This window comes from Mustela nivalis (genome assembly GCF_964662115.1).
Source record: "Mustela nivalis genome assembly, chromosome: 3".
In the NCBI taxonomy this organism is placed as follows: domain Eukaryota; kingdom Metazoa; phylum Chordata; class Mammalia; order Carnivora; family Mustelidae; genus Mustela; species Mustela nivalis.
Window position 1 is genome coordinate 176,058,421 of NC_139022.1, and position 72,089 is coordinate 176,130,509.

The following is a 72,089-nucleotide window of genomic DNA, read 5'->3' on the forward strand; positions in this document are numbered from 1 at the left end:
ACACAACACGCATGTACATTAGTGATACACAAACATGTTTTATCCATGTGGAATGTGATCCAAAACTTTCTAGATACACAGTCTTGAGAAGCCTTCAATTCCTCCATGAGATCTGTTTTCTGATCCTGTGCTTACCAGTATACTTGGGATTTTACACGTGCCTTGATAGTGCGAAGACAGCTTGTCAAAGCTGAGGACCAACTTCCAGCTGTGGTTTTCCTGCTGAGGGACGTGTCCTTGAAAGGCTGGCTTGAGAGAAGGAGAAGCGTCACCTTCACAGTGACTGGTTCTGTAGGTCCTTTATCTTTACTCATTATTGCTCAGTAACTGTCTTCCTTAACCTACTTCTCACAGACAGAAAAGTGTCCGTCAGTAATAACTCCAAGTTCTCCCAGAGCATTCAGGGGTATTCTTTGTCAGAGAGTCCAGAACAAAACACGTTGTCAGGTGCAAGCTAGCAATGCATACTGTTGTGGTCACCTGCTGCTGTTTTGATCATCTATTGTTGTGTAACACACTTTCTTTTTTTAAAATTTATTTATTTTCAGCGTAACAGTATCATTATTTTTTCACCACACCCAGTGCTCCATGCAATCCGTGCCCTCTATAATACCCACCACCTGGTACCCCGACCTCCCACGCCCCCGCCACTTCAAACCCCTCAGATTGTTTTTCAGAGTCCATAGTCTCTCATGGTTCACCTCCCCTTCCAATTTACCCCAACTCCCTTCTCCTCTATAACTCCCCATGTCCTCCATGCTATTTGTTATGCTTCACAAATAAGTGAAACCATATGATAATTGACTCTCTCTGCTTGACTTATTTCACTCAGCATAATCTCTTCCAGTCCCATCCATGTTGGTGGGAATGCAAGTTGGTGCAGCCTCTTTGGAGAACAGTGTGGAGATTCCTCAAGAAATTAAAAATAGAGCTTCCCTATGACCCTGCCATTTCACTACTGGGTATTTACCCCAAAGATATAGATGTAATGTAACACACTTTTGGTGCAAACACTAAAAACACGGCTATTTTATTTTCTCTTTTGGTTCTACACATGGACTAGGGTCTGGTTCTGCTGCCGTTCTCACTTTGATCTTTCATGTATTTGCAGATTGGTAGTGGCCAGGGCTGGAGTCCTAGGGAGGCTCACCTCTGATGCTGGGACTGGTAGTTCTTTTCAGCTCTCCATGCAACCCCAGGGTCCCTGCATGCAGCCCCAAGGTCTCACTGTGTAGCCCCAGTGTCCCTCCATGTAACCCAGGGTCCTTCTGGGGACTACTGTGCCAGCCAGTAGTTAAACTTCCTATATGACTCTTCAGAACTCCCAAGAGCAGAAAAAGAGAACCTATCAGGCCTCCCCAAAGTTTAGGCACAGATTCGTGACATCACTTCCAAAACATTATTGTAGATGAAATTAATTATAGGCCAACCCAAATTTGTGGGGGGAGGCTACGCAAGAGTGCTCATGTTGGGAAACCTGTCAGTTGGGGTTTACCTTTGGAAATCAGCTACCACAACTTGTAATGTTTGGATTCAGGGAAAAGAGTGATGAATTGAGCCTGTGGGGAAGCACAGGGCACATTTTACACGAGGTAAAATGACAGGTATATCCGTGCTACATGTAATCATTGAATGGATGGCTTCTAGATGCGACAGGATTATTTGTAACAAATACCACCTTTTTGTGATCAAAATGAAAAACCAGCAGGAGAACTGAGGATGTCTTGGAGTGTCTGTAGTCACTTCCAGAAGCTTGTCTTTTCGGTCACAAATGGAAGTCAGATCTTTGGAGGATCACCTGTGGCTGTGTTAATCTTTTTCTCCAACTGACTTACGAAGGCTTTGAAATGCCCACAGTAGTTTGTTGTCGTTTCATTGTTGTCATGGATTCATCCCATGACTGAAGTCCGACTACCACCTACAAGCTTTTCAAGTCTGTCTGTGGACTGCAGATAAAGTTGAGATAGGGAGCCACCAAATTCCATTTTATTTGTGTACACTATAGTCATCTGTAAGTAGATCTGGAAATCTATACAGTATTCTTCACAGGCACCAGGTCTATTGACAAGGTGACTGAGTATAAGAGTGCTGAGAAGTTCTAGAAGCCCCAACCATGCCCTCCTTCTGTCTACCTGAAGTGTGCACCATTTAAAAAATGTATTTATTTTTGAGAGAGAGGAGAAAGCATGCACAATCAAGGGAAAGGGCAGAGGAGGAATACCCAAGCAGACTCTGGCTGAGCGTGGAGTCCAATGCAGGGCTGGATCTCACGAGCCATGAGATCGGGACGTGAGCAGAAACCGAGAATCAGATGGTCTCAGGCTCCCCTGAAGTGCACACCATTTCTGCACGCTTGTAACAACGAGGTCAATGCAGACAAAGCTGGCAATTCATGCACCAAGAGTGACCAGACTTCCTGCTTAATTAAGCAAGGGTTGGCATGCTGTAGTTCTTTTAAATTTCTGCTGAAATGCTAGCTGGAGTTAGATTATTAGTAACAGTGGTGATACCTTTCAGAAAGTCCCACTTGAATGAAGATCTGAAGTAACTGTTCAGTGAGTTACATTCACTTATCAATTTTTTTTCAGCTAGGAGATAATTACCATGACCTGGCTGAGGTCAGGCAGACTGTGCTAGGTACAGAAGGGGCAGCAGTGGCCAAGGGTTCAGAGAGAAGGCAACTGTTAAACCCAGGCCTTGACGGAGAGCACATCTAAGTAGGTAGACAAGGATAGAAGTCTTCTGAAGGGTGTGGGGGCCTACAGGGTGTTGCCTAATTAGAGCAGGAGTCAGAAGCCTTTGCCTGCAAAGGGCCAGACAGGAAACCGTTGAGGCTCTGAAGACCACCCAGTGCTGCAACCACTCACGCATCAGTTTTGCCTCCTTGAACCCCGGCCCCTTCCTCTGTCTGTGTACACTTGACTTCCTTGACTTCCTTGCCTGGTGTGGCTGACAGGCCCTTTGACTGGTCGGTAACCTCTGGTTAGTAACCTCGCTGGGTGCGAGGGGCTTAAGCAACAGTGTCCTGTCCCCTCTCTGTTATCCTCGGGATGTTCATTTTGCTCCGCTCCCCTATTAATTCCAGGATTGTGTCTGAGTCGGACTTTTATTTGCCTTTAACTTCCTGTACTGGATTGTCTTTTTTTCATCCAGTGCCCTTTCTGTGATGGTGGCCACGGTGTTTCCTCAAAGTCACGTCCGCCATGGTACAGAGGCCCGGTGTAAGCAACCCCCAGACGTCTCATTTATGAAGAATGAGGAGTGCACAGGGCAAGGGAAACGTGTGCTGTGTGTGTGCGCGTGTGTGTGCAAGTGAGTCGGGTGACAGGACACAGGAAAGGAGTGCAGTGTGTGAAGGACTTGGACAAGGAGAGATTTTACAATTTCCCAATGAATGAGATCAGTTGCTAAAAATAACATATGGTAAAATGTTCATATAAATGGTTATAAATGAAATGATGTAATACATCTAAAATAATATGCTTTTTATCTCGTGTGATTCTAGTGGCAAGGGCTTTTGGTCACCTCAGCGTGAACAGAGGGTCCCATGTATGGATGGCCCGCAGAGTCCAGCCCACTCTGTATAAGCAGGTCCCATCATCCACCAGAAGATCACCAGGGCAAGCATTTCGACTATTTTATTTACCTCTATTTGCTTGCCTTGTTTTTTTCCACATGTGACACAGAAATTCTAGTGTCCCGAGTCTTGTGTCCTGTGTGAGAACAAGCTGGGGCTCATACCAGTGAGGTTTAGCCAGAAAAGTGAGAAAGGGGCCAGGAGACCCACGGTGGCCAGTGGAGCACGTGGCAATCACGGGTGCACACAGGTCAGCTGAGAGTGTCCGAGAGAGGATGGGGACGGGAGGCTCCGACAGAAATCCAGGGGCGACCGGGGCTACCAGTCAGCTCCAGGGAAGGGGCTGTCGGATGATGGGCTGGGGACCCCCAGCATGGGCAAGCAGTTAGCCAGACAGAGCCCCAGCTGCTGAAGAGGAAACTGGAGAATGCTCTGGAATAGAACTAGAAATTCAGCCTCCTGGAGCAGATGGACGCCTAGGAGCCAGTCTGGCCTGAGGACATGCCTGAGACTTGGGGCAGGCAGGAGTCCATGTTCCAGCGGGGCTGGGAGATTACATGCAGAAATAGCAGAGCAAGGCCTGCAGGAGCCTCTCCACCTCCTGACCCCATCAAGGAGGGAGCCGGGCATGGCAGGAGTGGGGTGCCAGGGCGGAAGCAGGAACAGTGCTGCTGTCCACTCTCACCGGAGCCTCTCAGAGAGCCCAACATGGTGGGATGAGTGACATATGAGGTGTGAGCTGAGGAAGGCAGGCAAGGGGTATCGACGTTTCTAGGGGTATCATGACCATTCTGTGGCAGCAGTGACAGCAGACCCACGTTGTCAGAAGTCCATGTGGTCCAGCTCTCCAGGGCAGGGAAGGCATCTGTCCATGGGGGCCTGAGAAGCTTCTTCTTGGGCTTCTTCTGTCTGTGAGCGAGCCATCCTTCCTGCTTGTCTCATGACATTTACAGTTGGTGGCTGATCTCCACTGGACTCCTTCTAACTTCCAGGGTGAGTTATTGATCTTTCTGGGAGGCTGGTGTCTGTTTGCACTTATCAGAAGCAAACACACAGCAAGGCTCTGAACTGATACAAAGCTCTCAGCATCATTTCGTTTGGGATTCGTCCTGAAAGTCCTCTGACATTCTGATTTCTTTAAAAGACAAAAAATCCCTTCCATTGGTTGGATGGAATGCCCACGTTGGGTGTTAATAGTAACGACTTCGGAAGACACCAGCGGTGGGCTCTTCTGTACCCCCTGACCTCCGCCCTTGGAGGGCAGGTGATGAACCACCTGTCCGGGCTCATCGGTCCCTAGAAGTGGAGGCTCTGTCCGTGGTTCTGGAGCTGTGGGTCAAAGGGAGGGAACTTTTATGTCCTCATTGATATGACCAGATCTGTAAGGGACATGTTCCACCTCCACCCCGACCCCTGATAGCTTGCAGAAAGAACTTTATCTTGGAAGCATAGACCTATTAGTTTCTTTGAAGGAAAACTGTACAGATTTTAAATTTCAATGTGATTTTTCAAAAGGATGTATTTTTCCCCAATTCTTTTGATGGCACACATTAGATGATCGATTATCCCACAATACCAGCAATCTTGAAGACACTCGGGGAGAGAATTACAAAAAAGAAAAGTCTCCCAGAACATGAGCAAAATGATCTGTCAGCAGAACTTGACAGTTACTTTGTGGCATCTTTTGTTCATCGACAGGATATTGTGTTTAGAAATCAGTTATGCCCTGACTGAGTTTAAGGCATATATTATAGTAAATCAATAAAACTTCACTGGGGAGTCTTTTCATTGAACTCGGGAGCAAAGAAAATATAAAGTTGGAGATGGAGTAGACTGTGTATCTTTCAGGGCACCAGGTGTTACTTACAAATATTTCCCTGCCTGGAGCTAAAACCCACGTATGCAAATGTGGGTAATATATTTAAGAGAATAGTGGGGCTAGAGCAAGGCTGTCCATTTTGACGTAGCATGTGTGTCAGGGAGAAGACTTTGTGCAATGAATGCTAACCCACTCGCTGCTCCAAATTAGCCTCCTGCCTCTGCTCCGGAAGGTTTTCAATGGGCTGCACACAATCACGCAATTACAGCCTTCTGTCTTAACACAACGACATCATCACCAGCTTTGGGTGATGGCTTTTAATAGGAGTGATGCAAGGGGCTGTTTCACTCTCTCCGCAGGGCGTTCTTTATTTTTCACGCGTACCCATTTATGAACGTCTATCATGGGGTTTCAAGCCATTTACCACTTACGCACTTGTTAATTGTCCTTGGTCTTCTGTGGTTTCTAGCTTCAGACATTTCATTCCATCTGTTCTAAGTAAAATCTCTCCCAACCCATTGAAAGCCTCTCCAAATTACTTCCTAACGGTCCCCCCTAATTGTTACTGTTTAGAAACCCGGCTATCCATTTGAGGTATCTTTTTATCTTGGCTGTCTGTCGGAGCTATCTTTTTTCTGACATTACAGCAACGAGTTTGGGTGTTAATCACCCGGGAGCTGAAGCTCCCCAGGCTGGAAGTCAGAACCAACCTCTCTCTCTCTCTCTCTCTCTCTCACCCCCTCCCCCTTTCCTTGTCTCTCATCCCTCCTTCCTTTCTCTCCTTCTTCAAATATTGACTGAGGATTTACTGTGTCTCAGAATCTATTCTAAGTGCTGGGACCTTGGTAATGAACGAAACAAGAAGATTCCTCATGGAGCTTGCATTTTAAAGGCAGGAGAAAAATGATGAACGCATATCTGTGTGTACATAGTCCACCTAACACAAATGTGTAGGTGCACCTATAGACAGTAAAGGTACTCATATGCATATACATGTCATATATCTTATATAACATTGCGTAACAGCCGATCCTTGGACAACACTGGTTTGAACTGGGCAGATCCAGGACCCTGCAGACATTTTCCAATCAATACAAGACGGGGCTGTACATGTATTTCTCTTCCTTGTGGTTTTCTTAGTAACATTTTCTTTTCTCCAGCTCACTTTATTGTAAGAATGCAATACTTTTTTACTGTATTCTTTTTGCTCTTTTGTTCTAGTACTTACTTTTGGGAAGCTAAAACTGCATGTGGATTTTTTTTTTTCCAAAGATTTTATCCATTTGACAGAGAGAGATCACAAGCAGGCAGAGAGGCAGACAGAGAGAGAGGGAAGCAGGGTCCCTGCCGAGCAGAGAGCCTGATGCAGGGCTCCATCCCAGACCCCGAGATCATGACCGGAGCCGAAGGCAGAGGCTCTAACCCACTGAGCCACCCAGGCGCCCCTGCATGTGGATTTTTGACTGTGCTGGGAGTGGGGGTCAGTGCCATTCACCCCGTGTTGCTCAGGGCTCAGCTGCAGAGTGGAGTAGATGTTACATGCATGTGTGGATCACATCGGCAAAGACCAGGATGCACACAAGGGTGTAGGTTTAAGCAGACATTGATGGCTTTGCACGCCCTAAGGTGCCAAGTGCTATGGTCTGATCTGAGCAAGGCCTGGGAGAAAGGTGGAACTAGTCTGTCCCCTTTTGTCCCCAACAGAACCTGAGGGCAGCAAAAAGGAGCCCTGGGGAGAGCTGCGGGGAGGGCATTTCTGGCAGCGGACAGGGCTGCAGATGGAGAGTGCTCACCACCTCCAGAGACGGAGGCAGGTGGGACCATTCCTGCACGTTGCTCTGTGACACTGCTGTTGTCACAACGGGCGCGTTCCTGAGAGGCTCAGCGTTGTGTTCTCTATGGACCCAAACTACAGGGAGTGAGCCTGTGCGTGGGATTTGGGACCACAGGACAGTCTGCATGGACCGGCCAGCAGGTTCCTCCACAGAACCACACATGGGAAGCCCCAGGGGCTGGACAGCTGCCCAGGAAGTCCCTTAGGTCTCCAGCTGTCGGAAGCTCTGTGGGTATAAGGCTTACCTGGGCTCATCATCAGAGCAGTAGAGGACACATGATTCTGGAAAAGTATGCAAAGTAATAAAGAGTTAACGAAAAAAAAATCTGGTTAAGAGTGGGAATTACCATGTAATCTGCTTTTTACTTTTTGTGTTGTTTTATAAAAAACCAAAATGTTGGTTTTCAGGGTTTTTTAAAATTTAATTTTATTTTTTCAGTGTTCTAGAATTCATTGTTTATGCACCACACCCAGTGTTCCATGCAATGCGTGCCCTCCATAACACACCAGGCTCTCCCGACCCCCCACCCTCCTCCCCTCCAAAATGCTCAGATTGTTTCTCGGAGTCCACAGTCTCTCATGGTTCGTCTCCTTCTCCAATTTCCCCCAACCCACTTCTCCTCTCCATTTCTCAATGTCTCCATGTTATTCCTTATGCGCCACAAATAAGTGAAACCATATGAGAACTGACTCTCTCTGCTTGACTTATTTCACTCAGCATCATCTCCTCCAGTCCCATCCGTGTTGATACAAATATTGGGTATTCGTCCTTTCTGATGGAGGCATCATACTCCATTATATATATGGGCCACATCTTCTGTATCCATTCGTCTGTTGAAGGGCATCTCGGCTCTTCCCACACTTTGGCGACTGTGGCCTTTGCAGTGATGAACATCCAGTGTTCAGTTTTTAAATGTATCCTGAATCTAACCATTCCCTGAATACATCTCACCTACCTGGACCATCTGGGGTCAAATCAGACCAGTTGTCTGGCCACACCAGCATTCCAGCCACCCCCCTCCCTGCTTCTCTGAATCTGCAAAGTAAGCAGGGCGGCAGGAGAAACACCTCCACCCAGAACTGGTCCGGGCCAGAGGGCGCAGCCGGGACAAGGAGCACGGTCTAAGGAAGACGGACGGAAGCTGTGGGCAGGGTGGGCAGAGAGCAGCAGCTCCCGGGAGGGACTGACGCAGGTGTGCGCCCGAGCCCCGAGGGGAGTGGAAGCGGGCAGGAAGTGCAGGGACAGGTGCTGAAGTGACAGCAATGACCGTGGCTTAGAGCTGAGGTGAGGGAAGGAGCAGGAATGGAGAAGCTGGTGGGGCGGGTGAGGAAGGATGGTGCTTAGCTGGCAGGAGGTTTACTGCGGGGAGCGCACAGTTTGTATGCATGGAAGCGGCTTCAATTCACAGACAAGATGTCTGTTGAACCCGGACTCCTGGCTTCAAAGACCACCCGCCCCCCACCCGGCCCGGAGATGCCATTCTGGCTCCTCTAGGAAAGCCTGGCCCCACACACCCCCAGGGCGGCACACTGAGCCCTGCCTCTGCACCGCAGCAGGCTATGCTGCCTGTCCCCACCTGGAGGGGGCCGGGCCCGAAGAGACTGAGTCCTGATAAACACAGTAAGTTAACAACATTTAATAAAGCTCTTATAACCTAATTATGCTGTTTCTATAGTTATTAGGTCATTATTAAAATAGGTACTAAGTTTTAACCCAGTTGTGAAAGCCCTGCAACCCACTTAAGAAAAAGGCTTTTAAAAAACAAGGCTTAAATTCAACGTTTTCCATGTGATTTGCTGTAGTTCTCTTTTCCCCACGCCTTCCGGCCTCTGTCTGATTCCTCCTGGACTCCTTGTGGTTCCCAGTTAGCCCCTGTCACTCCCTCCTAGGATCAGACTTCAGGTGTGTGTGCCCAGCCAGTCCCTCTGTTCCACACTCCAGCACCCTCTGCTGGGGTCTTTTCAGACACGTCCAAGGGGTTCATTCCCTCGTCCCTTAGGCTCTACCCAAATTCAGGTTTTAGAGATGCCTCCCCAGGGGCTGCATGTAAACATGTTTCCCTCACCTCCATTCCCCAACTGCCTTTCTAGCTTTGTTTTCCTCCATAGCCATACTGCCGTCAGATAAACCAAACGTTCTCCATCATTAAAAATAACCTATCATTCACATAATAAAATCAACCCTTTTACAAAGAATAATTCGTGGCATTCAGTGCACCAGTAATGCATAACCCCCATCGCTATCTCCTTTCAAAGCATCTTCATCACTGCCAAGCAAGACCCCTACCTTGCAGTGGTGACTCAGTGGGTTAAGCCTCTGCCTTCGGCTCAGGTCATGATCTCAGGGTCCTGGGATCGAGCCCCGCATCGGGGTCTCTGCTCAGCAGGGAGTCTGCTTCCCCTTCTCTCTCTGCCTGCCTCTCTGCCTGCTTGTGATCTCTCTGTGTCAAATAGATAAATAAAATCTTAAAAAAAAAAAAGCCCCTTCCCTGATAAGCAGGTGCCCCCATTTCCTCCCCCTGTCCTGCTTCTGGCAGGCTCCAGGGACATTCGGTCTCTATGAGGTTCTCCATTCTGGTGTTTCCTATGCAGGGGACCAACCACACATGGCTTTGCATTCTGGTTTCTTTCACATTTTAAGATAATGGTCTCGAGTTTCAACCATGTTGAAGTGTGACCAGGACGTTATTCCTTCTTAAACCTGAATAACTTCCATCGTGTACTGAGCCCAAAATTTATATATTCATTCATACATCGCTGGACATTTGGGTAGTTTCTGTGTTTTCGCTTTTGTGGAAAGCACAGGAATGAGTGTGCGTGTGCACGGGCTCGGGGCTCCGTTTCCCCGGGGTGCACGTAGGAGTGACAGTGACATGGGGCTTCCCACCTTCCATCCTCCACTTCTCAGGCGACCCTTGTTCCTTCTGCATCAAAAAACCAAAATGGTGCTCTTGGTCCGAGCCTCTGGCAGCCGGACGGTGACTCGTTCTTTTGTTCGTACTCTGCTGGGCAGGGCCACATTCCCTTTCAGAGGATCCTGGCTGAACTCCTGAAGATCCCAGGGACCAATGCCCTTCGTCATTCACCAGACTTTCTCCTGGGACCACTTAGAGAAGTCACTGTTGGACAGACTCAAGCTCGTTACCATGAGGTCCTTTGAAACTGAGCACCTTGCTGGCAAGCAGAGGAAAGAATATTCAAACAATGTCGAAAACAGAAACCTGCAAGATCAAAATAAGGACAGACGGCAACTCAACTGGCTTATTTCATCCGATGCTTCCGAACCGACACTGGATATCGGGACGACCAGGCAGGATTCCCTCCAGCTGTTAATAGGGACAGAGTTTTCAGAAATAGTGGCCATTGAGAATTAGTAAGAAAAAGTTGACCAGGTCCTGAGTGTTTTGGGGACCTAATGCTGGGAAGTTACTTTGGTCTTAATATCTCACATGGGGTGTGAAGTGGCGACACATGTCAGGTTGTGCTCAGAAATCACCACCTTGACTGCATGTTGAAGTCACTGGGGAGCTCCCACCCCGCAGGAACCTGTGTCCCACCCCCAGATATTCTGCCTGAATTCATCTAGGAGGGTGGCCAGGGCACTCGTGTTTTCAGAAGTCTGTCCTCTTCCCAGTTACCTCCTGGACCTGGGCTAGTCGACGGGCATTCCTACGGTATTCACACATGTACGGTTTATTTGATGCTAGCTTTGCAGCATGAAAGGCAAATTTTATATGAATATGCCTGGTACCCACTGAAAACATCTTTCAAAGACCTATGTCATAAATGCATTTTCCACTTTGTTTGGGCTAATTAGAGTATCTAGAGCCTTGCTATTCAGCATGTGGGCCAGACCTGACAGCATCACCATCACTGGGGAGTTCATCAGAAACAAAAAACCTTTTGATCATTTCAAATTTTCTCCCTTTGTCTACTAATGTAAATAATTTTATTAAAATTTTCCTAGTAGCCAAAAAAAAAAAAAAAAAAAAAAGAAAGAAAAAGAAAGAAATGTAGAATCTGAAGAAAGCAGTGAACCCAGTGGGGATGGCGGGGTCCGGACAAGCAGCCTTGAGAGCCTCATTTGCAGGACAGCTTGGTCATGTCCAGGAGAATGTCAAGGGGGTTCTGGGCTTGGACTTTGTTGCCATGGTCCTTCCAAGGATGCTATAGAATACAGCCAAAAAAGGGAGAGTGTGGTGGGTGTTTCCAAACATGCTTCAGTGTCCACGACTGGCCAGCCCAAACTCAATGCTCAACCATTGCAGAAGACCCCAATGAAAAGCCCAGATTTGGCTAGAGTTCCTCCTGACCTGCTCACACACACGGGGCCACTTCCCGTCCTGCCAGGTCCCTTGGATGTAGCTCAAAATACGCGATGAAGTTACAAAAACAAACCTGGAATGTATCACCTTCCGAACCAAGGGCGGATGCTGTCCCAAGCTGGGCTGCATTTTATGGAATAATTCATGTCCTTGTTGGAGTCACTGTCTGATATGTGAAGAAGAGCCTCAGGACGGCCCGAGTGAAGGGAGGCAGGCCCGGCAGGCAGTCCACACCGAGTAAATCTAAAACTCCCGCCTTCTGACTTGTCCTCACTCAGGATGATGCTTCCGGGCTGCTCACGCTCAGCAAACACAGGGAACTCTCCTCCACACTGGGCTGTATTCGAGGTGTGTGTCCGACTGTCACGCAGACGCACATAGCGCTAGGACGCCTCGTGGGGCGCTGGGTCATTTTCCTTTGTCCAAGAGGAGAGACCAAATGCAGAAGGAGGCTCATTAACTGAGACACACACCGCAGTCACACACTGGATAACACGGCCGAGGGGACCTCGGCAGAAACTGGTGCTCCAGGTAATGAACACCTCCTCAGGAGGACCCCCTCCCACCGCAGCAAACAGCATTCAGAGGATTTTCTGGGACGATTTCTTCACATATCCAGTTATTAAACACCAGAGTAAATTCTTAATTAACGTATTTGGGAAGTCTTTAAAAGGAGAATAGATTTTAATTTGCTTGGAACATTTTGTTGGGAGTCTTCCCAAAGGCAATCGCACAGTTAAGCTCTTGTACATTAAGTGCACACTTAACATAATCCTTTAGATTCTGGAATTTTCTTTATGAAGCTGAGCTAGCAGGAAGGCTGTGGATAAAATGGGGAATATTAAGGAGGGCACATATTGCTTGGGGCACTGGGTGTTAAACACGAACAGTGACCGTGGGACACATCAAAAACTAATGAGGTACTGTATGGTGACCAACATAACATAATAATAATAAGAAGAAGAAATATAAAGGCACAACAGGTGGGACAGCTCAGTGGCCTTGTAGCTTCGCTTGGGAGGGCAGGGCCTGTGGGCAGACACTTAAAAGAGGACGCGGATTCTCTCTGATCTTCCCAAGAGTGTCTGTTGCAAACCTTTCCTTTCTGAGGAAGGAGGAAGAAAAGAGGGAAAGAAAAGGTAGGAAGGGAGAGGAAATGCATGTGGAAGGAAGGAGTGGAGGGAGGGAGGGAGGGAGGGAGGATCCGAGGAAGGACGCTCACTGGAAAGATGGCAACCAGTACTTACTGAGCATTTATACTCGAGCGAGCATGTCGGCATTTACTGTCTCTCTGAATCTCTCAGGGGACATGTATTTGGTTCTTTAGTCCCATCAGTGAGAGAAGCAAATAGAGATTCAAGCTCAGATGCACGTGGTAGGAGCAGTAGGGCCCGCTGTTGAAGGCGAGCAGTCGGACCGCGGAGTCCACTTCCTCTCCCAGCACCGCATGGCCAGCTTCACTCGGACACCCAACTCCGTGTCCACGGATGGGTCTGCTCTCTGCTGCACGAGGAGGGACAGACCATTCCCTGTGACCTCCTGCAAGGCCCCGTCACCGTCCCCTTCCTTTCCTCTGTCCCCACTGTCCAGACCGTCTCCGTCTCCAGAGACCAGCCCGGGGATCAACGTATCAAAAAGTCTCCTCACCCTGCCGTTTCTTTTTTTTTTTTTTTTTTTAAAGATTTTATTTATTTATTTGACAGAGAGAGAAATCACAAGTAGGCGGAGAGTCAGGCAGAGAGAGAGAGAGAGAGAGAGAAGCAGGCTCCCGCTGAGCAAAGAGCCCGATGCGGGGCTCGATCCCAGGACACTGAGATCATGACCTGAGCCGAAGGCAGCGGCTTAATCCACTGAGCCACCCAGGCGCCCCACCCTGCCGTTTCTTAATAAGCTGAATATCTTCCCTCATTCAAATAATATGACCTGGAAAAGTTTGAGCCACAAATATTATAAAATAAAATCATGTGGATTTCAGCGACATATTTTGTTTACTTTATATCAGTAATATAATAAAATGTCTAGAGAAAGTAGTAAAAGTGTCACTGCCTATGAAATGTCATCTTTTTTCTTTTCTTGAGAAAAGATATTTTATTTTACTTTCCCCAAAGCAGTTCCTGTTTTCAAAGACCCTTGAGAATAGTATCTATATACTGACTTTCAGAAAAGATTAATAAGTAAAGGCATCCATGCAAAATGCATTTTACTAAAGGCCAGTGGTTATATTAGATACTACACACAATTAACTTTCTTTCATAGATAAGAAATATGGTTTTGAATTGATCCTTTAAAAATCCCCAAAGTATTTGATCTCATAAAATCGTAGTGTTATAATTTATAAAGCAAGGGAAATTCTTGTAAACTCAGCATCTGGAGTAAGAATGTTTTGCAATGCAAATTTTTGTGCATTTTACATTTATGCCTGTGAATCCGTTAAACACACAGATCCCCATGCTATTTGCACATGCAAATCAGAGAGAGGAATGTTCCTACAGCGATCCTGCATTTGCCCCCACCCCCCATCTCAGTGTGAGTTGCCTGCTTCTCTGTAGAGCAATCTGACTTGATAATGTAAGACAAAAATTACCAGGTAAGCTTAAGAGCAAAGCTCCCTCTCCTATTCCTGAATGCCCAGCATCTTCTCTCAGTACCTCATTGGGTCTGATTTATAGCAGATGCTTGGGAAAGGTTTTTCTTAAGCACACTCGAAATGGGAGTTCTGAGAATTTATAGTCATGTCTCATGTACTAAGTTTTAGGGTTATCATAACGAAGTATTACAAACCGGGTCCCTCAACGACAGAAATTTGTTGTCTTACAGCTCTGGAGGCTAGAAGGCCAAGGTCAAGTTGTCATCTGGGCTGGTTCCGAGGTTGGGAGACACAGTCAGCTCCAGGCCACTCTCCAGGCTTCTGGGGAACTGCTGGCCATTTTTGGCTTTCCCTGGCTTGTGGAAGCATCACCCAATCTCTGCCTACATCCTCACCCTTCATTCTCCCTCTGAGGACTGTGTCCAAAGGATGCCAATCATTGGATTAGAGCCCCATCTATGCCAATCCAATCTTAACTTATTATATCTGCAGCAATACAATGTCCAAATAAGGTCAAATTCTGAAGCCCTGGGTGTTAAAAATTCTACATATTTATCAGGGTGGGGGACACGATTCAACTCATAATACCTGTGAAGAGCAACCACTTCCCTAGACCCCACTGACCTCTATCTGCAGAGCCTGGTTTCCATATAAGACATGTTTTAGAAATGAGGTTCTCAACATTGACTACATGTTATATTTGCCTGATGGGCTTTAAAAAGTCCTGATTCTCAGGTTGCATCTTAAACCAATTAAGTGACAATCATGCAAGGTGGTTTTTCTTGAAATATTAAAGTATAATGTATAGTGAAGGCTGATGGCCACTAGTTTAGACCAAAACTGTCAACCAAAGATGTTCCCAGCCTCATCCCTGTGGGGCATGTTCATTATTAAAAAGTTATCAAAGCGTTCTCTGATGTCCCTAAAGCAACTCCCCAAGCCTTGAGTTCTCACTCAGATTCTGATCAAATCTTTCTCAGTATGACATGCTTAATATGCAGGTTGGTGTGGAATCCTGGCTTAGAGAAGACCAGAAGCAGCAAAGCAGTGGAAATCATGAGGCATGACGACAGACAGGGAAGGGGTAAGTGACTGCCAAGCCTGAGGAGGAGAGACCAAGGTTCCCCACAGCAGCCATGATGTTGCTTGAACATTTTCATCAGCAGGACTTGGAGCATTAGGGAATCAAAGCCTGGTCAACAGTTTCTGCCTAAGAAGGCAGGAAAACCCATGCTACATTTTTGGAGAGAAATATCAGAAAGAGATGAAAGATTTGTCTCGGAAGGGGGTACACTTCAGTTTACTGAAGAATTGATTCCCAGTAAACTTTCCATTTCCTGATAATACTGGATAAATATGGTATTTTCATCAAATAAATCTTCTATTTTATTTACAAAGTATGCGATTAGGAGAACACACTAACTACCTTGTCTTTGGTTTCAGGCTGCTCAGATTGTCTTTGACAATTTTCTGACCCCACTGGTTGGGCATTCACCTTATTTCCAATTTCATGATAGAAGATTACCCGGAAAGGTCATCCTCAGGTGGATGGCTTATAGGACAGCAAGGCTGAAGGCAGTTGACAGGAACAGAGATGGCAGCTCTGCAGCACACTTGGCTCCTGCTGTGCATGGCCATTTCCATCCCATATTCTAGGGGCTTCTTTGGAGGATCTGATGGGATTCATGATCAGCTAATCTCAGGGTTTGGTTCATGGAGGTCATTCATTCATAAATCAGCGCGTATGGCTACCTCTGCAGCCAGGTGCTACCCTCAGGCAATCAACACACAAGGGAACTGGTGAGGGAGTGTTCACACTGCAGGTGCACTCACTTCATGTACACAAGTCATGCAGATACTGTGCCTGTCTTTGATACATGTGTATACATCTGATACATAGTGTTTGCATCCTGTATATGTGTGTCCATGTCTTTCATAGAACATACATGCCTTATATGCATATGTCTTAAATATATATGCATATATTGCATGTATGTATCAGTCAAACTAGGCCAGAAGGGCTTTAGTAAAATATGCCATCTGCTCTGGATTATTCCAACACATAAGCCAAGATTGTTGGGATCACCTCGTTTGCAAATCTGCCAGAAAAATACATCAATACAATATAAAGGTATTGAACAATGGAGACTTAATAGACTTAATGAACATGAAGAACACATAGATAGAAATAAAACACAGCTTGAAGTTTTTAGCTATGAGATCTTCACATTTTTATGGTGATTGTTGTTAGTATGATGCAGAATTCTAAAACAGTTTAGTGAAAGCTTCTTTCTCTTCCTGTATGTCTAAGGAACACCAGCCCTGTGATAAACACTATAGGGCAAGGATTTGCAGTGAAGGAGGAACATTTCTGTTCTTTCTTTTCCTCAGACCTCTGGTCATAGGAGAAGGGCTTGTTGGTATCACAAAAGCCACTCCAGAGTAATTGGTTAATGCAAACATTAACAAATATATAGGTACAAACAAATAAACTGGAATTACAGAAGCATGGTTAGGAAAAGAACACGGGACGTAAGCAACCATCAGGAATCCAGGGGACCATATCCATCCTCAAGCTGAACACAGTCCCAAGCATCTTTCACCGAAGTCTGAGTCCCAGAAGAACTCGGTGCTTCCCTCCACACTGCTTGCTCCTATCTGGATGCCCTGGGGTCTGAGATGTCAGACACCCTGACAAGAAAATGAAGGAAGAATGACTGTTTGTTCTCACACTCTCAGCTCTTCTAAGTGTGGTAGAAATAAAGTGCAAGACTTTTTAGTAACTAGGAATTTCATGGTAGAATAATCTTGTTTCGGATTTCTTGGAGGTAAGACTCCAAGTCAAGCACACAGGTACTTCTGACACCACTACCCATTCTGCCACCAGGCTTAATAAGTCCAGGAGGCACAGTCAAAGGCCCTACAAGGGCGGGAGGAAAGACAAAGGTGCACGAGATAAAGACAAAGGAGAGCCAGTGTGGGGCAGCCGCTGTGTTGAGGGCTGGTTTTTTCCCTGCATGACACTGCTGCATCTCCAGGGCTCCCAACGTGGGTGAGGGGGATTTCAGCTGTGCACCTCACGTCTCAAACGCTCTCCCCTTGGGAATTTTAGTTCATGTTTGGCAAGGGCTCGATGTCTCTATGGATATTCTGGGGTGGGAAGAGGGGCAAGGGTTGCATATAAAGGAAGTGGGGTCAGGAGGCGAAAGAAAGGAGCCTCCAGTGTGTGCCTTCAAGTCTAGATGGAGCCTACCTAGCTTCAGTCCTTGCAAGGCTGGCTGGAAGTGGCCAAGGCCCCGGAGCCAGGCGGCGCTGGGAAGGACAGAAGCCGTGTGTGCCACGTACCAGGCAGCGCGGCGATGACGAGACCTCAGTGGGTCCCTCCCTGTCCCGAGTGAAGACGCCCACGGTCCTGTGCCGCGGGCAGGAAGCCAGTCCCGGGCTGCGGAACCACGAGCCCGCGGAGCAAACGCCTCCAGGGGACGTTACGAGCAGAGTCTGTGCCCCTGGGTGGGATGTCGGGCGCGGAGGCCTGCGGCTGGGTCCCGCGGCCCAAGGCCGTCTGTTTGCCGCGCGGCACCCCTTCCAGTCCGTCCCCGGCCCGGCCTCACTCCTGCAACGCCCGGGGAGGTCCTCGCGCGTCCTCTCCGGAGCCGGCCCCCACCCCCGTCCCCGCCCCCGTCCCCACCACAGGGAGACCGGCCTGGCCCTTCCCCGGGCCCGCGCCCCGAACCGCCCAGGCAGGAGGCTCCGTGGCCCGTGCACTCCCGCAGGGGCCGTCCGAGAAGCGGCCCGCGGGGACGGCGCGGGGAGCCGGGGAGGCTCGGAGGGTTCCAGAAGCTGCGAGTGTGGCGGGGCCCACCGACGCCCCAGGACAGCCTCCCGGGCACCTCTGCTGTGCCGGAAGCTGGCCTGGAGCGCCACCTTCGAACTCGGTAAGCCCCGCAGCGGCGAACCCGAGAAGGCCGTGTTCGCGCGGGGGCGAGTGTGGCCGCGGCAGCACACACGCATGCGCCGTTAGGTAGCACACGCATGCGCGGTTAGGAAGCACACGCATGCGCGGTTAGGTAGCACACGCATGCACGGTTAGGTAGCACACACACGCATGCGCGCACCGGCAGCACGTGCTCCAGCGCACAGCCTTGCCGCGCTGAAGACGAAGTCCACCCGAGCTGGGCGGGGCGTCGTGTGTGGCCCTTCACTTTCTTTATTTAAGTACCCCGAAGAAGGGCGCCTGGGTGGCTCCGTGGGTTAAAGCCTCTGCCTTCAGCTGAGGTCATGATCTCAGCGTCCTGGGATTGAGCCCCGCATCGGGCTCTCTGCTCAGCGGGGACCCTGTTTCTGATCTTTCTCTCTCTCTGTCAAATAAATAAATAAAATGGTAAAAAAAAAATATATATATATATATATATATATACTCTGAAGAGTAGGTTTGTGGCCCCAGGACGGGCGCTCTGCTGCGGTGGAGCTGTCCTGCTCTGAAGGTCCAGCAGCCCTTCGGCTCCAGCCTCTGCCCGGGGCTGCATTTAGGTTGCTCTTGCGCGCCCCCTGCAGGAGAGGCACGCAGGGCCGCTCTGCCCGCCTGGCCGGAGAGGGCGCAGGTCAGCTCGCTTCCCCTGCAGCTGCGGACTCAGGGGCACGGCCTCACTCCTGCCCTGCTGCCCTGTCGGCCTTTCTGGCTGAGCCGGACAGTGAGTGGGAGAGCTTAATTCAGCAGCACGTCTGGATGAAATGGACTAAATGAGGAGGCGGCGCAGAAAGGCATCCTCGGGGGTCTCTGCCCTCGGGCTGGAAACAGCTGCCGCACGGCAGGGCTGCCACGGTCTGTGGAAGGTTGTCTCCAAGAAGCAGCAGATCTGGAGGCCGGCGGAGGGACAAGATGACCAGCCCAGGATCCAAACTGTGAAATTAATCTCTGCAGTCCCACGGACGGCCGCCCAGCCTCGCCTGGCAAAGGGGATGCATCGTGCCAGGCGGGCAGGAGGGCGAGGAGGGGATGTGTGTGCACGTGTGTGCATTTGTGCAAGCTTGTGCCTGTGTGTGCACGTGTGCACAGGTGAGGGGAACAGGCTGGAGGTGGTGGAGTACAGGAAAACAGGAGGCTAGACGGTAAGTCAGGAAAGGAAACAGAAGGGCTTATTTGGAATCTGTGCTCCATGTGTGATGGACAGAAGTCTGGCTGATTTGTTATGTAAGGGTCTCATTTCTTCAGAAAACAAAAAGGTGTTATGATTCACAAACCTTTTGCCTTTGTAGTTCAGATTGATACATGACACTCTGGAAAAATAACTTAATGACAGAACACTTACAAGAGTCAGACTAAAATGCAGAACTCAAAGCAGCAGATCAAAGCCAGGAGAGGCAGAACACAGGCAAGTCCTTTTCATCTGGGTTCCCAGTCACCAAAGGAATCCTTCCCTGTTGTTGCCTTTGGGGCCCTTTCTGAGCAGCAGAGACCAGAACGACGAGGAGTATGGGATCCTGTCTGCTCAAGTGCAGGTGAGAGTGAAGGGCTGGGCACCACACTTCCACCTGCTCTCCAGGCTTCCTGCTCTCTTCCCTCTCACTCTCTCATTTCTCCTCCTTCTGTTTTACTTTCTCACCTGCAGCCTAGGAGCAGGGCAGAGCTGCACCCCCCCCACTAATGTAATACAGAACGGCTCTCTAGAGTGACCCTGGGCAGCTGCAAGAGAGACACTGGCATGAGACACTTGCCATTCATTGCACCGTATCACCCAGCTTCGGTATTTGGTGGCTGGAGCTTCATTTCGGAGTGTACAGTAGCCTGCCAAAACAGTATTAATAGCTGTGGGTATTGAATTCAGATTTTGTCTTAAAGTTTCATCTCACACAGTCTTTATCAGACCCTTTGAATTCACACTGCTGCTTAGGGAGAGTGAAGGTAATGTCCACCTCACGGGGTCAGATCCTGCTCCCAGGAGTCCTTGCCAGGCCCCAGCCTCTGGCCTTTGCTGAATGTATGCCCATCTATGTGGCACACTGCACCCACTGTTACACCTTCCAGGTATTTTTTCCAGAGTCACATCAGAACCTCTTCCAAGAACAAACCATTTCAACTCAGACATAATGACCCCTATAGTAACAAGAGACACACAATCCATTTTCAGACAACACCAACACTCATTATAAAGGAGAGCCAGTGCATTTCTAATGAAGCACAGGAGAAAGGGAGGGTCCCCAAAAACAGATGTTACAAAAATAGCCTATGTCATTAAGCCAGCAAAACAATATGAAAATGGGATGCACTTGAGACCAGCACAGATTTCCATAATTTATGGAAATGGCTTTTTCCTGCATTTAATGGCCATCGGGAGCTCCATTAACAACATGCCCCTCTTTTTCTTCCTCTATACCCTCAAATTAGAAATCACTATATCATTCTGTGTGTGTGTTTTTTTTTCTTCCTTTTTTTGCTTTAATCCCACTTAATTTATTGAACTATAATCTGTTCTTTCCTTTGACTTGAGTCTGAAAGAAACTCCAGGATATACAGCAAGCTCAGCAAAGCCTCGGCTGGAGTAAGTATCAGAAGTTGGTGTTGACTTGTGTTTATGATATACGTCCCACAGGCTGCCTTCATCCACAGGCTCTTTCCCAAAGAGTTCTCCTTTCTTCTCTGGGAGGGGTAACTGCTTGGCAGAATCCACAGGTTCAGGGTCTTTTCCAGTTTTTTCTTTGGCAACCCCCACCCTGATTTAGCAACCCTGGTATTTCCACAAACAACAGCTTTAATATTTTCTTCAGATGACTGTTGTGAGAGGAAGACAACTCTTGTGGGCACAAGGAAGGGCAGCCCTCCACATCCCATTTTCAATGTGAATAAAATGAGTGAGACAGGATAAGAAACCATGCCTGAGGGTCAGCCTGGAAGGTGAATGCAGGCCAGTTGTTTTGTTGAGTGATCTAGAGTTTGGGTTTGCTTAACGTTTCTGCATCACTACATTTAGCTTTATTATTTGTGTTTGCAGCAACATTACAGAAGTGATGTTGTATCCTTCTCTGTGCATCATATCACGAGCCTCAGGATGTCCCTTTGTCTCTTTGCTCATAAAATTACCTTTGATTATTTCATTAAAGTGATGTCACCAGGTTTTTCCATCATAAAATTGTTATTTTTCCACTTGTAATTAAGCCCTTTGTGGAGAGAGGCTTTGGGACCGTGAACAGGTCCTGTTCTTTGTCACTTTCATCCAGGGATGTTACCAACCAGTGATGCAGAGAGCAAGAACAGGAAACAGGAAACAGGAAAGCTTCAGAAGCAATATTAGTATTAGGACAGAATTCGATATGGAAAATGCTAAACAATATAGAGGATCAGAAGTCCAAACTTACAAACAAAATATATCCGTAATAAAGCTTAATATACTGAACAAGGTAACATTTAACCTATAGAGACAGAAGCACAAACATAATGGTATAATGAAAGACTCATAAATATCATTAGATCAGACATTTTCCCTAGAACAAAATAAGAACATAGGCTAATTTTAAAAGGTAATTAAAAATTTGCAAATGTGTAAATGAATAATACCTGTATAGAGAAATGTACATTTCTTAGAGAGTGTTTTATATGAGGATTATTTGCAAAAATTGGTATTACTTAGCTACAAAAGCTAAACTCATTTTTAAATGGAGAGTTTTGGGGGGGTATTTTGTTATTTACTTATTCATTTATTTATTTCCTTTTTTAGTTCAGTGTCTCTGATTATGAGTTAGAAATAAGTGATAAGAGATAACAACAGCCTTTGACTCTTTAGTTACTGAGAAGCACTCTCTTAGATAACTCATGGATTCTATCAAAAGCTGTGGAGCAAAATAAAGTCTGCATGTCAAGATTGCTACATCATTCAAGAAGAGAAACTATATATGGAGAACACTTGTATTTATTTGAATACATTAAGAGAAAAAGCAAAAAAAAAAAACCCACAAAAATTGAGGAAAAATAAATTTAAAAGATTAAGTTAAGTTAATCTTAAAGTTAAGTTAAAATATTAAGTTAAAAATAATTAGGTATAAAATAAAAACAACTGAAATGAGAAAATAAATCCAAATCTGTTTTTTAAAAAATCAACACTATAGATAAACATTTCATAAGCTTCATTAAGCACATTACTGAATCATAAATAAGCATGAGCCTGTTGGGGAAAAACATCCACTACAGGAAATGAATGAGCAAGAAGGTTGGCAGCTAAGTATATGAAATCTTAAACATCTCTCTACTCTCAAAATGAGCTAAGAAACTAACTGGATACCTTTTAGATGATCTGACTGCAAATAGGGTACAATCACACCACAGGTAAGAGAGCTCATTGTTTCAAAAGCAGTCTGAGGGGTTTGATTGGCGGGGGGGGGGTGTGGGAGGTCGGGGTACAAGGTGGTGGGTATTAGAGAGGGCACAGATTGCATGGAGCACTGGGTGTGGTGAAAAAATAATGATACTGTCATGCTGAAAATAAATAAATAAATAAATGAAAAAAAAAAAAGCAGTGTTGGGGCATATTGTAGAACACATAAGTTTCCTTTGTCTACTTTTAGTTTGAAAAGATTCAGTTTCAGCGTCTGTTCCCCCCTTTCTTCCTCAGCACACCTCACATATTCCCACACCCCACATATTCCCACACCCCCTCCTTCCCTTTCTTGGCCAGTGGTCTTGTAGCCATGCCAGGAGGGACAGACACAGATGGAACACATTTCTGCTTCAGTGAATCCACTTTGACGTTCTGAGCCTTGGTATGAGGGCTGCTTGAAAGAATTCAGTTGTGATATTTCCATGACATTATCATGTAGGGAAGTTCTTTGTGTTCCTCATGAATTGACGTCATGCTTTCTCTTAACACAGATATTTATTTTTGTCATGTTCTCAGAGTTGAAATGTGGTACATGCAAATTATAAAACCGTACACAAACACAATCATCTCCTTTCTGATCCCATCAGGCTGGATCCTGAAGACATAGTCAAGGAAGAGGCCAGCATGGAGACAGACACTGCCAGAGGGCAGCTGTGAGTGCCGCACTGTGGGGTGCCCAGGGGTCCAGCCTGGAGTCTTTCTGTGCCAGGGTCTCAGGAACTCAAGAGGTAGAAATGTCCAATGATTAACGTATGGATTTGGGGGACAGAATCTTTGAGTTTGAACCCTGGTGTCATCACTCATGAGTTGTATAGCTTTGCTCAAATTAATTTCCATCTCTCTGCCCCAGTTCCTCATCTGTAAAAAAAAGTCATGATAATGTTTTTCTTATGTGGTTTCCTTATTTGGGGACTTGAATGTGTTTTGATATCTAGTACTTAGAACATTGATTGACACACAGGTTCTATGTTAAGCTACAGTTATTTCAAGCTAGACCATTTCTTGGGGGAGAATCATTTCAATTTATTACACTTTTGTTACTTAATTTTTTTGATGAGAAGATAAGATTCAGAAAACACTGAGTCTCAACAATCAGGATTATTTCTCATGATGATTATTATGAAGTGTGTGTTTTGGGAACTAAACTTTCAGCAATAATGGTGTGAAGAGGTTGGGAAATTTCCCCTGCAGAAAAAGGAACAAAACCCGGCAAAATATTAAAAACAATGATTTCATGTTACTGAGAAATGACTGCACGTAGAGAATAATGAGGAATATTTTGGATATGAAAGATAAAATGTTCCAGGAAGAGTATGTATGTAGGCAAACCTGATAACTGTGCTTTTTCCCCCTTCATTTTTTAAAAAGATGTATGGTTGTTTAAAGTAAACTTGTAACATTGTATTTTTGGAATTATAATATAAATGCATGAAATATGTATGACAAGGAAGAGAGGATGTATGGAGTTGTAATGTTGCTAAATTTCTATATTTAACCAGAAGTTAACATTAACTTAGAGTAGATTTTGCAAAGGTAAAGATTTATATTGTAATACCTAGAACAACCACTATATGTATATATAGTGTATATGTATTACAAACGTATACATTGATATATATATATATATAACTAAAAAGTAAAAAGAAAAATTAAAATGGTACTAAAAATATTTGCTTAAAGCAAAAGAAATTAGCAATAGAGACAGACGAGACAAAGGCAATAAGAAACATGACCAGAATGGCAGGTATAAATGCAGCCGTGTCAAGAATTACATGAAATGTGAATGGAATAAAAAATTGAATCCAAGTTGTAACTTACCACACTGAATGAGAGGGCAAAGCCTGATGATGTGCTGCCTAAAAAATATGTACTTTTGGGCGCCTGGGTGATTCAGTCATTAAGCGTCTGCCTTCGGCTCAGGTCATGATCCCAGGGTCCTGGGATGGAGCCCCTGCTTTGGGCTCTTTGCTCAGCAGGGGCCCTGCTTCCCCCTTCTCTCTGCCTGCCTCTCTGCCTACTGGTGATCTCCCACTCCCCCTGCTTGTGTTCCTTCTCTCACTGTTTCTCTTCCTGTCAAATAAATAAAATCTAAAAAAAAAAAAAAAGATGTACTTTAAATTCAAAGACATAGCTAGTATGAAAATAAAGAATGCATAAATATATTCTCTGCAAACACTAAGTTTAGGGGAAATAGAATGGCTATTTAACTGGGAAAAAAACATATCTTATGGTAAAAGCTAAAGAAAAAATAAGTATTTCATGATGATAAAAGGTAAACTAGAAAAAAAAATAAAAATTTGAGTACTTATGCACCTAAAAACAGACCTGAACATGTATAGCAAAAACTGGCAAAATTGAAAGGAAATAGAAATATTGATCTTTGTAGTTGGAGATTGTAGTGAGCTCACTTCATTAATAGATCCCTAAGTATATAGGCTTGAACAGTACTTCCAACCAACTTGACCTAACATCCCCCAAACACTGTAAGTATACTGTTATGTAAATACAAAACAGCTATATGTATATATTTGTCAAGTTCAACTGGAACTTTCTCTAGATAGACTTTAAGCTGGGTCATAAATCCTGTCTCAATGAATTGAACTTTATGTCTACCTTTATGCCAATACTTTATTCCCTTGATTACTTAATTTTATAGCAAATTTTGAAATCAGGTAATATAGGTCCACTGGCTGTTCTTTTATTTTAAAGTTATTTTGTTATTCTAGGTTTATTTTATTATGTTCTGTTTTGTTTTGCATTTCCATATACATCTCGAATCAGGTTGTCAATTTCAATGCAATGGTTGCTGGGGTTTTCATAGAGATGATCTTTGAGCTACACATCAATTTGGAGAAAATTCTTATATTGACAATATTAAGTATTCTAATCAAAGAAATTAGTACATCTCTACTTTCTTCATTTCTGAGGGCAGTTTTGCGGATTTTAGTAGAGAGATTTTGCAAATCTTTTGGTATATTTATTCTTAGGTTTTTCAATGTTACTGTAATAAAATTATTTTTATTAATTTTAATTTTATATTTGTTGGCTACTAGTACAGGTAAATATAATTAATTTTTATATACCAAACTTGTACCTGCCATCTTATTAAACTCACATATTTGTTTTGGTAGATTTTTAGTAGTTTGAGTAAGTTTTTGCCCCTCAGGACGTTTTAGGTATAGAATCACAGTATCTGCCTTTATAGGTGTACTTATCACTTTCCAATCTGCATGGTTTTCTTGCTGTGTTGCACATGTTATACAATATTGGACAGAAGTGGTGAAAGTGGACATCCTTGTCTTACGTGCTCCATATAAATAAAGCACTTGTCTTTCTCCATCAAATATTCTGTGAGCTGGAGGCTCTATGTTGAGACCCCTTTCTTGGATTGAGGAAGTTCCCATCAGTCCTTATTTCCTGAGAGTCTTTATCTTGAATGATAAGAATTCTGTGAAACATTTTTCTGTAGAAGCGCCTGAGGAAACTTGCTGGGAAGCGTGACTTTGTGGTCATTGCACAGCGGTGTCCTTATTTTATTCTATTTTTTAAAGTAGGTTCTGCACTGGGCCATGCCAACGTGGGACATGAACTCACAGCTGGGAGATCCAGACCTGAGCTGAGATTAAGGGTCCGACCCTTAACTCACTGGGCCACCCAGGCGCCAGGTACACTTTGATTATAAATCATCTCACTGTGCCTTACATGGGATGAACTTCATTTCATGCAAAACACACTCCAGGAAAGCTATGTAAGGTATTCATGATGAACGACAGAGGAGAGAGGGCTTTAGATGCAATCATGGGGACAATGGTCCTTGCCACTGGTGACGAGAGATGCTGACTTCCGTTTTACAGCTGTGCTGCAAGGGGGGACACAAGCCAGCCCAGGGGTGTCTTGTGAAGCACCTGGAGGACGTGTGTTCCTCCAGGTTGGAGGGAAGACATCTGCTCCCATAAACTCTTGGCATGTATGTGCCATTTCATGAAAAATAATTTTAATAATCATGTATTTATTCCCCATTAGCCTATACGAGATTGATGAACACATCTGTATCTTTGCAAAGGTGGTTTTCAGTACTCATCCCAATGCCCTGTGCATCCTTAGCATGCAACAAAAGTCTGCTTAACAAATGAACGAGGGCTTTCTTTGAAATTAGCAAGTCAGGAAGCAACACATGTTGACGAGGATGTGGAGAAAGAATAAAGGAGAGGATACGGAGAAAGTCTCTCCTGCACTGCTGTGAGAATGAAGCTGGTGCAGCCTCTGGAAAACAGTATGGACGTTTCCCAAAAAGTTAAAAATAGAACTACCGTCTGACCCAACAGATTCACTACTAGGTATTTACCCAAAGGACACAATGTAGTGACCTGAAGGGGCCCAAACACCCCAATGTTCATAGCAGCGATGTTCACAAGAGCCAAACTGTGGAGCGAGCCCAGATGTCCGTCGACAGATGAGTGGATGAAGATGATGTGTCTACATATCCAATAGAGTCTTCCTCAGCCATCGGAAAGGATGAATAGGTCCCATTTACAGTGAGGTGGGTGGAACTAGAGGGTATTAGGCTGAGAAAGAGAGTTGTCATATGGCTTCACTCACATGTGGATATAAGAACAGCACAGAGGATCCTAGGGGAAGGGAGGAAAAACCAAATTGGAAGTCAACTGAGAGGGAGACAAACCATGAGAGCCTCTTAACTACAGGAAGAAATTGAACATTGCTGTGGGGGAGGCTGGTGGGGGGTTGGGGTAACTGGATGATGGGCCTTAAGGATGAGAAAAGCAGCTGATGAATTACTAAAACTAATGATGTACTATATGTCGGCTAATTGAATTTAGATTAAAAAATTATAATAAAAATGAATAAAATCTCATGATTTTGCCAAAACAAGAGCAAAATGATGTGCATGACTTACCGTCTTCTACTTCTAAGATAAGCCCATACCCTGCAGTTGCTTTGTGAGCTTTCAGCACGATGCCCTAAACTGCGGGCCGGCTCCACATCATACACACCTCCCCGCCATTCTCTCTTCCACTGGGCCGATGCTCCATCCACAAACTTCAAAGAATCTGTACCATGTCAGAGTTGGTAAAATGGAGGGGGCCACACCCAGCCATAGCTTCAGTGTGGTGTGCTTCCGAGTGAAAGGGGCTGACTTCTGTCTGCATTCGTCACTCGTACCGCGGGAGCCACAGTCCCTGGCAGGAGCACGCACTGCGCAGCGTGGGGCCCCTGGGACAGCGCCCGGTTCAGGGTCCAGCCCTGCGGGTGCCTGTGCGCCCTGCTGCGGTAGCAACCAGCCCCTCCCTCGCTGACAGGCGGGAGCTTCCCGGGCTGCAGAGCCTGCACGCTTACGGGATCCGTGCTCTAAAGGCCACTTAGAGCTGTATCTACCTGAGCAGCACACATTCAAGTAAAAAGGTAGCAGTCAGTTCCTGTGTCATTTAGACAAATACCCCAAATACCCACTTTTATTTTTATCTGCATAACCATCCCGAGCAGAAAGCAAATATTTGAATATACCTGTTCAGGCATGAACTAAATCTCTCTCTACTTTCCCCTCAGGAGCTACTGACAGTAATCTTTAGAAGAAAATTGTTTTCCCACGTGTCTGACGAGCTGCCTGTACCGCATGCTTGTGGAAGGAAGGGTTCCCTGCACGGGACTGCTCACCAACATCTGTTATTCCAACCTTTTGACTCCTTTTTCACTTATTATTTTGCAGCTCGAACCTCACAAGAATACCCTCCGTTTGGGGCATTTGGGGAACTCTATCAGTTAAGCAGTCAAGCCTCTGCTTTCGGCTCAGGTCACGGTCCCAGGTCCTGGGACAGAGCCCCACATCCGTCTCCCTGCTTGGGGGCGGGGGGAGTCTGTTTCTCCCTCTCCTTCGGCCTGCCGCTCGCCCGCTTGTGTGTGGGTGTGTGGGCTCTCTCTAACAAGTAAGTGAAATCTTTAAAAAAAAGAGGGGGGGGGCGCCTGGGTGGCTCAGTGGGTTAAGCTGCTGCCTTCGGCTCGGGTCATGATCTCAGGGTCCTGGGATCGAGCCCCGCATCGGGCTCTCTGCTCAGCAGGAAGCATGCTTCCTCCTCTCTCTCTGTCTGCCTCTCTGCCTACTTGTGATCTCTGCCTGTCAAATAAATAAAATCTTTAAAAAAAATAAAAAATAAATAAATAAAATAAATAAAAAAAAAGAAAGAAAGAAAAAGAAAACTCTCCCTTTGATCAAATCTTTTATAATATTTCTTCAGGTGATAAAAAAAAAAAATCTGTGAGGAGTGTGTTTGCGGATTTCCCATCTTTCAGACAGGGGACAGCCTCTTTTACAATTAATCCAGGTTTGGTCTTCCCAGTCTGTCCTCGGAGGGAGCTGAGTTGTGTTTGTCTTGCTTTTCTGGGGCAGGTCGACTTCTGAGCTGCGGCGTGGCCTACTGTCTCTGCACGCTGTTCAGGGGCAGTGACTCTGTGGTCATCACCTTCCGCTTCTTGTAACTAAAAACAGTTTTGTGTGTTTTTCTCAATTCTAATACATGATACATTTGAGTTATGGGATCAAGAGGGGTAAGTTTTATTTTCTTCTCCTTCTCCCAAAGCTTCTATAATGAACATGTTTCAATTCAATAAATAGAATTTTTTTAAAGACAATTTTTATGAGGTTATGGATCACTGATGCATAAGTTGAAGAATGAGGATGTGTTAAAATTATACTTTGAAACCGAGTTGGACAGATTAATTAAAGACATGGTAGGGCTAATTTCAAAGAACCTCAAAAATGAGTAAAAATACACAAAACAGTAATTTTATGACATTTCAGAAAATTAGTAAAGTTGGGGATAAGGGAGTTACATGTCCCTTTTATAAATAAATATCAGGGCTTTAGGTTTTAAATCATTTTTATTTGCATATCAACTTGAGTTTGAATATAATATGCAAATTGAAAATACAGGTAGCCCAGAGAGATTATATCCTTGAGTTTTTATCACATCATAAATCACTTCTAAATCCTCCCTAATGAAGTTTCGCCTTGCACATGTACTACCTTTGAATGCATTGGCGCTGGTTTCATTTGGATCTTCCTGTGCCCTTGCTATGGTGTGGAGCTGGGGCGGGGGACAGAGCTGGGGTGGGGACGGAGCTGGGGCGTGGGACAGCGAGGCTGGAGGACTGAGAGGAGCTGCCTGGTGACCAGGACCTGCTGGCTTCATTTGTCTTCAGAGCTGCTTGAGAAAAGCGACAGTAAGTAATTCCAGGGGGCAGAACAGCGGATGGAAATCAGGGCCTCTCCGGGTGCAGGGTCCGAGCAGGGCTCCTGAACTACCAATCCTCTCCCTCCTGCCCCCAGCCGGCACCTGTTCTCACCGGGGAACCCGGAGGCAGGTGAGGGAAGGGGTGCCTGTGTCCTCGAGGTAAGAGGAGGACAAGGATGGGGGCAAGTCATTAGGGGCAGCCCCCTTCTTCTCGCGTGTCCCCAGGAACAAGCACTGGCAACAGGCTACCCCCCCCCCCCGAGCTGGGGTGAACAGCCCACCCTCTCCCCTTCTCACCTGCCTGCGAGTGAGCTGCGCTGCTCCCAAGTCTGGGACAACCACGGTGTCCCGCCACCCAGTGCATCTACAGAGGCTGTAAAGAGAGATGAGCCCGCCAGACCCACAGCTTCTCTGCTCATCTTCATAGCCAGCTCCCTTCCCTGCATCAGGCTCTGGGTGTGCCTTCAGTCCCGAGCCCACATTTCAGCTGCTGTGATGGTGTGAAGCACAAAATATAGAGTGTGAACACATGGGTGTGATTCAGAGTGTGTGAGAGGCACATCCCTGTGGATAAATGGAAATTAGAAGCCAGCATCAGCCCAGGTTTGCCCCTGACGGGACCCCAGCGGGGGCGTCTGTTGGTGATGACAGGGGCGTGCAGGGCCACCGGGAAACGCCTGTGGGTCCTATCAGCCAGCAAGGCTAGGCTACTGGGGCTGCAGAGACTCTCACCAGCCTCCAGCTTGGCCGCTGCTCGCTAGGAAACGGTCTGTTAGGAGCTCAGCTGGGGAGGCGAGGAGGGAGAAGGGGCAGCTTCGTGTCTCGTGCGTTCTGTTTCCTGGGATGGGCTGCGGCCTGCGGCGCTCCAGGGGAGCTGGCACGTGGGAGGGCTTCACCATTAGTGCTTGTGGTGGTTTTTCATTTCCAAGGAGTGTGGTTAGTTTCATCAATAAGCCAGGTTTCTTCATTTTTTTTTTAATAACTGTCTGGGAATTATTAATTCCAAATTTAATTTGCATGGGTAGAATTGTAACAGGAGGGGTTTGCCTTGTGTTGTAATTTTCTCAATTTTAAATGCCTTTTTTTTTTTTTTTTTTGCAAGGAAGTCATCCATCATTTCAGGCAAGGCCTTTGTGGGCCCTTCCCTTGTAGACCTGATGGGGCTCTGTGGGCCAGGGTGCGTCTGTCTTTCCATCAATATCAAAACGAAGGAAAACACTGCAAAACCCACTGTGTTCCCCTGGCCAGGCAGATCGCTGTGGCTTCACGGGTGACTCTCCTGTCCCTTCCCTTCTGTGCTGTCTCGCCGGACAGGCTAAGGGCTGAGGGTCCTGACCATTCCCTCCCCTGCTCTGAATTGGATGCAGACGGGCTCCTGACCTTGGCAAGTTACATGATCTCACAGAGATTCACTGTCCTGTCGTGTAAGCTGGGAGCAAGCAGTGGCTGCACCCTGCCCAGCAATAGACAGAGACGGAGTGTGTAGTCCACCGAGGACCCTGAGAGGCTCCTCAAAGGCAGTGGGGACCACAGGTATGTGTCTAAGTCCAACCTCCCCTGCCCCAGGTGGAGACTTCATTCACCTGCCAACTTGGCAAGTCTTCCTGAGGGTTTCAAAACAGATTGAATGGAATATGTCCAAACAGACCTCGCCCCTCTCCCAGCAACTGTCTTGCCCTCACTAACTCCGAGCCTCGTCAGCTGGTCCCCAGTCACAAAATACCACACACTGTGAGGATTAACCAACACCACCTTTATTGGTCACAGTCCTGGAGGCTGCAAGTTCAAGATCAGGGCCCGGTGTGGCCCCTCCTGCTGGCTTGCAGATGGCCTGTCTCCGTGTGCCCTCTCAAGGTCGTTCCTGGGAGCGAGCTCTCCGGTCTCTTCTTACAAGGGCACTAATCCCGCCCTGGCTCCCCCAACCTCATGAGCTCATCTGACCTTAATAACATCCTAAAGGTCCTGCTTCCTGATACCATCACAAGGGGGGCTCGGTGTTCAGCATATGAATGGGGGGACAGCACAGAGACATGGTCTCCAGCAAAGCAGAAGACCTCAAGGAATGGGATCGTGGTCACTGCCCTTCATGCTCGCCCGTGCCCCCTAGGTCTCAGCCTCCATGTGGGGACAGCACCACATCCCGCCCTGCAGACCGTGTGCTGTAGCCTTTCTCCCTCCTGCTGAGGACACTGCCAGCCTTCTCGCCAGACCTTGGCCTTGGCCACTAACATCTGGCTTCCCCACTGCCACAGACGCTGGCTGCTTCCTCGAGGCTGGCAGGGAAAGGCTGGACTCTGAGATTGCTGAGTCAGCGTCTTCCAGGCCCCCGGAGTCCCCATGGCCCCTTATACCTCCGCTCACTGGCACCATCCCTCTGAGGCCACAGACCTCCATGAAGCCTCTGTGCACATGGGACGACAACTTCCGTCCCTTCTTCCTCCACCAAACTCCCAGCTCCTCCGGGGCTGGACCCCACCTCTGCAAACCCATGGCCATCCCGAGTGACGTCAATGGGTCCTATCCGGGCCCCGACCTGACTGCCCCCTCGATAGCAGTGCCCAGAGGCCGCATCTCATATATAAAGATAAACAGCACATTCCACCCCCCGGGTCAGAAATGGGCATCTCAAAGCTTTCCGATTCAGATTTAGGAGATCTGACTTGAATTTGGAATTCATACTGCAGAGAAAGCTGGACTGTTTCCTGTGATTTCTCCCTCTCGGGAGCTCTGGAGCATTGGCAGCGTTGGAAACAGAGCCTGCACAGAAACAGTGCTGGCCTGCGAGCATGCTGGCTGGCGGCAGTGACTGGCAGATTTTATCTCAAACCTTAATAAGGAGAGTCCACTGGGATGAGAATCTAGACAGTCCAGAGCAATGTGACGACATACACTTTCTGCACATCCGAATTGCATCCTTCTGCAAATGTCTGTTTCTTGCCCCCCACCCCGGACTGTAGAAAATAAATATAATAAGAAAGATGGGGGGAGGCTTTTCCCAAGGAACATGTGGAAACTCCGAGGTTGATTATATTTGCAATTTTAGCCCTTCTGGAATGACTTTTATGTAGCCGTGTGCCACTCAACCTGAAAATGAAAGCCTGGTGTACACCCCGGCACCCTCATGTGGAGCTGGTCTTGCAAGGAGGCTCTGGGGGCACCCCATGCCAGCTGTTGGTAGGTCAGCTTGCTGCCAAGGTCCTGGAGGCTATAAGGCTGGGCCTGGGAGCCGAGGACATCCCCAGGCAAGCACACCCCTGAGAGAAGAGCCGTATCGGGTCACAGGGTGGGGGGCTGAGCCACAGCCCTTCAGAGGTGTTGGGGGCAAATGATGTGGGTCCTAAGTGTCAGCCCTGGCAACCATGGCTATTTTTTCCAGAAGGACATTGTAAGGATATAAACCATGTATCCTTTTATGTCCATTTTCTTTCCCTTCTCCTTCCAAACTCAGCTCCAAGTAGCCAAATAAGCTGGAAACTGTGAACTCAAAATCCCTTATGCCTCTAGGATGGAGACCGATACCTACACGTGATATTTTTTTCAAACTTCGCAGGTAAACATGTTCCTGGCTAAGATTTTTAAGTAGCCAAAAAAAAAAAAAAATTGACAGACTATAGATTGATGCATGTGTTTTAACTATGAAACAGTTTTAAAATGAGAGCTTTCTATGGAAGTTTTGATTCAAGGGGCTGCGGGCCAAATTCTCTAACTCCCCTTGAGGGTAAGCCTCGGCCTCCAGGGATGTCGGGGGTGCTGGAGGCTGGGACGTCACATAGGCAGAACACGGGACATCGCTCAGCGTGGTGCTGATGGCACATCTAAATTCTGCGCTGGATTTGAAGCAGCTGAAATTTACTTGACAGGAGGTGGCAGGACGGCAGAAGGGAGGCAGCGAGTTCAGGAGAAGTGAGCCTGGAGGTTCAGAAGCCAGGACAGGCTCCCACCTGTGCTCCCCTACCCACAGCGACCGGACTCAGCAAAGGCAATGGAGGGAGGGGGTAGCGGCCCTCCCCACCCCCATGTAACTGCCCTCCATCTCCACTCCAATTCTCACATACCAGTTTCTAGAATTTTCCACGAAGAAATGTCTCCGTGGCCCAATGCAGTGTTTCATATCACTTTCCATGTGTCTTGTCCAATCTCTGTTCAAGATGGAGACAACGGCAGACAGCCCCTCCGCAAGAGCCCAGCTCGCCGTACTCAGAGCAGCGAAAATGACATTAGAGACGTGTGTCTAGACAGCGTATTTAAACAACCAGAAAGGAGATACAGATGCCTCCAGCTCCCAATACCGGTGCTCTGCGGTTCTGAGCTCTCCGCTGCACTTTCCTTCCTAACCTCTCCTGGAGAGAGCCGCGACGCCCTTGCATGAGGACATGGAGGGTCTTATTTTCTCTGCTTCTCCAATACTGTCAGCAGTACACTGCCATGTCCGAACCAGTCCTCCTCCTAGGATTTAAAGGCTGTCTTCCCGTCAACCAGGTTGCTCCAAACCTGCAAAGATCTTTTCCTCTGGGTCTCCCTTACCAAGGATGACTTCTTTCTCTCGCCTTTTGACAGCCCATCCCTAAAACTCTGTACTACAGTTAAATACCTACACAGGGGGCCAGCATCGATGAACGAGCAGTCGTCCCAAGGGCCGGGAGACTCAGAGCTAGCTGGTCCCTGGAGAAGCCCAAGTGGCCTGGCAGTGAGACAAATCAGGGTCCTGCAAACAGCATCACGTTCATCTCCTTGCTGGATATTTTTATACAGAGAGAAAAAGTTTTCTCTAAGGAAAGTGCTGAGGACAAACATAAATCCCGCAAATGGATACACCCGCCCATGGTCTCCAGTCTGACAAGCATCGCCCCCTCGGCCACACGCTGCCTCCCATCTGTCCCTTTGCCGCCCCCCAACCCCCCCCCCCCCCCGTAGTGGGACATCTTCACACCTCAGCAGGCACCAAACCCTGGATTCTTAACTTTGAGAAGGATCCCATCCAATTTGGCTGACGCTTTTCAATGGCTGAGGAGAGAGAACGGGGCCAGAAATAGAAGTCTCAAGAACTTTGGGGAATAATGATAAGGAGGGCTACAGATGCTGAGAGATTTTTCAATCCTGCGATTAATTCTTAATGAACATTTACGTTCCCGCAAACAAAACCGAATTAACCCGTATTCCTTCACAGAAGAGAGGCAAGACTTCAAAGGAAAATACGCAATCGCTTTTGGCTCATAGAACAAAACACAGCAACAAATCAAAACAAATGTTAATACAACCAGTTCTAACTCAGAAAGCGTTTGAATTCCAAAAGCTCATTTTAAGCCTCTTGTGAGGAATTTTGACCACTTTCTAAAACTGAACAAATTCATACATCAGAGCTGAGTCAGGCTACATAATGGTCCGTGTCCTGTTCTGTCACGATGTTTGAAATGCTCTGTGCACCGGCCCAGGAATGCACTCACCTTCCCAACAGGGCTTTGTGGGGAAACTCGTATGTTTGAGTTCCAGTGGCCATGGACTCATTTTCAAATCAGAGAAAACGCTGCGCAAAGTGTTGCTGGAGATGAAGGATTGGGACGGCCGTCCCAGTGAACATGTTCCTCTCCCTGAAGGTATCTTGAATTGGGACATGGGATAAAGCTGTAGGTTTTACGTTGGGTTTTCCTGGTGCCTATTGAAAAGATATTGATGTTCATCGATTAAATATTAGTAAGGCAGGGACTACCAGCAGGGCAGACTGTGGTAGTAAATAACAAAGGACAATCTCTGCTCCTGCCTATGTTTTTCTCCATTGTTATCACGCCTAAATCATACCTACAGCCATAGCCTATTCTGTCCACCTGCCCATTGGTGTTGGGTTTTGCATCCTGTTAGCAGCTCAGATTTGCCATTTCCATACTCACAAGACTCCTCCTCTCTTTCTTGTGCACCACAACTCAGGTACTCTGAGAAGAGAGTACTGTGGGAGGCATGCCTACTGTCTTATGGTACAAAAAATGTGGTTATTAAGAGACAGTCATAGTAACTAGAGATAAGGATGTCTGATTTCAATACAAGTGGGAAAAGCAAGGAATTCAGGCTTGTAGAGTCTGCAATTTGCATCCTTGATCCCTGCAGAGGGTCTGGGAGGTAGCTGCATGTCCACTTTTTTTTATTTGCCAGTTGGAGGTAATAAGACCTATCTCTCGGGGCTCAGGTGGCACTGGGGCATTGTAAGAAATGTATGTAAGGGATAAGCCAGTGTAAAACAAGAAGAATTATTCAAAACACAATCAAAATAACACCTATTATATTAAAATTGCATTGAAGGGGACATGGGTTTCTGACAAGATGACCTTCTAAACGCAAACATGTAACAATTATAATGATAGTTGTCACTTACAGACAGCTCTAGATGATTTGCGTAAGCTAATTTACTCATTTCTCACACTTCAAAAGAGAAAGGGAATGCCGTAATCTTGGTTTACAAATGATGTAACTGACACAGAAAATTTATAAAACTTTCTAAGTCTTCTACGTCTTTTCAGGGGTGAGACTGGGAATGGAACCAGTCTCCGCCTTCAGACTTCACCCTGTTAGCTGTGATGTTATTTTTTTGTTAATCAACTAGGAAACAGGTAAAAATGCTAGGAACACTATAGTGATATGTGTTGGAATATATAGATAAGGTATTAGAAAAGCAACAGAAATTTCCAGCAACGCTGATGTGTGGGCCCTAAGAAGAAAGGCACAAGGAGTATCTGTCGCGAAAGCCTTCTGGAAGGGATGAGAAGTGGGGAGACCAGACTGTGGGTGGGAGGGGCAGATCTGTGTAAGAAAAGCCGTGGGTCTACGCAAGGTCTATGACATCATGTTAGGAACCTCACAGAATCACATATTCAGTAAAAAGTGGAGGAGGAAAAGTCTTCTGATTAGTTCAGAAAGCAAACAATTAAGCTTTCTTGCCTTGACCTTAAGGCTTTGAGAGGAATAGAAGTGCTTCCAAAGAATATGGAATGTGGCCCAGCCTACTGGTTGAACTCTATACTACCTCCATCTGAATGGTCATGAATTGGCATAGTAGGGGTAAATAGCCAGAATACCCTTATGACAACCAAACGGAAACACTTAAAGAACATTTTAGGGACTACCTGCAACCCAGGCTACCAAGGATTCCCAGCTACAATAGCCACCCAAGACAAATCCACAGACGAGCACACGAAAGGGAAACCTGCCACGACAGGAGTCGGAAGACACAGCCAGTCATGTAAGAGGTCCAGGAGTATCTGGTGGAAGCAAGCAGGGGAGAGCCAAGCACACAAGATCATTAAAAATAGTCCAGGGCATGAGGAAGTTATGAGAGAAAACTGAACACCAGGCAGACATGGAAATCACCCAGTAATTGAAATGGATAATTGAAGAAATGGGGGAAGTTATACAAAGCAGAAGAGAGATTCAGTGAACTACAGAATTGCTCTAGTGATTTCCTCAACATTATCTCAAGGCTTGTTTGGTTTTTTGTTGTTGTTGTTGTTAGATTTTTATTTATTTATTTGACAAAGACAGACACAACAAGAGAGGGAACACAAAGCAGGGGGAGTGGGAAAGGGAGAAGCAGGCTCCCCGCTGAGCAGAGAGCCCAGTGTGGGGCTTGATCCCAGGACCCTGGGATTATGACCTGATCCAAAGACAGATGCTTAATGACTGAGCCACACATGTGCCCTTCAGGCTTGTTTTAGAGACTAAAAGAAATGGTATTTACATAATGCTTGAAAAGTATAAACAGTGAGTAACTCTTCTTAAATTATATATATATATATATATATATATATACTTATATAATACAATAAATATATGATATATTATTATATATAAGTATATAAGATTATATACAACTATATATAATGTAGCTATATATAATTCTCTATATTACATATAACACATATATGTGTTATGTATATATATACATGTATTATACATAACATATATATGTATTATATATAACATATATAATAACCATATATATAATTTCTAAAAGGAAACATAAAGATTTCCTAGCAAAAATGAGGGACCAAATTATACTTATATATTCCGAAAGGATTCCAAAAGGAGAAAAAAGAGAGCATAAAAGAGAGGAAACAGTCAAAGTATAATGGCTGGAAATTTCTCAGAATTAAGGAAAAACCTGAATTCTCCTAAGCAGAAATATCAATGAATGCAACTGAATAAATAAAAGATGTAGGTAGACACATCATAAAGAAGGTACAAACTCCAAAAAGAAAAAAAAAAAAAAGCTCTTAAGTATGTCCAACAAGAAAACAAAGTTATTTACATAGTGAAAATTTGCCTGACAAAACATTTCTCAATATTAACAATAGAAATCATATGATAATGAAATAATCTATAAAATATTAAAAGAAAATAAACTTCTGCTTGGAATTCTATATCCAGCTAAAGTATTAGTATTATTTAATAATAAGTGTTAGATAATGCTATTATCTATATTATCTATATAGATATATCTATATTATCTTTACATCTGTATATCTCTCTATATCTATAATATCAGTATTTTATATATAGCACTATATATATATAGTGTTAGCTAATGCTATTATCTATATTATCTGTATATTATATGTTTATTATTATATATAATCTATATAGCTATATGGCTATATTATTTATTAGTCAAAGATGGAGGAATTTCACCACCATAAATCTCCATAGAAGAGTAAGATAAAAACACTTTAGGAAGAAGAAAACTGAAGCTAAAATAAGCTGCAGGGACAATAGTTGGTTGGTCAATCTAAATGAGCGTCAACTTTCTAGTGCGATGCATAGAACAATGACTAGACTTTTTGGTGCACGACAATGAAGAACAGTTAAGGCAGGGAGGGCAGTGGTCCAAAGTCTTGTTAGATCACGGATGAGGAAGACTTTAGAGATCGTGATTAACTTTACGTTTTTGGTTAAGTCAGTTATATGTAGTAAAATCTTGAGTGTGATCACAAAACTTGTAATGATTAAAGGAAGCAAGTGGATTAATGTGTATTTGACCAGTAAAATAAGAAGAAAAGGAGACTAGAGAACAGACTCACAGAAATAACGGGAGATTTTAGCATTCTTTTCAGTTGTAAGGATACAGTAATTATATACATTTTCATTGAGTAGTTTAATTGAGTGAAATATCCATCCACTCCAGTTCTCATTTATAATGGTTTTGAACACATATAGAACCATTGTAAGAACTGAGTTCCTATGGATGACTGACTCTCATCAAATACTAAAGAATGTCTGTTGTAAAGAAGACATATAACGATAATAGAGATTTTAGAATAACACCTCTAAGGAGCAAAATTTTGAAAATATTGAGGGACCCAGAGAGAGAGAGAAAGAGAGATTCAGATGGCGAGACCAAAGTATTACAAAGAGTGAAATTAGATCAGCCCCAAACTTTCATCCACAAGGATGGTGCTAGAGTCAAGAGGAGAAAGATCCTCAAAGGTTTCTAAGTCCTTAGAAAAAAGCACTTTAATCTCAGAATCCTACATCCTGCTAAAATCACACTCCAGGGTAAGATCTAAACACCTCTGAGTATAAGGCAAACCTACAGTAGCTTCACAAACCTCACGCCCTCTCTGGAGGGGTCACTCAAACTTGACTGTAGCAAAGCACAGAACGGATACAGTACAATGAGAGAAACTCAGACACGAAACAATGACATAAAGCAAGACAACTGATACATATCTGGCAAGAAGTTCACAGAGGATTACATGGGAGAGGCGATGGGAACAGAGAAGAAACAGCAGTAGGAGCCGGCTCTCGCCTCGTCAGAGGGAGGAGGTGAAAGCCAGACGTGGATAAAATACATTTATGGAACCGACATTTAAGGGTAATCCAGAAAAATGTAAATAGGATTTGTAAGTTCAACACTACTTGAATAAAAACTGGAAGAAACTCTGTACTCCAAAGGCACTCAAAATGGAAATAAAATTAACCACACCGAGTCCGTTCTCTGTGTGTCAGAATAGACAGACACAGCCAGTTGGCTGTTGTATCCTCAAGAACTTCACCTTCGGAAAGAGATAATGAAATATTAAATGTTTAAATTTATTGATTTTTTTTTAAAGAGTACAGAGTTCCTGAGGTAAGTTCAGGACAAGAAGGCAAAAAAAGAGGATTTGGAGAAGGAAATAAACAGCACTTCTAGCAGTGAAAAATACAACCATCCAAGGGAGCGATGAACAGCAAACAACATGTTTGATACATGTGAAGAGACAGGAGTTGGCTAGACAAGAGAGACACGGAAATCAGCCTGAGTTAGACACAGAGGGTGGGAGACATGGGTTTTTATGAAAACAGCCCAAGTTAGAGGGTGAAGGAGGTTTAGTACATCAGTAATAGAATCTGGGGTCTGAGTCAGTTTTCCAAAAAGCAGTAGCTAAAAATTTTTCAGACCTGAAGAGGGGCAGGTTGAAGAACAGAACGAAATTCCAAGCCAAACACATGAACTAAACACACACCGAAACAGACTGCTTTGTGATTACGTAACAGCAAATACCAGGAGAAAAGCCTCCGGGACAAACAGAGAAAGGGAGAGATTGCATACAGAGGAATGACAACTGAACTGGCCTCAGAGTCTTCCCCACTAACAAAGAAAGGGCTGAGGGCATAGAACTGCCAAGTTAAGAACCAGGAAAGTCAAGACCCAGAGAAAGGATCACTAACAGACTCTCACGGAGTGGCTTTTAGTAACTGAAGGAAATCAGTGATGAGGAAATCGCATTCAGAATGAGCGAGCTGACTGGCAGAAACACCCCTGAGCGGTGAAAAGTGGCTGCGACGTTGGTGCGGCCGATCGGGTATGGATTGAGTGGAGCAGCGGGGCCATCAGCACATCGGTGTTTTCCGGTGTGAAAATGATCTTGCAGAATCAGACCCACCCTGCCCGGCAGAGGCTGGTCCACGGCCACCTCCCCGTTGTCACCTCCTACCTGCTCCCTCTTGTTTGCATCTTTCCGACCATGCAGGTGTGAGGCGTGTGTCCCGCGGATGGGCCGTGGCACGTCCAGCGCGCTGCTTACTGCGTTCTCTGTTTCATTTCCCTCAGCTATGAAGTGGGGATCATAATCGCTGCTCCCAGAATGTCCCAAGGATTAAACGAAGCTCTGGGAGCCCTTACAAAGAGCGAAGTGGATGTTCGTTTGCGTCTGATGTTGCGAATTCCCGGAGACCGCCAGTATCCAGCTCCCAGGAGGTGTGCCGGTGCCCAGTGCCCCCGCCCCTGGCTGGCAGGGACAAGGTGCTGTCCAGCACGTGGGAAGCCACGACTTTGTACCGGTAGGAAGAGAGCCCAGCCCAGTAAATGACACAAAATCTCGCTTTAAGAAAACCTGTCATCTGACAGCCATCTGGCTGGAGTCTTCTCAGTATTAAAATGTTACCTGCAAGGCTGCTTTGGACACCAGCACTCCTAATGCATGGTGTCAGATTCATGCATCCAGATGGTTTCTATACAAAGCTTATTCAGTGAAATGAGACACACCTCCACGCCCAGTGTCTGGAAGCTGATAGCCAGCACCAAGTAAGTGCACAGGGGACGTGCTCTCCAGGAAGTGAACCGTGCCCCAACTCCTTTCTCTCCCGTCCGTTACTCCCTCTGTCCCTGGTGACAATGGTGTGTGGGGGGTAGTTACCCTGCGCACAGATGACTCCTTGGCGCCACTTTACCTGAGCTCCTTGCACCAAATACTGTTCCCTTAGCAGCTCCCATGCTGGCATGGACCTCACCCAGCGGGGAACACAAATGCCTTCATGAAACAGTGTCACGCTGACCTTGCTTTCTGGGGCTCAAATGAAGCAATGTATTCAGTACAGCCTTCCCACTTTGAAAAGAATCCCAAACACTTTATGCCTACTAGGAATAATTGTAGACTCTGATTAACATTTATTAAGAAGGAAAATTTTGACGTGAACTAGAAAGTTAGAAAGTGAGACAGGGAAGGAACGAGATGACTGTAGGAGTTGGCAAAGGGAATGTGTAGGCAGGTGTTGGCTTTTCTTCATCCTCTTCTGCATTTGTACTGAATTTTTATGATTCCGTAGAAAGGTTCAGGCTCTGACGCACGCACAGGTACACGGCAGTGTGTGCACACACACACTTCACTTTTGCTGAGAAAAAGACAATGCATTCGTATGTTGAAATTGCACAAATGCAGTAACGGCTTGGCCATTGTATGCTAATTTACAACTTTTGATTATTCAACAGGATTAATCGAAGCACTCCCAGGGAAGAAAGACATTACTAACAAAATAACCATGCATATAAATTTGCAGGCTTAAGATAACAATTTTTTTCAGACTCTCTCAAGCATATTCAAATTACCCAATTGCTTGTCAACAATTGATATATGCTAATTAAGAAATAAATCAAAGCTCTTTGTTAAAGTATCAACCAGTGTAATTTACATTTCTTTAAAACATTCAATAGTTCAAGCTCTCCATTAATTTCTTTAATGAGATCTTGTTGACTCTAGTAGACTTACACACATGTATGCATGCTTACACCTACACACAAGTGTCCAAGGGTGACTTCTCAAACCTCTAACTTGTGGGACTTATGGGTCTCAACATGAACAATTACTATTATTATTATTGTTATTTATTTTCACTATTTAAAGTTCTTTTGCTTTTTTCTTTAGGTACAATGACCCATTGCTATGGTTTGGTTATAGGATACAAGTATTATTTAATTTTGACTTTTTTTTTGACATACCAGAGGTGACTCTGCTTTATTCTGTACCTCAATGCAGTTAGAGCTTTGGATTTAACATTGTGATGGAATTTGGGAATATTATTTGAAAAAATACTAATGTGTAAAATGTGTGACAGAATCCTTGAAATAGGTGTATCAATGGAAGGTCCAATGGTTTCCAACAGATGTAGGGTAGCGATCCTTAGGACAAGTGCATCCCTTAAATATGAGGTAGCCTTAAGGCAACCATATAGCTTTACAAAGTCAAATTTGCCTCCTGCTCAATCTCTGTTCTCAATTTGATGGGAAAACAATTCCTTGAAGTTCAAGACGATTGCTGAGGAATCTTTCTACAGCTTGCAATGACCATCCTGCCTTTGCCCATTTGCCCTTTTATAATAGTTCAGTGGTTGGGGACCATTTTCAAGGTTAAGGCAAACTCTTGGCCCATGACTTTCACAGAAAGGAAAACGCCAGGAGCTCCCTATTAGGTAAACAGAAGACTGAGCTTTAGGAGACAATTACTGGTGATTTGAAGATTAACTAGCTGTGACCCAGATGCTTGAGGTTAAGATCCACAAACACAGAAAAGCTAAGAATGCACACACCAGGCAAAGAGCAGAAGACAGCTGGCGATGGGGCCACTGAGAGGCAAATGTTCTAACAAGGAGAAATTGTCCACAACTAAATGTTCCTCTGAGGATAGCAGCTGGCACTTTTCCTGGCCACTTAAAAAAAGGGATGGACCCCTGCGAGCCTGAGTGGTACAAACTGGAGGAAAGAATGTGCGGGAAAGGGTGAGCTCAGTAAGTAAGACCGGTGTTTTCGAGCATTTCTCATTTGTATGTCTCAGCTGCTGGGGAGGGTTTCTGCACGCCCATATTATGTTTTAGTTTGTAAAGTGTTGTACACACCACTCCTTTCCATCTCGATAATCAGGAGCCCGGTGAAGACGGCCTTCCAAGGCCTTATTCTGAAGTCAAAGGAGGAACCACAGCAGGAGGAAGGAAATTAAGGTGCCCTCAACGTCAGAAAGTCAAGGTTTTCCCACCTCGTTTGCCACGTACTGGCTGAATGGCTCAGCCACTCACACAACTCCAGAGCTATTCATGCTGTTTATCGAGGACGCCACGCGTCAGCCACCCCCTTGGAGTGCTCAGGACGGCTCTAGCTTCACTGGGGGCTTGGGAAATCCCATGGCTTTCTGGACCTCAGTCTCTTCATCTGAGAAATAGACATTAAATTACTGAATTTTCCAGGTAGCCAAAATTAAACTGCAGTGAGGCAGACTAATAATTCTGAAAGGTAATGAGAAATTATTGTATGCCGTGAACTGTTAAAAGTCTATAATTTATAATATTATAATTCTATAATATTTAATATGGGGACAAGCTTTGTCGGGGCTTCCTGGGGAGGAGTGAGCTGCAGGCATCAGGAGGTGGGATGCCGGCGCTCACTCCACTTCCCGTAGCGCCCGTGCCCTGGTCCCATAAGACAGGGAGCCATGGGTGCGGTTCCTGCCTGTGGCACAGCCTTCTGGTGCCTTCTGATGTCCCCCAGTGCCAGCATGCTCTTGGGCGCCCAGAGAATGCAGGAACCGCGCACCCACACCGCGCTGGCTTCCAGGCTTCCCCCAAAACAGGCAGCTGTGGTTTGCCAGGACCTCGCTCCTGGCAGAGCACGCAAGGCAGACGCTGCCAACATGACTGTTTCCAGGGGGACACTGAGGCACGAGAGCTAGAGCAATCTGCTCCGGGTCTGCGGTGGGCTGGTGCAGAGCGCGGGTCCCTCCCATCTGTGTTTGACTTTGGCCTCTAATGCTTCCGCGGCTTCCCTCCATCCTTCGGGCGTTCGCTGTGCCTGAGGGGGTGACGTCACCCGGCCCTTCAGTTATTCACACACAGTCTCCTTCGCCTTCTCCCTTGAAGGCAACACAGCTACACACACACACACACACACACACACACACACACACACCACGGAGTCCCCCCAGATACAAAAACACACAGGCACACTCAGGCACATTCACACACACACACATCATGCACACACACTCGCACACCGCACATACTTTCAGATACACAGACACACACCACACACAAACATATACACACAAACACACAAACATGCACCATATATACTCTTACACACGCACACAGACACGCACACAGACACACAGACACACGGACAAGTGCACACTACAGAAAGAGACAAGACATCACACTGTCCTGAGTTCTGGGACTGGGCCCACCTGCTCTTCTGCTCCCTGTTGCCCTGGGCCCAAGCAGCACGGTCACTGTGCATGTCAGCCGCAGCCCCCACTGCCCTGATGCAGCAGGAGGGACAGCTGGTGCAGCGGACCGAGGTGGCCGTGCCCGGCCCTGGAGCTTGCACCTCTCTGCTGTGCTTCCACGGCCTGCTAGGATGCTGTCCTGTGCTCCCTTCAATGACAACTTTGAATGGGGTACGTCTTCGTCCTTCTCTGAAACTTATTTTAATCTGAAATTGGGTTTCCTGAAATTTCAGAAGAAAACACGACTCAGGAATGATGTAACTTCAGAAGGAACGTGGCTTTTGGATCGAGGCAACGCAACATTCAGCTGGCACTGCTTTTTCTGTCTGTCCTTGTCCCACTCACTTTGGTTTGTTCCTAGAGTTGCGGCTTCTCAGTGTGGGACGCTGCCTTGTGGGAGCCCTGACTGTGGGTCCAGGAGTCCCCCGGGACCAGCCCTGCCCCCTCAGCTGCTGCAAACGCCCCCCGTCTCCATGAGCCCCCCTGGTGTCCCGTGGCCCATGGCTGCGACAGACCCGGACAGGGAACAGGGCACGGCTGGCTGGCCATTGTGGGGGACCCTAATAGCAAAGGGGTTTGCGGGGAACAGGGCACCGTGGCTCTTGGGTTCGGTTCTCTAGCTGCTCTGCGGTGCGTCGGGGGTTCAAAAAGACAAAAAGACAAAAAGAGCTGAGATTCAAAAACCATTCCCCTGTCTTCCCAGGGTCTCGTCCCGTGCCCTTCTGGTGGTGCTAACCCGTGCACCTCACATCACCCCGCCCTAAGCCCTGGCTGCGGAGCAGAACGGAGCACCAAGCTGGCTGGGGGTGCCGCCAAGTTGCATGCGAGGGCCCCCTGGGTTTGCGCTGGCCCCGTCCTGGTTTCTCAGGCTGCCGACTTTCTCCTTCCTCAGAGCAGCTTACCACCCGCCCTCTGTGTGGGGGACCCCCTGCCTCACGCTCCGGGAGGACTCTGCCTCCCAGCGGGCCGCCCATGCTCCCTTCCCCACACTCCTTCTGGTCCCAGCAGTGACGACTGTCCAGACGCCTGAGGTCTCTCCCCTGTGGTCTCTGCCATCTCCAGGCCCCACTGCATGTCCCCCTGCGTCCAAGCCTCCCGGGCGCCCTGCGCTGACACCCCAGCCCTCCAGGGAAGACTCCTCTCTGCCGCCTCATGTCACACGCTGGCCATTGTCCTCTCACCACGGGGGCTGCTGCTCAGCTGCCGGGTGGGTCCTCTCCTTCCTGCTGCCCTAGCAGCCTCTCCTCGCTCGGCCAGTCATCGAAGGGACCTGCCTCGGCCCTCAGCCTGAGTCTGACACCATCACCCACTTCTCACGTAGCTCCTGATGCCCGTCTCCAGCCGCCTCCCAAAAGTCTTCACGTGGGCATCCCACAGGTGGACGTGAGGGGACAGTCGACGGCTGGATGGGTCATCTCGTGTGACCTCGGCGCAGGCCCACCACGGCCCGGGACCAGGTGTATGAGTCAGGAACCCGGGTCCTTCCTGACCACAGTCTCCGTCACCATCCACGTCCGGTGAGGACTCCGTCCGGTGAGGACTCCGCCCGGCAGACCCCGGCCCGAGACCCCGCCCTTACCTTCCTCCTTTCCTCACCTCGGTTCGGGTGGGCACAAGCTCCATCCTCCGCAGCGGCCCGTCTGCCTCTACCCCGCCTTCCCCACCCACACTCACGCCGCAGCCTGCCTTCTCCAAAGAGCCTCCCGGGCCTCCCCGAAGCCTTCAGGAGCTCTCCCTTCCCTTCCAGCCTTTCCTCTCCGTCGGCCCACATCTCGCGCATTGCCGATTCCCACTGAAACAGTTCCCTCCGCTCCTGTAGCTTCAGGCTTTTCCACAAGTGAGAGCAGGCTCACCTCGGGCCGCTCCCCTGGCCTGGTCATTGTCTAACACACAGGTGCTACCTTCTTATCCCTGGATAAGGGGTAAGGCTGGGTGAGGGGCCCCTCCTGCCAGCCTCCAGCCCACAGGAATAAATGCCCTGCCCCCCAGTGTATCCAGACTAGAGAAATCACCTGCTCATTTGCCTGTCTCCATGAAGAATTGCGTACTCCTCCTGGTGTTCACTGACATGAATGTGTTGTTAGGACGGCAAACTTCTCACCTGTCATTTTAACACCAGCTCAAATCCTATCACCTGGGACTACTGCGATTTAATCAGTCATTTTCAAGTACAGTCAAGGTGGAAAGAAAATGCTTATATTAGGGAATTGTAAGATGGGCGCAGATGCTTGAGATCTCATGCTCCGTTTCACATCGTTCTAGAATGTTTGTATGTTAGCCATGGAATTTCCAGCTGTGTTTATAAAATCATTTTAACCACATGCTTAATTTCTTGATAACTATAGGGAACATATAAGAAAAAATCATTGTCAAAAGTGAGGAGCCTATCATTTTTTAAAAATTTCTTTTCAGGGCGCCTGGGTGGCTCAGTGGTTAAGCCGCTGCCTTCGGCTCAGGTCATGATCTCAGGGTCCTGGGATCGAGTCCCGCATCGGGCTCTCTGCTCAGCAGGGAGCCTGCTTCCCTCTCTCTCTCTCTCTCTGCCTGCCTCTCTGTCTACTGTGATCTCTCTCTGTCAAATAAATAAATAAAAATCTTAAAAAAAAAAAATAAAAATTTCTTTTCAGTGTACCAGAATTCATTGTTTATGCACTACATCCAGTGCTCCATGCAATACGGGCCCTCCTTAATACCCATCACCAGGCTCACCCATTTTGAAAGATGGTCAAGCTTCCTGAGCCGCTGAAGGTTGTATCAATGGAGGTTGAGTGTCTACTCATGGAAATTACTTTACGATGACATTTGGGCCTGATAGACCACATCATCTGTGTCAGATGCTGCCCAGGAGGCTGTTTTCAAGTGGGCACCATGCAACAGAGGTGATACGGAAGGTCCACCTTCCGAGGGATCCGGACACCCTTTCATAAGAATAATGTTGGAGGAGACTGGATGTTAAGGAAAATATCAGTGAGAAATATGCTTGCAGAGAAGAGCACTCAGCTTACGTGGACGGCTTGATGAGTTCCACACCTGAAGACAAGCCCCCGGGCCAGGGTCGGGACATCGCCAGCAGCCGGAAGCCCTTTGCTGCCTCCTGGCCCCACCGTGACAGTCTCACAGGCTTCTCTGCGAGAACAGCTGTGGCTGTGTGTGCTTGACACAGATGGCGTCCTGCGTCGCATACTTTTTTGCATCTGGATTCTGGCATGATGCTGATGACTCAGCATCATGCTTACAGAATCCACCATTGTTATGGGTACTGGGGGCTCGTTGATTCTAAAACCTGAACATGTTCCACCTTGAAAAGAACACTGTGAGAACACCTGAAGGATGGCCATGCAGCAGAGGGACCCCCCATTCTGTGACCTGCAGTCAAGTCCGAGAGCCGCCCGGAGGAGACGGCTGTGGGCTCAGTAGGTGTGGGGACTCCTGGGGTCTTAGGGGCAGGTACCAGGGAGCTAGTCTCAGGAGAGCTTGTATTCTTCATGCCGGGTCTAGATGACTTTGTCAAGGATGCTGCAAAAGGAACTCCGGGGTCGGGGTGTAGATTAGACTCCAAGTTCCCTTCAAACTTGGAGATTCTGGAATTTTCTACATAGAACGCTTTTCGAGCACATCTAGTCACATGATGGGAGAGCTAGAACTAGTGAATCTGTGAATGTTAGACACCCCTCATGTGCTGCATTAGGCCGTTGTGGGTCTGTTCAGGGCCCTTGACCAGTTGTTTCGTCCTGGCCCTCCTTGCCATGCCATTTCATCTTGTGTGGTCTCCAACCAAGTCCTTGGGGACACAACCCAGGAGCCCTACAGCACATATCTCATCGGCCTCCTGCCGTGGCATCTCCTAGGCTGTGCTGGTGCCCACACGTCTCCAACCTGAATGCACGGTGTAAGTAATGCCTTATGGAGAGAATGTGTCACCAAGGAGGGAGCAAACCAGGGGATGTATTCTCTTTGTTTTCTTCCCCGGAAAGACTGTTCTGAGAATAAATCATTTATATAGCCTCTGGGAAGGTGGACCCACAGTTTGAGTAAATGGCTGTATTATTAAAAATGGCGGTTGGTTGGATGACCACTTTGTATCTTGGTATTGCCCTGCTCCTGCTTCCTGACACTTATGATTCAGTAGTAACATAGAGCCCCGCTGTTGGAGGTTCTGCTGTTCGAGGCCACGACTCTGTGCATCTTTTTACAAGATGATGTTAGATGGAGATACAAAGACAGAACAACCAAAGGATACTTGGGGTATAGAGGAGAAGATGGTTAATTTTCATTGGGAAGATTAAAAATACTTCATAGAAAAGGATCAAAAGCATCTAAGCTTTTAGATATGCAAATAAATGTTAGCACCCAAGAAGTCAAGTCAACTAGGATGGGAGCCTGAGAGTGGGGCTGGCCGTGTCCACGCCGGGCCTGCATGGACACAAGGGATGGGTGCCGGTGCCTTCCCTTCTTTATGTGGCCATGAAGGGTCTGGCTTTAGGTTGGCTGCTGAGAAGCAGAGCTGGTCTTACTGCCTCCCACAGGGCCTGCGTGTTTCCTGATGTGCAGGGGATACATGGCTGCATCCCCAGCACCAGCCTGAGAAAGATTGCAGGGGGCACCCCGTTCACGTGAGGACAAACGCTATCCATGGGGTTTTATGATCCTCGCGACCGTTGGAGTCTTTCACATGCCTCCAGTGCTTCTTAATATTTGCAGAATCTCGGGCTTGGATGCAAGCAACAGTTTGTGGGTAACAAACAAGGGAGGTGAACACAGACACATGTTTGTGTTCGGGCGCGTTGCCTCCCTGGGGGAAGGTGGATGGGACTTGACGTTTCAACGCGGGCTATTCTGTCCTAAAGCCCCGTTAAACTCTCTTTGTAAGAGTTGGCAGGGAGAGTGAAGGCTGCCAAACACCTTGGAGAGATCAAAGATTTTCCGTCTGGGATTACACCCAAGAGGCCAGGCTGCCCTCGTCAGAAGAGGGCCAAGAACAGGGAGCTTGGTGACCACAGTCATGAAGAGGTGGTGTGAGCAGCTGTGGACAGCGGTCACCCACTGTGACTTCCTCCCAGTTGGACTCCAGGTTAGAATCATCCCGACATAAAAGAGCAACCCAGGAGGTTCTTAAAAGTACTGCTCAGTCCTTTCATTTTCCGAGATTGCTGTAGGTAGGGATGTTGTAGCTTCAGGCCATGTGGAAACAGAACTGAAATCAAAGACCGGGACTGTGGCCTTCGGGAGTGTCTAGGTGAGGCAGCAGCCACTCTTTTTGTTTCAAGGATGAAGGTCCCTTTTCTTCTTTAGTCTCTGCTATTGAATTATAAATAATGGACTTTGTTGGTGCACACTGAATTTCAGATCTGGAACAGGCTTTTCCCACCCCCCCCCCAAGGGGCCATATGTCCCTGGAAATTGTATGGAAAATAGTTTATGTTCTCCACCCTACCCCTGGCCCCAGGAGAGTTTCCATAACTTTCTCAGATTCTCAGAGGGGTCTGTGACCTCTATAGGATGAAGAACTGTTGATTTAGGAAAAAAATGACATTTCTTTATCTGTCATGTCCTCAATTTTCCTCCTAATCTGAAATTCAGAAGGAAATGTGATGGCCCTATTCTACTGTCAGTGTGCCTCTGTGTGTGTGTGCGCATACATTTTTTATAAAAAATAATTTTATGCAACCCAAGAAGACAAGGTCTCCCTTAGGCTTGGATCTGCCAATCACTGACATCAAAAGAAAATTATTTTCCTTGTTTAGTTATAAAACAAGGATTTAAACTTACTCCCACAGTCGGCTGACTTATTGAAACACTGAAATCAACAAAGCCAGGAAGAAAAATGAAGTTCCTTGATTCAAATATATTTTTCCCTTTATTTGTAGAAAATGCACGGCTGATACCACAGGCTCCTTGCAGCAAAAGTGCAGCCAAGCCCACGCATGGGCACGCTGTTCTTTCAACTTTCCTCTCTCTCGAGGTGATGTGTGGCTCAGTGCAGCAGGCTGTAAGTGATGTACGAAATTAAAGAAAAAAATCCCATGCCAGGGCACTCAGCCAGACTCTGTGTTCATGGCTATTTTTGCTGCTGCGGCTCATGGGCGGCTGGGAAAGGGGAGCCTCCACGGAGACCCACTAGAACACACATCGATGCTTTGGAAAAATCAGTGTTGCTCTTCCTCCTTCCTCTTCCCTTCCCCTCTTGTAGGAAGAGGGTCAAACACAATATTTTAACAGAAACAAACAAGTTTAAATAAAGCAGCTCATTCTTTAAGCCAGATTTCAAACTGACATTTTAGGGGTCGATCTCTCTCTCCTTGAAGGGGAAAGATGGTTCATTACATGCCTCCTGCTCCCACATGTGGCCTCGACCCAGACTAGCAGTCTACACATGTCTATGATCATGCATCACTTCAACAAAGAATTTCTTAACATGTCCCACGTGTAGGTATATCCATGAACCTAGGATTTATAATGCATTGCAGCATCATTGATCTCAAGGCCATATATAGACTTTGAGCAAGGTCATTAATTAATGAGAGTAAAAATAAATCCATTCCTTTAGAATGGACTTCCTGATAAATTAAAATGTTATGGTCAACTTTTCAGTTGCACATATGATTCGGTGATTTCATTCAACAAATGTTTATTTAATGATTGTCTACCTTCTCTCCATAAAGGTAGGTTCTCTAAGGATGGAGAACTGTTTCCGTGTTGAAAACTGTCCATAACTAAGAGGTGTATAGAAACATGGGAAACCATGTTTCCCAAGATGGCCTTATGCCCCAATGGTTTGGCAAGTTTCAGGGCCCCCACACTTGCTATGGTTAGTTTTTAAAATGATCCACATTTAATAGTGGCATCTCATTGTGGGTTTAATTTGCATTACCCCCTGTACGGTAATGCTGAGGATCTTTATACTTCCTCCTGGCCATGAGTATTTTTTAGTCAAGTATTGACCAAATGGATGTTTGAATCTTTTGCCAAGTTTTTAATTGGTTTGTTTATATATTTATCATTATGATCTAAATGCTTTTATCTCCCCAAAATTCATAACCCCCAAAGGTGATGGCATTAGTAGAAGGAGATTTTGAGAGGTGTTGAAGTCTTAAGGGTGGAGCCTTTTCCATGAGGTGACGTCCACCATAACAGAGGCCCCAGGGGGCTCCCTGACCTCTTCCCCCAGGCGAGGACACAGCGAGAAGAGAGCCGCCTCTGAACCAGGAGGCGGCCTCACCAGGCTAGTGTCTTCATCTTGCACTTCCAGCCTTCAAACTGAGAAACGAATTTCTGTGGCTTTTAAGCCACGCCATCTGTGCTATTTTGTTATAGCGGCCTGAACAAACTGAGACACTTATCATTAGTTTTTAGTGTTCTTTATGAATCCTGTTATAAATTAAAGGACATTAAAGGATAAATGTCCTTTTTCACGTATGTGATTTAACACTTTCTCCCAGACTGGGGCCTGTCTCTTTGTTCTCTAAACAGATTTTCCAGAAGTAGATATTTTTCATTTTGAGGAGCCCAACTTAGCAAGAGTTTCCTCCATGGATTATACTTTTGATGTTGTATTAAAAGATCCTTGCCTAACTCAAGGTTGCAAAAATTTACTCCTCCATTGTCTTCCAGAAGTTTTTGAGTTTTCAATCTTATACTTCGGTCTATAGTCCATTTCTTCTTTTCTCCTTTTTTAAAGATATTATTTATTTATTTGAGAGAGAGAGAGAGAATGAGAGGAGAGAGGTCAGCAGGAGAAGCTGAGTAGGGAGTCTGATGTAGGACTCGATCCCAGGGCTCCAGGATCATGACCTGAGCTGACGGCAGTTGCTTAACCAGCTGAGCCACCCAGGCACCCTATAGTCCACTTCTATATGGAGTTCATTTCTATATGTCAAAAAAGGTATAGTTTTAATTTCTTTTTTTTAATGTATGGACATTCAGATACTCCCACACTTTTTTTTAGAAAGACTATTCTTTCTCCATTAATTGCATTTGTCCCATTTTCAAGTCAATTATACATATATGTGTGTGGTTCTTCTATTTTGTTCCATTGATCAGTTTGCCTATTTCTACACCGATACAACAATCTCTAGGTTACCATAGCTTTCTAAGAAGTCATGAAATCAGGCACTATTAATCCTCCAGATCTGTTCTTCGTTTCTAAAGTTATTTTGTCCACTTCTAGTCATTTACATTTCCATATGAGTTCTATTTTTTTAAAGATTGTATTTATGTGTTTGAGATAGAGAGAGAGGGAGAGAGAGAGCGAGCGTGAGCATGCATGAGCACGGGGTGGGGGAGGGGCAGAGGGAGAGGGACAGGCAGGCTCTTTCCTGAGCGCAGAGCCTGATGAGAGAGGTTCCATTCCAGGACCCTGGGATCATGACCTGAGCAGAAGTTGGAGGCTTAAGTGACTGTGTCACCCAGAGGCCCCTTCCGTAAAAGTTTTAGAATAAATTTGTCAATAACCAAAAAAAAAAAAAAAAAAAAAATCAGCTAGTATCTTGATTGGGATTGCTTTGATTTAATTTCAGGTGAATCAGCATTTTAATAATACTGAGTTTTCTGACCTTTGTACATAATACAGTTCTCCATTTCCTTAGTTCTTCTTTAACTTCTGTCAGCGTTTTGTTATTTTTAGTGTGCTGGACTTCCATATCTTTGGACAGATTTATTCTTAATTATTCAAATCTTTTGGTGCTATTGCCAATGTTTTTGCTGGTTTAATTTCAATTTTCAATTATTTGTGGGAAACAGATACAAATACAGTTGACTTTAATATATTGATTTGCATGCTGTAGATTTATTAAACTACTTATTGGTTCTAATCGTTTTTTAAAGAATTTTTTGGATTTTCTACATTGATGATCACGTCTTTTGTGATGGAGACTTTTTTCTTTTTTTCCCTTACATGGTTGTATTGGTGAGAACCTCCAAAATAAAGTTGAACAGAAGTAATGAGGGTGATCTCCTCATTTCGTTCCTGATCTTTGGGGAGACACACTCAGCCTTCTATCTTTGAGAATGATGTTAACTATAGTTCCTCATGGGTGACCTTCATCGGTTTGAAGGAGTTTCCTTTTATTCCTAGTGTGTTGAGAGTTTTTATCAGAAGTTTGATGGATTTTATCAACTGTTTTTCCTGTGTCTGTTTAGAAAATCAAATGACATTTTTTAAAATTTTATTTTTTTAAATTTCTTTTCAGCGTAACAGAATTCATTGTTTTTGCACCACACCCAGTGCTCCATGCAGTATGTGCCCTTCTTAATACCCACCACCTGCCTCCCACAACCTCCCACCTCCCGCCCCTTCAAAGCCCTCAGGTTGTTTTTCAGAGTCCATTGTCTCTCACGGTTCACCTCCCCTTCCAATTTCCCCCAACTCCCTTCTCAAATGACTTTTTTAAAAAAGATTTCATTTATTTATTTTAGAGAGATTGTGAGGGAGAGCATGAGCAGGGGGACACGTAGGGAAAGAGAGAGAAGCAGACTCCCTGCTGAGCAGAAAGCCCAACTTGGGGCTCAATCCCAGGACCCTGGGATCATGATCCAAGCCAAAGGCAGACATTTAACCAGGTGCCTCCAAATGACTTTTTTTGTTTTTTAGGTTTTTAATATGGCTAAGTAACACTGACTTGTTTAGGAATATCAGTCTAACCTCATCTTCTTAAGAAAACCTCAACTTAGTGATGATGAATGTTTAATATGTAATTTGGATTCTTCTTGCTAAAATTCTGTTTAGAATTAAGCATCTATGTTCATGAATGAGTATTGGTCTGTAATTTTCGCCTTTGTGATGTCTTTGACTGGTTTCAGTGTCAGGATAATGCTGGCCTCATAAAATGACTTGGGAACACTCTTCTTGTTTTCAGTTTCTGTAAGAGTTTACATGGAACTGTTACTATTTCATTCTTACATTTTTGGCGAAATTTACTAAGGAAACCATCCAGGCCTAGAATTTTCTTTATGGGAAAGCTTATGAGAAACGTTTTTTTTAAAAAAAAATATTTTATTTATTTATTTATTTTAGAGAGAAGGAGAGAGAGGGAGAACATGAGTGGAGGTCGGAGCAGAGGGAGAGAGACAAAGACTCCATGCTGAGTGTGCAGCTTGATGTGGGGCTTGATCCCAGGTTTCTAAGTTCATGACCTGAGCTGACACCAAGAGTGGAACACCCAACCAGCTGAGCCACCCAGGTGCCCCCTCTCTATTTATTTTAGAGAGAAGGAGAGAGAGGGAGAACATGAGTGGAGGTCGGAGCAGAGGGAGAGAGACAAAGACTCCATGCTGAGTGTGTAGCTTGATGTGGGGCTTGATCCCAGGTTTCTAAGTTCATGACTTGAGCTGACACCAAGAGTGGAACACCCAACCAGCTGAGCCACCCAGGTGCCCCAAGTTTATGAGAAGTTAAAAAAATAATGGACACAGCTCTATTCAGATGACCTATTTTTTTTTTGCATGGACACTGATCATTTGTGTTTTTCAAGGAATGTATCCATTTCATCTACGTTTACAAGCTCATTGCCATAAAAATAGTCCCCGTACATCCTTGTCCTTCCAACAGCCGTAGAACCAACAGTTAGGCCACCTCTTTAATTCCTGATATGGGAAAAATCTCCCTTCTTTCAGTCTTTAATTAGTCTGCCTCCAGGTTCATCAGTGTCTTGATAGTCTTAAAGAACTAGGTATTGATTTCATTGATTTTCTCTTTAAGTTTTCTATTTCCATGATTTTCACTCTAATCTTTATTGTTTCTTTTCTTCTGCTTATTTTGGATATTTCATTTGCTTTTCCTTTTCTTTTCCCAAAGAGGAAACTTAAGTCATTTATTTGAGAATACGTATTTTTTCAGGTATCGACATATAGAACTAAATACGTCCTCCTCCAAGCACTGCTTTGGCAGCATTTCACAAATTTTATCATAGAGTCTTTTTATTTTTCCTACAGCTCAAAATGTTCTCCAGCTTTCTTTTTGATTTTTCTTCTGATGCCTTCATATTATGCACTTTACAAATGTCCAGGGGTTTTCCAGAAAGCTGTCTGTTTTGATTTCTAATTTAATTAATTGTAGTCAGAGAACATATTTGTAGGATTTTAATTCTTTTAAATTTAGTGAGATTTGTTTTTTGGCATTAAATATAGTCTATATTGTTAAAAATTTTGGGGACACTTGGAAAAATCATGTATTCTGCTCCTTATTGGGTGGGTTTTACTATAAATACCAACGAGGTCAATTTGGTGAATAGTGCTATCTAAATTTTTTATATTCTTACTGATTTTATGTCCATTTTATCAATTATTTAAAGAGTATTGTAATACTTGAGTGCAATGGTGGATTTATCTTTTTCTCCTATTTTTCAGTAAAGTAGTATTTTCCTGATTCAGTGCATGCCTGATAATCTTTTCCTGGATGAAAGACACTTTTAATTCTACCTTGTTGGTGCTTGGATGTTCTTGCATTTCCAGAAATGTTCTCGAGCCTTGTTCTGAGGCACAGTTAAGCCACTTACAAATGGTTTGATCCTTTCGGGTCTTACTTTTAATACTTGTTGGGCGGGACAGGAGCAGTGGTCAGTTTGGGGATTATCTCATCTGTGGAGGGCCAGCTGAGTGAGTACTCTGCCCAGCTTCTCATGAGCCAAGCGGGCTTCTGGTCTGGCTGGTGGAAACAGGGGCTGTCCCAGCCTTGTGTGAGCACCAGGCTTTGTTTGCTAACCCTGTTGGTGGTTGAGAGTTTCCTCAGACAGATAAGCAAACCGATGGGTATGCAGCCCAATATTTGAGGGTGTCCCTGTGGATCTCTGGGGCTGTCTCTCCACATGGCTCTGTCCTGTCCCTTGCCCTGCCATGCGAACTCTCATGACCTTATCCCGACTCCCGGCTCTATCTTTCACCTGAGGCTGTGGACGAGTTCCAGCTAGTTCTCTCTCCGGGTCGTAGCTGTACTTGCTGCAGGGCTCACCTCACTTTTTTCCTGCCAACCAAGGGTCACTGTCCTTCATCGCCTGACTTCCAACAACTTGAAAATCATCATTTTCTAAATTTTGTGCATTTTTTTTCCTTTCAAGGAAAAAGACATATTCGATCCCTGTGATGGATTCCACATTGGCCAGAAGCAGAGGACAAGAACCTGTGTCCTTAGGGAAGTGTGGATGTAAGGTGTGGGACCCTGCTCACCCACTGGCCTCTGCTAGGGAGGGACTGGACAGGACTGCTCTCCTCTCCTGTCTGGACTGGTAACTACTGAGACCCAAATGTTATCTCTGTGTATGTATTCTTGAAGCCAGTTTCCAATTTTGTAAAATACAGCTAAGTAACATTAGCTAACACAATTTTTAAATCTACTTATTTTGGGCCATGTAAGCTGTCAAGCTTGGCAATGAGGTGGGCGACTGAGTGAGGTGTCACTGCCTGTGGTTTGGTCATGGCTTCTCTCTGGACACGCCCGTCCATCAGCAGCGGCGTGCGCACAGACCAAGGGCTTGAGTACCGTGTTATTGAGCTTGAGGAGTGGATACTCCCTTTCTAACTACAATTTAGTACGAAGTGGGGCTCTTACATTTCCTTCTCACAGTCCCGTGCCTCCTCTTGCTCCTCGTACCCGCCTCAGGGCCTCATGTGTGACTCTGAAACCATTTCTGTGGATGAACCCCGACTGTGGTCTTTATCTGCTATCGGTGCCCCATCACATCTCCCGAACTTACTAATACATCATTGACAAAACCATCAGAAAAGAAATAGGACGCACAGAGACCACTGGTAGCTCTTCAGAACATTCCATATGTTCTGAGATATAGTGTCCTGTTTCTAATTCTGACTGGACAGCAGGGCAGTAGAGGGGACATTTACTCAGCTTTCCCCCAGAGCAGGACACACACCATTTCAAAGGTTACCAGGCAAAGGGATGACCCCTCCCTATACAAAACACTTCCTTTGTTATTCCTAAATTTCAAAGGTCATTTCAAAAATCTCACAACTAAGATTTTACTTTTTTCTCTATCAGAACTGAATTTCAGGGCCTAGGATGTGAATACTGATTGTGTTAATATAGTCATTCTTCTACCAAGATTATTTCTTACAACTTGTCAGAAGCAGTGTTGGCTAGGTAATAAGTCCAATGCCTGTGCTAATTTCCTCTTAATAAATTCATGTGGGACCATTAGTAGCAAAAGTGCCCAACTCAATCTTCATCTGCTAGAATTCTTAATGTTTGAGTTCCTATCTTCAGACCCCATTTTTCACCAAGCAGTTAGCTTTACTTGTTGGCATCTTGTGCCCCCAAGTTGAATTAATGAAACCTTCGTGGTGGAAAATGACCTTTGATAAATATGGTTTCTCATTTCCATCCTCTTATGCTTTAATGGAAGGTGCTTCATGGATCTCCTGCTCAGTGTTATTAAATGTGGTGGTTGGACAGACAGAACAAAAGTACATTAAAGATGGGCACAGTACAGTAGGGGTTTTTTAAAGTGAGATGTGATCAGTACACACTAAAATAGTCAGATATCAAGGGTTCAGTTTGCTGAATTTTGACAACTGTATACACCTGACTACACCCAAAATAAATACACAATGTCTCCACACACCCATCAAATTCCACTGGATTCCTTTCCCTCTCAACAGGGTCCCAGAACCACAGTCCTATCTTGATTACCATATTTTGGTTTTAACTATGTTCATATTTCATGTGTGTGACATTATGTAGTGTGCACAATTAATGCATTCTATGGGTATGGCACAGTTGGCTATCTGCTTTTTTGTCAATGGACATATGGGTTTTTTTTCCAGTTTTTGTAGCTTTTTTTTTTTTTTAATATAACTCTTTTGTTGGCCTAGGCTTTCATTTTTTTTTTTTTTCAGGTAAATGTACTGGAGTGGAATTGCCAGTCTTATTTGCTCATGAATCTCCAATTTGGACCGGGCTAAGTCCAGAAGCTCAGCTCTTCTCCATACAGTGTCGACTGGGGCATCCTGAAACCTGGATTGCCTTGTGTCTCAGGGATGAAGTTACCAGAAGGCTCATTTACTTCTTATCCAGTGGTTGATATTGGTTGGTATCCAAGACCTCAGCTGGAGCTGACATTCAGAATACCTACGTGTGGTCTCTCCTTGAAGATGCTTCCTTGGGACATGCTGGCTGGTTCCAACAGCAAGCATTCGGAAGGACAAGGTACCAGTGCTTGATATTTTTATGACCTGCTTGGAAGTGACATAGTGTCATTTCTCCCATACTCTATTGGTTGTAACAGTCACAGCATTTCACCCAGGTTCAAGGGTAGGGGGGCTAGAACATACATTTTGTACTCAATGGGAATATTATCAAAATCATGATATAGGAATAGTGTGTGGGATGCAGTGTGTTTTGTTTATCATCTTTGGATAATATAATCTCCATAAAGGCATAAAAGATACTCTCTTTTCTATAAGGCAATATATACCCCCAAACTAAAAAATATTTATTTATACCCTTTCCCTCAATCATCTCACTTGGTTATTAACCTAAAGAAATTAAGAACAAAACACTCTTAAATTAATGTACAAAGATATTTATAACAACATTCTTAACAACAGAAACAGAAATCAATTAGAAAACATGTAAGTGAAATATAGAAAGTTATTTTTTGGTGTAGCTTAAGGTTCCCACTCCTCTTTGATGCCCCTCCTTACAAGAGATGGAAACTAATGTCCCTTCCTCTGAGTGTGTCATGGACCCAATGAGTCATTTATACTCCATATAACAAACAGTATGTCATCTATGTGACTTTGGAAGCTATAACATGAAAGTTGTTGAGACTTAATTTTTGCTTACTCTTTGCTTTTTCTACCTTAGATCTCTCTTGCAAGAAGTTGCCTGCCATATTATGATGAGAGGTCCACGTGGTGAGCCGTGTGAAGTAGCTCTCTCAGAAATGGATTCTCCAGCCTCAGTCAAGCCCTCAGATGACCACTGTCCCCACCTGCCATCTTGAATGCATTGTGACTGTAATACTCCATCTCCCATGTAGAGACTTTGAGCCTGAACCACTGAGCTAAACTGCTCCCAGATTCCTAATTCTCAGAAACTGTGTGAGATAGTAATCATTTGTTTTAAGCTTTAATTTTTTAAGAATAATTTGTGATATGCCAATAGATAACTGCTAAATTTTACAGCATTCCACTCAACAGAATGTCATGAGGCTACTGAAAGCAGCGTTTCATAAGATTAGTCTATGATATGGAGAAATATTCATAATATTTCTAACAATATAAGCCAATGAATTCAATATATGTAGTGTAATCTCAATTTCCTTTTAAGATATAAATCTATGCAAAGACAGAAAGGTTGAAGGAAAAGAACAATTAGTACTCCATGAGATTATTAACAATGGTAAAAACAATATCCTTTATTACTTGGTCTGAGACTGAATCCCATTTACTACTTGTGCAATCATATCATGGTTGTATAAATAATAATTATGTCTCTAATCCTCATTGTACTCATCTGTATAATGTAACTAATATAATATTACCTAATTCATGAGGCTTGGGAAGAAACAAATTGAAAATGTATGAAAAGTATTGCATTTCCAGATTGTGATAAGTATTTAATGAACGTGAGATAATTTTCACTATTACCATAAGTAGTAAATAATTATTTCTTTAAATCCCATTTCCTAAAATATATTTGTATTATCTTTCTGGCTATTAAAAGTGCTCTTTAGCAGAGTTTCCTAAAATGTTAGTTTTTATAACTTTGTCTTTAAGATACTCTAGCTCCTTCATCCCTTTGCTTCCAGAGTTGGAACATCTGAAGCCCAGCGGAAGCCCAGGCTAGCAGCACTGGAGGGTCCTGGCTGTGCTGTGACCTGAGTCCTGATGTGCGAGTGAGGAACTGGGGAGTCAGTGGCACGGTGAGATTGTGCTTCGTGGCAGCCTCGGAGAGGAGTCAGACTGTGCACAGCACAGTCCCATCTGTGTACTTGGATAACAAGACCCAACAGCTATTTCTGGAAAGAGAGGACAGCCCAGTCAATGAAGCCTCTTGCCAGCAGTCTCCTGGGTTTGTGGGGATATTTTTACATAAGCAAGAAGCCCCCCTTTGCGTATTACATCCATTTTAGCAGACTGCGTATAAATACGCTCATGAACTCACATTAGTCTTTATTCTGACTTTTTATTTTTTTATTCTTCCATGTATAAAGGCACTACGACCATCAGTATAGTTGTATGAGAAGAGCATAGTATGGGAGTCTGGGTGGCTCAGTTGGTTAAGTGACTGCCTTCAGCTCAGGTCATGATCCCAGAATCCAGGGATTAAATCCTGCATTGGGCTCCCAGATCCATGGGAGCCCAATGGATCCATGCTTCTTCCTCTGACCTTCTCCCCTGTCATGCTCTTTCTCATTCCCTCTCTCTCAAATAAATAAAATTTTTTTAAAAAGGGGGCAGCATAGTGTGGATACCCCGGTTGCTCAGTTGGTTAAACATCTGCCTTTGGGCCAGGTCATGATCCCAGAGTATGAGATTAAGCCCTGCATCAGGCTCTCTGCTCAGAGGGGAGCCTGCTTCTCCCATTCCTTCTGCCTCATGTTCTGCCTACCTGTATTCTCTCTCTTTCTGTCAGATAAATAAATAAAATATTTTTTAAAAATAGTATTAACACGTCCTGTTTGTGTTTTAACCAGAATTTCGAGATCATGAAGGTGTGGATCACAACCCCTAGCTCTGTAAATCCAACTTTTCATTATTATTTTTAAAAATAAAAATTGAAAACAAACAAAAATAAGTCTCATTATATAAATGGAGATACTCTACTTAGATTTTCTTGGCAAATATAATTGCAGAAATTTAGTTATAAAAACCAAAATAAATGAGCAAGTGCTATGCTTACCTTTTATTTTCTAATTTAAATTTAATTTAAAAATTTAAAAAATATTGACAGAGATCACAGGCAGAGAGGCAGGCAGAAAGAGAAGAGGAAGCAGGCTCCCTGCGGAGCAGAGAGCCCCATGTGGGGCTCAATCCCAGGACCCTGGGATCATGACCCGAGCTGAAGGCAGAGGCTTTAACCCACTGAGCCTCCCAGGTGCCCCTAAATTCAATATAATTAACATATAGTGTATTATTAGCTCCAGTGGTAGAATTTAGTGATTCATCAGTTGTGTATAACACCCAGTGCTCATTCCATCCAGTGCCCTCCTTCATGCCCATCATCTAGTTACCCCATCCCCCACTGCTCTGCCCTCCAGCAATCCTCAGTTTGTTTCCTCAAATTAAGAGTCTCTTAGTGTTTGTCTCCCTCTCTGTTTTCATCTTATTTTTCCTTCCCTTCCCCTATGTTCATCTGTTTTGTTTCTTAAATCCCATATTTGACTGACTTATTTCACTTAGCATAATAACCTCTAGTTCCATGCAGGTCATTGCAAATGGCAATATTTCATTCTTTTGAATGGTTGAGTAGTATTCCATTGTACACATGTGCCCACCTTCTTTATCTATTCATCTGTTGATGGACATATGGACTCTTTCCATATTTTGGCTATTCTGGACATTGTTGCTATTAACATTGGGGTGTAGGTGCCTCATCAAATCATATGTTTGTATCCTTTGGATAAAAACCAAATAGTGCAAATTCTGGGTTATAGGATAGCTTTATTTAAGTTTTTGAGGAACTTCCATACTATCTTCCGGAGTGGCTGTACCAGCTTGCATTCTCACCAACAGTATAGGAGGGCTCCCCTTTCTTCACATCTTCACCAACATCTGTTATTCCCTGAATTGTTAAATTTACCCATACTGACCAGTGTGAGATGGTATCTCACATTGTGGTTTTGATTTGTATTTCCCTGATGCTGAGTGATGTTGAGCATCTTTTCATATGTCTGTTGGCCATCTGGATGTCTTCTTTGGAGAAATGCCTGTCCATGTCTTCTGCCCATTTTTCTTGACTGGATTTTTTTGTTTTGGGGTGCTGTTGAGTTTGATAAGTTCTTTATAGATTTTGGATAGCCCTTTATCTGATAAGACATTTGCAAATATCTTCTTCCATTCAGTCTCAAACATACAAACTAACCTTACATCTAAAGGAGCTGGGAAAAGAACAGAAAAGCTTCAGAAAAGCTTCTGCACAGCAAAGGAAACAGTCAAGAAAACAAAGAGGCAACCCACGGAATGGGAGTAGATATTTGCAAATGACAGTACAGACAAAAGGTTGATATCCAGGATCTATAAAGAACTCTTCAAACTCAACACACACAATAGAGACAATCATATCAAAAAATGGGCAGAAGATATGAACAGAGACTTCGCCAATGAAGACATACAAATGGCTATCAGACACATGAAAAAATGTTTATCATCACTAGCCCTCAGGGAGATTCAAATTAAAAGCACACTGAAAAACCACCTTACACCAGTTAGAATGGCCAAAATTAGCAAGACAGGAAACAACATGTGTTGGAGGGGATGTGGAGAAAGGGGAACCCTCTTACACTGTTGGTGGGAATGCAAGTTGGTGCAGCCTCTTTGGAGAACAGTGTGGAGATTCCTCAGGAAGTTAAAAATAGAACTTCCCTATGACTCTGTCATTGCACTACTGGGTATTTACTCCAAAGACACAGATGTAGTGAATAGAAGGGCCATCTGTACCCCAATGATTATAGCAGTAATTGGCCACGGTCGCCAAACTATGGAAAGAACCAAGATGCCTTTCAACGGACGAATGGATAAGGAAGACGTGGTCCATATACACTATGGAGTATGATGCCTCCATCAGAAAGGATGAATGCCCAACATTTGTAGCAACATGGACAGGACTGGAAGAGATTATGCCGAGTGAAATAAGACAAGCAGAGAGGGTCAATTATCATATGGTTTCACTTATTTGTGGAGCATAACAAATAGCATGGAGGACATGGGGAGTTAGAGAGAAGGGAGTTGGGGGAAAATGGAAGGGGAGGTGAACCATGAGAGACTATGGACTCTGAAAAACAATCTGAGGGGTTTGAAGTGGCGGGGGGTCGGAGGTTGGGGGAATTAGGTGGTGGGTATTGGAGAAGGCACAGATTGCATGGAGCACTGGGTGTGGTGCAAAAATAATGAATACAGTTATGCTGAAAATAAATAAATTTTTAAAAAAGGAAAAAAAAAAGAACAGAAAACAAAACCTAAACACATCAGGAGAAGAGAGAAGGGAGATACTCCCTGTTTATTAATGATCACTCTTCCCTCTAAAAGCAGCTATGATACAACGCATTTACATCTTCTCTTGTGTACTCTTGTGTACTCACTTCTCGTGAGCACTTTGGGATGGCACTCTGCCTTTCAGCAATAATAAGGATGTGATGGAATTTCTTCCTGTCCACCAGAGACTAGCACAGAGTTCTAAACAGAGCATCCCCAGGTGCATGTGGATTTAAATTTATTCCTGCTTCATCCTTTTGTTTATCCACTGAATTGAAAATGCCTTGCTGAAGTCAAGACACTCTGTATCAACAGCTTTCTCAGGATATTCCATTCCAGCAAGCCTGTCAAGACACAAACAACAGAAAACCAACATGTGAGGTTGTTCCTCTAGGTATCAATGTCTATTAGTTACTAAAAATAGTGGTTACTAGAATTACTAGCACTAGTGACTACTCATTGTTGCTGGTGTCTGACATTGTCCCCACTTACTGGTTCTTCTAGAACTTTTCATAGGACCAGTTACAATTTAAAAATATCTTATGCTAAGAATTTAGTTTTTCTTTATAAAAGATACTTAGCAATATTTCAACAATTACTTAATGTGCTCTGAATCATATCATAAATTTGTTTCTGTGGACCAGACTGCAGCTCATCTTCCCTAGACATCAAGTGTCTTCTTAGTACATGCTCCTCTATTTTCAAGATCCCTCTAGTGATGTTTATTCCGTCTTTCCCACTGAAGGTCAAAGACATGAATGTGCATTTCATGGGTGTGGTTGTCTCCTTTCAAGAGTCAAATCCCGTCTGGTTATGCCAGTTTGTAGTCATTTCCTAAGGCCTTCAAGATTTGTCTATCATATTTTACACAAAATTTATCATGGTTCTTATCTGGAAAGTTAGTTCAACACAAGGAATTCCTCTGGGAAGGAGTTCTAAGAGGGAGGGAATGGAGAAAGCACATCTTTATTTTTTAAAGATATTTACTTACTTATTTAGGGAGCTTATATGAGTGGGGAGGGGGACAGAGGGAGAGAGAGAATCCCAAGCAGGCTCCATGCCCAGCATGAACTGAAACAAAGAGTCAGACACTTAACCCACTGAGCCACCCAGGCACCCTGAGAAGGCACATCTTCTTAATGTAGTTCCTATAATATTTCTGTTTTTTTTTTTAAAGATTTATTTATTTGACAGAGAGAAATCACAGAGAGGCAGGCAGAGAGAGAGAGAGGGAAGCAAGTTCCCTGCCGAGCAGAGAGCTCGATGCGGGACCCGATCCCAGGACCCTGAGATCATGACCTGAGCCGAAGGCAGCGGCTTAATCCACTGAGCCACCCAGGCGCCCCAATATTTCTGTTTTTAAATTGTAGTGATTGTATTAATAAAAAAATATAGCTAGTTTTCATTATTCTCAATAGTTATATTCTACAAAGTGGCCATAGTTACTGAATTAGTGAATACTGAACATTGTTTCCTGCCATGCGTATCTCACCCACCTCTGTCTCCTTCAATTGCTGTCCCTCTCTCTAGAACTCTGTAAGACTGCAATTTTCTGCTTGGGTCCCTCTCCCCAGATGGAAGCCCAGAAGTTCCCTGCAGGTAGGAAGTGGTGACAGGGGTCTCTTTGTTGTTTCCTTCTCTTTGGGTTCAGAGTTCTGTGCTGCCTATTGTCTGATCCTTGGACATATTTTGTCTAGTTCTTATTTCTACTTGTTTGTGGCGGGTGGGCACGTCCCACACCAGTTATCTTTAAAAGGGTGTAAGTCTACGCTCCTTCATAAATTTTTAGTTTTATTTCTCATCTCTAGATTTTTTTTATCCCACTTAGCTTTGATTTTTGTAAAAGATATAATCTAGTATTTAAATTTTACATGTATTTTTTCTTTTTTTGGGTAACTACTTTTCCTCATACTTTTTCCTAAATATGCCGGCATTTCTCCACTGACTTGCAAAGCTGCCTCTGCCATAAACCAGCTTTCTACACGTGTGTGAGGGTCTATTTCTGGGCTCTCCATCATCCTCTCTCCGTCTCTTTTTTCTATTCCAGTGCTAACATCACACTTTCAGTAACTTTTATTTCATAGAAAATCTTGATACCTAAATCTTTCTAGCCATGGCATATTCTCTCACTTCATTTAGTTATCACTTATTTTATGTCTTTTAATAATATTTTATATTTTACCTGCAAAGCTATTGCATACCTATTGCTAGACTTAATCCTTGGCAATGTATTTCTCATTTTGTAAATAGTATTTTTTATAATAGACTTTCTGTTTGTTGATGGTTATTTAGAATGCAATCCACTTTCATGGATTGACTTTATATCTAGCAAGTTTCTGAGTTTTCTTTAATTCCAATAATTTATCTCTAGATGCTCTAGGGTTTTCTATGAATACAAATATATTGACACGTCTAGCCTTTAATATTTACCTCTTTATTCTTGATTAATAGTGTTGTCTTAGATACCCAGAAAAAAAAATTGAAAAAAGAAGTAGTGAAAATAGGACTTTTGTTCTTGATCCTGGCATTCAGAGAAAATCCTGCCATCATTTTACAATTAAATATGGAATTTACTGTAGTTTTTAGCAAATACTTATTATAATAAGGAAAAGGCTCTACTTTCTAGATTTTAAAAAAGCTTTATTTTGAGTATAATTGAATAGAACTGAATTAAGTATAATTATGGTATGTCTTAAATTAATTGTTTTCCATCTACATTTTAAATCACAATAGTAGATTTTATAATGTTGATCATCCTTGTGTTCTTGGTATAAAACCATTATGTTCATGATGTATTATTTTTTTAATGTACCACTGGATTTAGTTTGCTAATATATTGAATATTATTGCTTCCATGATCAACAGTGAAACTAGCTTACAGCATCTTTTTCTTATAGTGTCCTTGTCTCTCCTTTGAACAGACATTATTAGATTTGAGCCTGTTTTTTTTTAATCCATAGTCCTTGGGATCATTTCTACAATGTTAGAATATCTGTTTCTTGAATTATTGGTAGAATTTTTACTTGGAGAGCTTTTTATGTTTTGATCGACCTTGGTGTTTTGTGAAATTTTAAATATTGTTCTATTTATTGACAGTTATATTTCTACCCAGGTTGTTTTGTTTCCCCCTGAGTTGCCTTAATATAATTATACCCCATCTGAGGACACTGTCTTCTTAATTCCTTTCTTCAAATTTTTTTTCATACTGTACCTGGTAATTTTTCATTTTTAAAAACCTTGGGAATTTATATTTTCTAAAACCTTTTTGCCTTATCAGTTTCCTCAATTTTTTATATTTTATTTTTTCTCAAATAACTATCTTCTTGAGTTTTTGTCTCTTTTTAAAAATATATATATATGTTTTGTTAATTTCTGCTGTTCTTTTATAATCTTCTACTTTGTAGATGCTTATTCATTTGCTTTTTTCTGTAATATATTGAGGTTAATAGTAATGTATTTTCTGTCAATCTTCTTTGCTAATATTGGTATAATTCCAAATGTCTTTATAGTTTTTTTTGAGAAGTAGCATTTTTATTATCACTTATTTCTAGATATATTCTAATTTTGATTATACTTTCTACTTTGAGTCATGGGTTCTTCCCATGTTTGCTTTGAAACAGCCTAATATGCATTATCATTTTTTTTAAATAAATTAGTTTAGTTGCACTGTGGTCAGAAGAAATAGTCTGTGAAACTCACTGTGATTTGTTTTATGGTCTAGATAACAAAATCAATATTAACAAATGTTCCAATATTAGTCAATGTTCTATAGATTTTTTTAAGTCAAGATGTTTTATAATTGCAACATTAAGCTAGCCTATATCCTATCTTTACTACATTTATTTATGTCTCAATTACTGGAAGAGATAGTCTTAATAATCCTCTACAGTAATAACACATTTTTCATTTTCCACCTATAGTTGTGTCAGTTTTTGCCCTTCTATGCCCTGAAGCTCTGACAGAGATGTGAACTCTGTCTTACATGATAATATTTAGAATTTCCCTGAAGAAACTTACTATTGTCATTATGTTGATATTTTTATCTTTGATGATGATTTTTGTCTTAAAGTTTACTTTGTCCTATGTTAACAAATATTTGTTTTGCCTAATATCTCTTTTGCTTTGACTACACTTGGTTTAACTTGGTCTACCCTTGTACATTCAACAGCTCTGTGTTCTGCTTCATTCAAATGTGGGTACAGAACTTGAGTAGACATTTCTCCATGGAAAATACACAAGCCTGTGAACAGATGTTTGACATCACTAATCATTAAGGAAATGCATATCATGTCCATTGGGATGGTTGTTCAAAAACAGAAAACACAAAGTAGCAAGTGTCCTCCAGGATATGGGATAGTTGGAACCCTTGCATACTGTTGTTGAGAATGAAAATAATACAGTTGCTGTGGAAAACAATACGATGTTTCCATAAAAGATAAAAATAGAACTACCATATGATTCAGCAATTCCACTCCTGGGTATACACTCAAAAGAATTGACTTGTCAAAGTGATTTTTTTTTTTTATTTGACAGAGAGAGCTCACAAGTAGGGAGAGAGGCAGACAGAGAGAGGAGGAAGCAGACTCCCTGCTGAGCAGAGAGCCCGATGCGGGGCTTGATCCCAGGACCCTGGGATCATGACCCGAGCCAAAGGCAGAGGCTTTAACCCACCGAGCCACCCAGGCGCCCCCAAAGTGATTTTTTTTAACATCAACATTCATAGCAGTGCTATTTACAGTAGCTAAAACACAGAAGCAATACAAATGTCCATCAACAGATGAATAGATTAGCTAAATGTGGTATGTACATTTAACGTGATCTTATTTAGCCTTAAAATGAAGGGAATTTTGGCACCAGCTACAACATGGATGAACATAGAGGACATAATGTCAAGTGAGATAAGCCAGTCATGGAAAGACAAATCCTGCATGACTTCCCAGACATGAAGCACCTGCATTAGTCAAAACCAGAGATGCCGAAAGGAGATTGACGGGGCTGTCCCGAGGAGCGGGACGTTATGTTTCAATGGCTGTGGCATTTCAGCTTCACAAGGTAGAAGGTTTTGGAGATGGGTCGTCGTGATGGTAGTACAACATTATGGACTTAAAAATGGTTAATATGGTAAATGTTATGTTATGTGTGTTTTATAATAATAAAACACAGGAAAAAAATGTAGCATTTCCCAAATTGATTAACCACAGAAATCCTCCAGATCACCACTACTGCTAGCAGCACTCTAATGGCCATGGAGAGCCCAGGCGAGGTCTAGAAATGGTGCTCAGACAGGGGCATACTATCCTGACCCTAAAATCAGGCCAAAACCATTTCTTCTCAAGACTCTCAAATTAGGTCTTTAGTTCTTTTCAGAGAGCAAAACCAATACATTTCATGTTGTATGGGATTAGGGAGATATCCTCCACACAGTACCCTAACACACACACACACACACACACACGCAGAGGGAGAGAGAGAAAGAGAGTCATTATTTCCTTTCCAAAGCAAGAAGTGCTGCTCCTCTTATTAGCTACTTGGCCTTCAGTTCCATGGGAAGGACAATTCTTCTCCCCACAGTCCAGACAGATGATAGAGAAAGCCCGTCCTTCCTCAGGAGCTTCATCTCCCCCACAGATAAGTGAACATTCGCACTGTGCTCTTGCACAACCAAGACATGTCCCAAAGAAGAGCTCATGCGAATCTGGATGATATTACTATGCCATCCCATAGCACGGATTCTTCACGCCATCCGGAACACTTGGGTAGTACTTGGGTAAAACCTACTTGAATTTTGCTAGTATTCTCAAGCTGGCTGGGCAAAGGACAACTTCCTGAACCTGCGGTAGATGGACGTTGCTGACGAATGAGACCTCTAAGGCCAACCTGGCAGATCCAGTCATCCCTCCCCCTTGACCTTCCTCCTCCTCACTGCAAACCCTGGGTGTGCAGGTGATGCTGGGAGGCTCCGAGGGAACTGCCGCAGGGGGTAAACCCATGCTTCTTGGTTGAAGGGAGTGGAAAATACAGAAAACAAAAGGGTGGAAACCCAAAGGAAGAGAACATGGAAGTGTGTTCAGAGAAAGAAAACCACACACTCTTCCCAAGGACGAGCTCTTGGAAGGAGGAGAAGACAAAGGACGAAGGGCAAGTGCGGGAGGCCCTTCAAGGGACCAGGGCAGAGCTGAGAATGACTGCAGGAGTCCAGCAGGGGACACTTTGTCTGTCTTTGAATCTTGGCTGAAGTGAGGTGTGGGCAGAGGACAGCTGGGTTTAGCGGCAAGCCTGTGGGGAGCTCTGCAGAGGGACGCACAAGGCATCCAGAGGGGAGAACACGGCAGAGACAAGGGGGTTTCACAGCAGGTTTCCATGCTGGAATCAAATAACTTTAATTGCATTTAACAGAAGATTTTAGGTAGGTAACAGAGGGTCAGTTAATAAGCCAGCTTAGAGCCAAGAGCTGGGGTTTTATTAAATTTTAGAGGCAGTACTGAGACCATGTGAGACACTGTCAAAAGAAGTCAAGATCAAGATGAGGCCTGCTGCAGAGAATTCTTTCTGTCTCTGCCATGCCAGCCGGAGCTCTGGAATATGAGAAATAGGACGGGGTTTGAAAAGTCTCCCTGGCAGCTGGTAGGAGATGGGCGTTGGGGAGGGAAGAATTGACCGTGAAGTAGGACACAGACAGAGGGAGTTCGAAAACAAACAACCAAATAGACAAACAGAGTCAAGTGTGATGGGTTAAGGACACAGAGAAGTCACCCAATGGTAACCTTCCATGGAGACCTAGAAAGGCTTGCAGGTCTCGGGTATGTAGTTGGGGACCACATGTGGACAAAGTAGTCACGGATTTATTTGCTCACTCGAAGTTTACTGAGCAGCAAACATTGCACTAAGCAGTAAGACACAAATGTGTGTCACAAAAATAATCCTGGACCCTCTGGGTATTCACCGTCTAGAGGAACACACAGACAGGTGACAGTCAGTAACAGCAGGTGTCTTTAGAGCGATGACAGAGCTGGGGGCAGGATACCAGGGAGCCTCTAGGAGCAGTGCCTTACCAGGTCTGGAATGGGGGACAAGTAATGGTTTCTTCAGGTGCTAAGAGGGAGTGAGAGCCCAGCCCTCCCTTCTCTAGGGCGGCTGATGCCAGCGGTCTTCCTCTCCATCAGGGCTTTGACACTGGTACCCCGGGAAGGCAACGGATGCTCTGTCTTTGCAGGAACATCCCTGGCGAATGACTTGATCATGGAATTCCTTGGGGGGCAGTTTGATACATGAATGCAGAGCGTAGGGGGTGAGGTTGATGTGCGGAGGAAAAGACCACGGAACCCAGAGGGTAGGGCAGCAGTCACACCGAACACTGGGCTGCCATCAGTGGGTGGCTGAGGTGCAGGATGGCCTTGGCAACAGTTAATGGGTTAATATTCTCATCTTGCAGGCGCCTCATAATAGCACACGGCAGGCACAATTCCCAGCTGGGCGTCTGAAAGATCTGGGCTTCCAGTCTTCTCTCTTGCTGTGGTTTCCTTTCACCAAGGCACAACCCAGTTCCACGTACGGTGGACCTTCGTGGCTCGCGATCCGGCCCCGGGTGGCGCACTAATTGGCGGTGGTGTGGCGCGTTCCGGATGCTTCTCCCCTCCCCCTGGAGTCGCTTCACCCCTTGACGCTGCAGCCTTCCCACCAGAACCGGACAGAAATACGGACCTGCTCACAAGCCCACACGTGCCCACCCTGTGGCCACACAGCAGGGCTCCCTCCTGGTTTCTCTTCTCCGCTTTACCTTTCCTCCCGCAGGTCTCGCCCCCCCCCCCCCAGCAGAATTTATTATTATATTTTCTGAGCTGCTGCTTAGGTCCTGAAAAGCAACCTTCCATTTCTTTTCTTTCCTAACTCATTAGCATCTTATTGAAAAATGGTCCAAATTTCTCTTCCTGTTCTTCTGCCTGTAATTACACTGGATTGTTTCCATTCCATCTTTATCACCTTCACGGTATTTATTCTGTGCCCCTTACAGAAATTACAGACGGTGAGGGGTTTTCGGTTTACCAGGAGATAAGCACTATGTCCAAAAAAGAGCAACCTGGTAAGAATAAATGGTGAAATATAGAAATGTCCAGAAAATGTCGGCAGTTGCTCTATTTTTAGTTTCCTGGAGGCAGAGCTTGAGTCAAGGATTCAGG

The 72,089-nt window shown here is 44.7% G+C and overlaps 1 long non-coding RNA gene across 1 annotated transcript; it reads right to left on the bottom strand.

Moving 5' to 3' along the window:
- Positions 1-13,416: 13,416 nt before the first annotated feature.
- Positions 13,417-17,782, bottom strand: LOC309861548. The gene is made up of 3 exons (XR_014310012.1): positions 17,396-17,782; positions 15,668-15,815; positions 13,417-13,478 (listed from the first exon to the last, which is right to left on the bottom strand). It is a non-coding gene; the product is annotated as an uncharacterized lncRNA (long non-coding RNA).
- Positions 17,783-72,089: the final 54,307 nt, after the last annotated feature.